General features: G+C 33.9%; 1 pseudogene; it reads right to left on the bottom strand.

Annotated features, from left to right (window-relative positions):
* Positions 1-40,557: 40,557 nt before the first annotated feature.
* Positions 40,558-70,336, bottom strand: LOC149552818 (hypersensitive-induced response protein 1-like; annotated as a pseudogene).
* Positions 70,337-72,089: the final 1,753 nt, after the last annotated feature.

The raw sequence follows: 72,089 nt of genomic DNA, 5'->3' as shown, positions 1-72,089 counted from the left end.
TTACTATCTCTTTAGTAGTGGAATTTTGTTTTCTCTTGAATTTGGTGGTGGGGGATTAGTGGTAAGACTCCTTGGATATTCCTTCTTATGATGTTAGTGACAAGTGTTGCTCTTTGAAAACACTTGTACAATCTTTTTTAAATTATTAGATAAAAACATAGAATTGTAAGTATTAAACATGATTAGCTTTTAGTTCCTAGAAGATCTTTATTTCCCCATCAATGCATTTAGAAAGTTAAGTTTGAAGAAGATCATAAATAGAAAAAATTAGAGAAGCGATTTAAACATTTATATTGATTGGAAACATGTGAGTCTTGAGTTTCCTCTACCTTTTAAAGAACGTTCCTTAGCTAGCAGACCTAATTCCACATTCCATAAGATTGTCATTGCACTAAAGATTTAGGAAACCAACTGCTCTAAGATAAAGCTTCCCGGTCAATAATAATCTAGCCTATTGAGGTACATAATACTTCTCAATTAAACTTGTGTTAATTTAGTATTAATTTTGTAATTAACTACAATTTCAATATCTGTGTATGGGGGGTGACTGAGAAAACTATTTGAGGTCCAATTTGAAAATATATTTGTAAGGATCTCGACCAAGGTTCACAACTTCGATGATTAATACATTCATTCAGGCCAGAACCTCACTACAAAAAAATAATATATAAAAAAGGTAGTGAATAACGTCATGTCTAGACCCAAATCAACCAATGAAAGTCTAATTAGAATAATGTGGAACAACAATATATGCATTGAGTGGGTTGTCATAAAAAAGCTTCATAATAAAATTCATGTCTAGAATTAAAAGACCTTAAAGAACATTTATGCTTGTAACACAAATGGCCATTCAAAACTGAATATGATTACAATATGTGAAATAGCATTACAAGAACTTGTAATGCTCTTGTGAACATCATGTTAATTCTTGTAAGAATCCCTAAGATGCTTGTTATACTCAAAATTTTGTTGAAATTGAATTAATTTTTATCCTGTCGGTTAATTGGCTTAGGGTGATATATGCTTCTTGGATGGAATAATGAGTTCATGATTAACTCTGTATTAAGATTCATAGCATCTTCTAGTTATTTGCAAAGGAAATTTATACATTACTTGCTAATGTCATATGGCTTGCTTGAGAAAGATGTCTGTGTTCTTATTGATGGGTATTAATGACTATCCACATTTAGTTCTTTAATATCCTATTTGACAAGCTTTCCATAGACATTTCTTTGCCATACTAAGTATTTTTGAAAACATATTTGAGTAGGACTATAGTAGATACTACCAGAAACAACTTCTTTGCAGTTTTTGAGAAATACTAATAAAGAAAAAAAGAACATCTACTTGTTGGTAGACATAATGACAACTCTCTAGCAATTGAATTTAATTTCATACATGCACATATCTAATTTAATGTCATACACGAACATATCTAATTTAACGTCATACATGAACAAACATATAATATAAAATGATAACCAATAATGTCATATACATTAACAAACACATAATATATTATGATAACCAATAATGTCGTATACGAACAAACATATCATATATTAACCAATAATGTCATACATCAAATATAGAATGTTATATGTACATCAAATGTGTATCGAATATGTCTCTCAGATGCCTATATATATACATGGGGAAGGAAACAAGTCTCTCTCTCTATATATATATGTATCAAATATCTCAACTACATCTTTTCCTTCCCATGAGGGGAAGGAAACAAGTCTCTCGACGTCCTCTACCGTCGTGTGGAGGGAGACAGTGGAGATGACGGGGCCTTCCTGACATGCTCACTTGACCTCTTGTTGAGGCTCTTCTCCAGGTCCAACTAATACAAAGAAAGTAGATATGAATCAATATTTATTATACATTGAAATCAAATATATGTACTCACAAAATCAATTATTTTCTTACCGCCAACAAATAGTCACTCTGTAAGTCCACCTCAAATGCTCATAGATGATCAGGCGTGACAAGACCCTACAAAAATTCAATAAATATAATCACTTATAAATAAAATTAGAAATTTTGAGATTAACTATTATAAAAAACAACTAAAATGAAGAAAATTCTTTCATACCTCCGTCAGTGGCTATGAGCTAGCCACAATTGCGGCCACTCCACTATCAACAGACTGTCGTAGATGAGGAGGTGTGTCCGACATCATGAGTTGCACGTCATACAATAAACGTTATATCTAACATGAAACATGGAATAAATACAATCAAATGAATTAAATTAACATGAAACAACTGTACCTATGTGAAGCTCGTATGATGTCTCTACTTTGCGTCTGTGGTAAAGGTTGAGGGTCCTGTGGAGAACTGATGCACATGCATATTTTTTTTGGTCAATCCTTAATATGATTACGTAATAAATATATGTATTAATTAAAATGATTAAATTGATACATACCTCAGGACTCGTCGAAGGGACAAAAAATGGGCTTGGAGGATCACTGCTAGGCCCAGGAACACTTTGACCCTAAATTTTGAACAGTGTCAATAAATCCTAATTAATTAATCATTCACTATACATATGAAATGTGATCAAATTAGTAATTTACCTGTGTGTCAATGCCAAATGTCTCATTCAGGAACTAGTCGGTGACAAGCCCATCATTTGCACCATCTCTGACATGAGTGTCAAATGTGCATAGGGATCCACATGAAGTGCACATGTGACCACGATGTATAGAAGGCTCCCCCTCAACTAATGGGCTTGTGGAATGGATGAGGGTCTGTGTCAAAGCATTAATGGTCCCTAGAGTGCTGGCCTCTACATGTTCCTTCACAACTGAAGGAATAATCACATGCTCATGTTGTGGATGGACCACGGGTGCCCTAACTACATTAGGGTCACGACGTGCTTCGGGCCTCTCAAATGATGACCCCCCACCTCTACCCTGGGAGTCTAACATATCAAAATAATTGGGGATCTCCCCAAGGACAAACTCACAATATAATTTCTTCAAAAAATACATGGGGACCTCATGATTGTTGCAAGGAGGGGCATCGAAAACCATCCACCATCTATGCCAAAAATTATTTCTAATAGCATCATGTATGCACCAATGGATGGGGAATCGTTTAGTACCCTCTCTAACAGTGATTTTCTCACTGGGTTTTCTTAATAATGCACATATACTACCTTTTGGTATTTCCTTTTTTTTAACATCTTCATATGACAATTTATTTGCATAAAATCTTTTTTGTTCATCCCTCTTAGCCCACCAAATATCTAACTGACAACTAACTGAGGCTATCTGAGTGTTAATGGATTCGAGGGATGATGCTAATTGAGCCCTCATTGGATTGGTTTGTCCGGATTCTTTCAACCGAGCAATGATTCCTTCTAATTCAGTTTTGCCTCTCTCTATTTCATTTCTTAGATTTTCTTGTGTGCCTGGTGGAGGTCTTGCAATTGGTTCGGGTTGTGGAATTTGTTCTTCTTCTTGAGGAGGGTTTTGGTTTTGGGGTTCTTGAGGGTTTTGATGTTCTTGTGGATTTTCTGGTTGATTATGAACATTTCCTGATAAAAAATCAATTGAAATTCAAATAAATAAACAAATCTAAATGAAATTTGTAAAAACCCTACAAAAAAATATAAAAAACTTACAAAACAATATGAAAAATATATCAAACAATGAAAAGTTAGGTTTATATCACTTATGACATCGTCGTGGGTGCGCTTGTGGTCTTGGATTTCGTTGATGAGGAGGCATTTTGGCAAATGGTGGTGCAAATGTTGAGTCTTCAACTCGCGTACGCACTGCTCGCTGTAGGAGTAAAATAAAATGGTAATGAAAATGATGGGCTGCGGGTTTGCAGCCCATCATACATACTTTTTATTTTTTAGAAAGCGCGTACGCACTATAGCGCGCACGCGCTGTTTAAAATAGGAAAAAAAAAATTGTTGTCACCTTTTTGGCACCACAACTCGGTGCATATGCCCTCTGTGTGTGTGTGTGTGTGTGTGTGTGTGTGTGTGTGTGTGAGAGAGAGAGAGAGAGAGAGAGAGAGAGAGAGAGAGAGAGAGCATGTGAAGATATTGTGAGAGGGAGGGGGGAGAGCATTAAAGTGATAAATTAAGGAGATAGGTATGTGTGGGAGAGACAAAAAATGAGAGAATGTGAGAGGAGGGAGAAGGTGGCACACGAGAGAGAGAGAGAGAGAGAGAGAGAGAGAGAGAGAGCATAGGAAGATATTGTGAGAGCAGGAAGGGGAGAGCATTAAAGTGATAAATTAGGGAGATATATATGTGTGGGAGAGAGAGAAATTGAGAGTGTGAGAAGAGGGAGAGAGAGAAAATAAGAGAGTGTGAGGAAAGAGAGAGGGTGAAACAATAGAGAGAGAGAGAGAATGAGAGAGAGAGAGAGAGAGAGAGAGAGAGAGAGAGAGAGAGAGAGAGAGAGAGAGAGAGAGAGAGAGAGAGAGAGAGAGAGATCGCCTAGAGGTTGACAGACATGGCCTAGGGCTATATGGTAATCAAGAGGAATAGATGGTGAGAGGGGGAGGGATATAAGAGAAAGAGGGAATGGTAGAGGGAATAGGGGAGAGATGGGGTAAATATAATAATTAGGGAATATGATAGATGGACATGGTAATGAAGGAAGGAAGAGAGGATAATAGTGATAAGTGGGTGGATGGGGGTGGGGAGGTTAAATAGGAGAAGATATGATGAGAGGAGGGTGGGAAGAGAGGGAAAAAGAGTAATTATGGGGGGAGATATATGTATTATATGTTTGGGAAAGAGAGATGTGTGAGAGAGTAAGAGACATGATGTAAAGGATATATAAGGTATTTAGGAGGAAGCAATCGCTAGAGGGGCAGGGAGATGGAAGAAAGATAGAAGGGGCAGTGGGGGGAGATAGAGGTAAATATAGAAAGAGGATAATTTAGGCCCAAGAGAGGGGGTGGGGGGTAAGGAGTAAGGTAGGCATAGTTTGAAGGATGAGAGATAAATAAACAAGAGAGAGTTTTTGAGACTTTAATTTAATGAATAATACACAAACCATGTATTATAAAAATTGAAGCCTTAGTAACTCTCTAACTTGTGATGTGAATATCAGGATTTAACTGTGTGATTTTTGAGTCAAACTCACAGTTAAATCCTGATATTCACATCACAATTTGACTAGCTGTGGAAATCATCTCCTACTTATCAACTCTCTAACTCTTGATTTCCTTAAAGAAGTCCCACTATGACCTTTTCTCTACTAAAAATAATAATCTACCTTTAAGGATAAAACTTATGTTAACACTAATTCAAATCAAAACTCTAATTTCATTCCAAAGTTTAATTCTAATTAGTTCAATAAAAAATAAAATTGATTGTATTAATTATTATATAAGTGGTGATTTATTTATTTTTTCAAAGGGAATCTATTTCATTAAGCATATTTTTGATGTGAGCATATAAAATCTATAATGTACCATAAAATATTATATATATAATTATTATTATTTATTCTTGTAAATTAGTAAATCATAATAATATTAAATATTTATTAATTAAAAAATTCATAATATATTAACTATAATGAATTATAATTTAAAAAATAATGTCTTTCATTTTGCATCGCGAGTGCTACTAGCTTATATATATTATATATATATAATAAGCCGAGAGATATCCTTCTCGAGGTGCCTATTTTCATAATATAAGAGGTAATGTGTTTAATAATTTTAATTATGCTATCCATTTCAGAGACCATACACATTCTTTGATTAAAGAAATAGGTACTATAACTCTTGATAGTTAATAATGATAAAATAATCAAAATAAATAATTTTAAAAATAAAAATAAAATTATAAAATCAACATTTATTATATAAGATGAAATATAAAGAAGCGCTAATGTAATTTATAAAACATGCTTGGGACATTGCATCATCCATGTTATAAGCCTTGAATTAGACTATGTTCTATATTTGAATTTATCTTTGGATTTGACCTTACTTATAGGGTATGTATATATGAAATTGGTATTTTTTATAAGTATATTTCTATATTTCAAACATGTTCTAAATAAGTTTTTGGTACTTTTTTTAAGTGAATTTTAATTATAGTATGAATATAATTAGATTTTTCATATATTTATTATCATTTTTTAATGATAAAAGGATGAAACTTCAAAATTTTATTTATTAATTTAAAATGATAAAATTACAACTTTGTTTAGAGTATGTAGTACTAGGAAATAATAGAATTAAAAACACTTCAGGTCTTGACCAAGACTTAATAGTACATAATACAAATTTATTTATATCAGGTTTGTTCTTGACTATGTTGAAAGATCGCTAAAGATGAGGCAGTTTACACCAAGATTTGTAGAGAAGGTTGATCTTGTGGCGCTGATTGATCTTCTAGATTTGTGGATCTATTGCTTAGGGTTTTCAAAAATTTTGGAAGATACCTTTACAATTAGAAATTGTTAAGTTTTTAGACTATCATTACACATCCAGAAGTATTTGTATCTTTATAAAATTATATTTTTAGCCTTTAAATAAATTGATGTACATATGGTTGGAGAAATACCTTCCCCGTTAGGATTAACCTCAGACAGAAATAACAGTTACATACAAATATAACAAATATCATAAAATAATAGATTGCATAGAAGAGAACACATGTAACACCCCACCATGTGACCCAAAAGAAATTAACCTAAAGTTTCACTAAGTTTGTCAATCATTTTTTTTTTTGAAGTTAAAGATAATAACTTAAAAACAACAGTTATAACATAGCAAATGCAATTAACATACACTCATACATCAACAACACATAAACAATATTATATTTTAATTTCATGCATATGCTTTATGCAATTTAATTAAAATAACTTAAATTAATAAGAGAGAGTAAGCTTTAATTTGATAAAGTTTATTTTAATTAAATTGTATAAAGTGTGTGCATGAAAATTAAAATACAATAATTAAAGACAAAGGGTTTTCTCATGATTGCATTATCAAAGCCTTGATTTGGGGAAAAAACTCTTTATTAAGGAAATTAGAGCTCATTTCTAGATACACATGTTTGGAGGATTAAAAGACTAGCTGAGTAACCTTAGAGTTGACTCCTTAGTATGCCTTGTTAGTACAAAAGGATACTAGTGTTACATAGAGTCACTAGGGGGGCAGAAGATTAAAAGACTAGCCGGGTAACCCTAGAGTTGGTTCATGCAATAACACTTGCCCACTTGCATAGTAGATTTCCTACGTGTCTATGTTGCCTCTGGGATTAGTTGATACTTGTGTCTTGGTACCCTTTGAGTTAGATTACTTTCAAGTGATTCCTTGAACCTAGATGTTGGATTTGATTGTTGAGTTTGTTGTCCTATTTGGAACTTAAGACTATTTCCTCAGCGCGGTGGGAGTGGACCTTTTTGGGTTCCACAAGGTCGAGTAGTAGTGTTTTTTCTTATACCATTGAGATCCAACCGTCAGATGCCGCTATTGGATGTGTTTGTGCAAATGTTCCTTTCTATATATTCTTTTATTTTTATGATGGATGGTTTTATTATTGTATTTTATTTGATTTCATAAGATCTTAAGAGATGATGTAATTTATTTCATGATGTATATTATTTTAACCTTTCATACCCTGTGAACTGTACAGTGGATGATTGTACATTTTGTTTATTGCCAAGTGGCATCATATATAAATTTATATTATTTAAATGGTTTCATACTAGTATATTATTATTTGATGTAGATTTATTATATATTAGATTATTATTAATTAAACTTAAGTGCACGATTCAATGTCATGGGACCCTTAAGAGTTGTAACATGTTTATGCATTTTTGATGTATGAGTGTATGTTAATTGCTTCCGTTATGTTATAAATATTGTTGTTAAGTTATTATCTTTAAATTTTTAAAAAAAATTTGACAAACTTAATGAAACTTTAGGTTAATTTCTTTTAGGTCACATGGTAGGGCATTACATCTAGTATCAAAGCCCGAGTTCTACATTGGGAGCTCTGGGTATATTGGAATGCCACTAGTTGTTAACTAGTTGAACTAAAACAAAATTTAAATTGTTATGTATATCTATTACATACTAAAAACTTGAACTAGTGCAAATAAACAGAACTTAAACTTTAGGTTAATTCTTTTGGATCCCTTGGCAAGGAAATACAACACAAAACACCAAGATTTAATGTGGTTCATGCAATCCCTAGGCTACGTCCACTAAAAAAAAGTCCAATATTATTATTACAATATGCAATCCTTATGGCTCAATATTGCAACAAGAAGCTACAATATCACCTTTGCATTATGAAATCCCTAACCCTAAGCCTTTTTATACAAGCTTTTTCCACTTACAAAATTAGGGGTAGAATAAGTCATCCAATAGAAAAAATAGTAGATGATTCCTTTTACAATATTAGAAAAATTTTGGCTTCGAGGGTGTTGCCCCTAGAAAGCCCCGTGGGGGTGTTGCCCCTCGACCCCACCTTGTACTATGACAAGGAGCACACCTAGGGTGCTACCCTTTGACCCTATCTTGGGGGCACTACCCCCGAAATCTCATAGATATAATATGGGGAGAAAACCATGCCAAATAAACCTCTGAGTTTGCTCAAGCAGTGAGCCTTTTGTTCTCATCAACTCCTAATAGGGTTGTGAACCTTTTAATAAGGGTTTTATCCTTTCTCATGGAATTATACTTTAATAGGGAATGGTCTACTAAGTGCTTTGTATTGATTCCTAACATAGATATTTTCATATTAGTGCATGACCTTGTAGGTATCATCCCCCTTAGATTTTTTCCATCAATAGGGTCTTCCTTGAGAACAAAAATCTTGTATCTTAGGGTGTTAGCTTATGGATCTTGTTCACCTTGTTTTCAATTTTTATATCTTTCATTAGTGATTTGGTTGATAAGTATAAAGGTTGTAAATATAGTACATGGTGTAATTAATTCCCCTTTCTCTTAGTTGTGTTTTGTGGATTGTTATTCCTAGTAATTGGTATTAGATATTGTAGAACTCTCTTTGATAAGAAAGATTAATTCCTCGACAAGATCTGGAATGGGAAATTATAGAAAAGTTAGTGCTAAGTTTGATGGCCTGAATTATGACAACTAGAAGAACAAGATGTAAAATCGTTTGATCTCATTTGGGATCGAATATTAGTTGATTAAAAATAAAAAAGAAGACATCAAGACAAAATATGAACTAGAATTAACTATAGAGGCTAAAAGGAAAAAATGTTATTACAATATTCTTGGTAGAGAATATTTAATTAGAGAAATAATAGAAGAAGATTTTATAGAGGTTAAGGAGCTTCATTCTTGACATAAGATAATAAGATATGGCTTTCGTATAATAAGGTAAATCATCTTTCTTCTATATGTCCCACCAGAGTATATGACTAAGACATAGGAGTCAAAATATACCTAAGGACTTCTATTATGCTTGTGAAGATGGTTCTAATAATGAATTTGTGAAGAGTGAAGATGAGATTAGTTTTTTTTTTGTCAAAGATGAAAATATGGTGAATGAAGAAAGAGCTTTGGTTTCACATGTGGAAAAAAAATCAAAATGGATTATAGATATTGGATATTCTCATTATATGATAGGTGATAAAGGTAAAATTGTGAAAATTATTAAGTATGAGGGTGATGCTGTCAATTTTGGAGACCATAAACATTCTTTGATTAAAGGAAGAGGTTATATAACTCTTAATAGTAAAATTATTATTGATGATATATTATTTTTTGGTGGACATACTAAAGGATAATATATAGAGTGTTGGGCTACTTGTTGACATTGGATACCATTTTCAATTAAAAAATGATCAATGTGATCAAGTCAAGTACCAAGATAAGAGGTAATGTGTTTAATTGAATCTAGTAGAAGTGAGTTATTTTGTTGCAAATTTAGGTGAAAGTTGGTTATGACATAAGAGGTTTTACCATGTAAATTTTGATAACATTGTGAAGAATTAGAGACATACCAAAGATTGTGAACCCTACTAACATGATGTATAAAGAATGTGTTATGGGGAAAGAAGACTAGGAGTAATTTTTAGAGAAAGACTTATACTTTTAAAGGAAGGTTGGATTTGGTTCATACAAATCTCTATGGACCCACCAAAAAAAATTTCATACTATAGTTATTAATATTTCATCAACTTTGTTAATGATTATTCTAGGATAATGTGGTTTTATTTTCTTAAAGAGAAATCTAAGGCTTTTGATAAGTTCAAGATTTACAAGGAAAAAGGTGATAATGAATCAAGTTTGAAGATTCAATGTTTGATATCTGATAGAAGTAGATAATTTGTATTAGATAGATTTAATGCTTATTGTGAAGAACATGGAATTTTTAGGTAGACTTTTGCACTAAGGACTCTAAAATAGAAAAGAGTAGTAGAGAGGACAATGATGCTTGAAGGAAAGGTACGCAAGATGCATATGAGAGAAAACACAACTAAAATTGTTTATATATTGAATAGAGTTTGGATCATACATGACATTGGTAAGATTTTATATGAGTTATAGTTTGGAGATTTTATCCTAGAAGCGATGAAGGGATATTTCTTGGTTACTAGACTAAGAGAAAAGTAAATAGATGTTATAATTGTGATATTTCTATAAGGATTCAATTGTTTAGTTTTTAAGTCAAAATCATTGACTCATTTTTCATGAGTAGCAGTTTACACAAATCTATCCCTCATGACAATGAATAGAACACTTAACATTCATTGGATCTAGGCGATGCTCACACATGTGAAGCATCTAGACTTCCCAGGAGGTCACCCGTCCAAGTGCTACTCTAGCTTGAGTGTGCTTAATTGCAGAGTTTCCTCCATGATTAAACCCACCATAATTGCAACCCCATTTACAAATTGTCATCTACTCATGAGAGACATGTGATCTCTAGAGCATTCTATCTATAATCTAGTAAGCAACATTAGTAACTGGAGTAGTGCCATAGGTTATGACCACACTAATGACTTTGAATGTGCTCCAATCTCTTTTATGGTGTCCAAATATTGTGTCATCAACACCATATCCATCACATCCTTTGAACTTGTGCCAAATACATTCCTTCAGAAAGAAAGTACTCACTCCCTTAACCCATCCACAATTGCTTGCCTTTACTTAGCAATGCCAACTCCTAACAGATCTTTTCTTCCCACTCTGCTCTCTTGATTTGCTAGATCTTTCTCTGCCTCTTATTTTTCTTGCATTGCCATCCTCATTGCTATTATGAAATGGTATAATGAATGATCATGGATGAACAAACAAAAATAAAATATGAGCAAAGAAGAAGATAAAAAGTTAGTTTTCCTTACACTAGATATCAGACTGTGACGAACATTTGGTAAAATTTGATATAAGAAGATGGGCAATTGCTCTCTTCACAAGCACATCAGGCTATATATCCACAATAATTGTTTGCACTATCTCATATCCATAGTTTTACATAGCCTATAGACATAATAAACCAAGAATGAATCTAAACTAAAAGAGGGGTAAAAAAATTATTGAATACCAAAGAGAGAAAAACAACAAAAGAAGCAAAGAGAACTACAAAGCTTTATGCTAGTCCACAAGTTGAACTAGCATCTAAGATAAATCAAGGGAAAGAACCATATGATCAATAATGGTCCAATCTGGTCCATGCTCAGAGGCCCATTTAGCCAAACAATCAGCCACACCATTCCACTCCCAAGGGATATGCATAGAAGACACAGAATCTAGAGAATTGCATAACTGAATGATCTACTGAATAACCAGTGTCAAATGCCAATCCACATGCACAAGGTTTTAACTATTCAATAAATTCACAACCACTTGCAAATTAGTCTCACAAATAATTCTTTCCATCCATGTTGACAACACTATTCCATTGCAACCAAGATAGCCAAGGCTTCCATGAGGTTATTAGTATGGTGGCCCTTGTATATAGAAAAAAAAATTGAATATCACCAGAACTATCATGTACAACTCCCCCAATACCAGCTAGACTAGGATTTCCTTGAGAAGAGCCATCCGTGTTGATTTTAAGAATGTCTGCCTTAGGAGGAGACCAATGCCCCTCACAATTAACACACTGAGAGTGTTGCCTAACTTTATTCCCAAAGTGGTTGTGGGGGATTTGAGGGAGTGCTACCTTGAAGAGGAAAGGATAGGCATGAGTAAATACCAACATCTCTAGGATCCAAACCTCCACCAATGTCACATTTAGCTAGGAGTGTTTCATGAAGAGAATTAACAATTTTCCCCCATAGGTGCCTGATCTCAAGCTGCACATCATGAAAGATCCTTTGATTCCTCTCAAGCCAAACATGCCATAATATAAAGGAAGGGCTAATAGTCCATGCAACTTGAAAAAAAGAAGTCTTGGAAGAGGGATGGCCCAAATGGTCCTAGAATTTAGATAGAGAGGAAACATGCCAGCATGTGCATCCCCACACACACCACCAGAAGTGCCAAATCTGTTTAGCAAATGGGCACTGGAAAAAAAGGTGAGAAATAGTCTCTTCACTTTTGTGGCATAAAACACAAATGGAAGGACCCTAGAAGCCTCGCTTGCAGAGATTGTCCCAAGTAAGACAATGATTGTAAACTAGAATCCAAAGGAAAAAGTTACAATTAGGCCATGAAAAACTATTCCAAACTTTCTTCCATAAAGAGACCTCCACCTCACCAAAATGTTGCTTCATCAACTCAAGGTACCCTAAAGTAATAGAATACTTACCAAAAGAAGCACCTCCCCAAGCCAAAACATCAGGGTCTTGTAGAGAGCTGCACTCCCTAGAGGGCAATATCTAAGATAGTTCCAACCAATCTCCTAAAGAGCCATCCAATGGCCAATTAGAAGAACTCTTCCATTTGTAACCCACAACAAGGCCCAGATTATAAGCCTCCTTATGATGAGCCACCTTATTCCATCCAATAGAAAGGAAAAAATCACAAAGAGACTACAAATGTGGATGAAAGGATAAGAGAGGAGGATTCCCATTCCAAGAATCACTCCAAAATAGAGCCTCAATGTCTCTACTACAGATCCAAAATAAACTTCTCTTCACCAGGTGAGCACCAATCTTGAGGGTATTCCACACCATAGACCCTCTTCCCTCAAGAGAAAACCTAGAAATAATCATGGTGCATTTGAATTCTTTTAATATTTTCTTCATTCAAAATAAGTATTAGTAACATATTATATAAATAAATGTTTGTAAAATATTTTTAGGAACTAGTTCACAAATAAACTATTAATGAAATTAAATGGTCTTCAAGTTCTCAACCTTTTCAAGTTCATCTTCAACAACTTTAGCAATCTCACTATTTTGCTCAGAAGCATCATCCAAATTCATCAGTGGGACACTTGAAGGAATAATTGTAGATCAAATACTCTTTCATAATCTAAAATGTGTTTCCCATTGTCACTTCTCTAGTCCTCTTCCAAAGGAGTTAAAAAGGAAAAGTAAGAGATGATTGTGTGAATAATTTGGTCCAGGCTATGTTGTAGGTTCTTGCATACCACTTAACACATGTTGATCATAGATTTGAAGCCTGATTTTCCAAGTATTTCTTAACCCACTTAATTGATATTAAAATTTATCCATTTGATTGAGGGTTATATAACTTGTGGTAGGAGTGAGTTGTGTACCTATCAAGTAAAATGTATGCCACAAAATAATACTAACTAATATATAACCCCTACAACTAACAATATTTATAAGAAACCTAGGTAGGATAAAATATATTTAAGGCTTTGGTCTTTATGTAGATATCTTCTAGAGACAGTGTTATTTGTATTGGGCACATAGTTTAAAATATCATCCCTAAGCTTTAGTTCTTTGTATATATTCTCGCAATTCGTAATGAATATAATACTCTGTTTAGTTTTTCTACTTGGATTCTCCAAATTCTTTACATTTGATTTATTTCAAAGTATGAAGGAAGGTAGAATTGGATTCCAATATTTTTAGAATCTTGAAAGATGCTTTGTCTAGTTGTTTATGAATGCTCTCAATCTAAACAAAATCTATCAAAATTAGATTAAGATATATAAAATTCTAATGAAATGTCTATGGAAACACACTAAGAAATTAAAGTAAGTAACCATTAAATGAAAATGGAAACGTCTTATCACTCCTTAAACCTCCTTAGCTCTATAAGCTAGGCTTATTTGCATATCATTATTGTAAAAGTACAAATTATCAAAGAACATTAAAACTTAATCAGACAAATGGAAATTAACTCGAACCTTAACAACTCTCAATAGTATATAGATATTTTTTTAAAATGTTAAATTTTTACACAAAGAAGGTTTCTTAACTCGATTTTGTCTTTATTATACTCTCTTCTGAACTAACATTACTGACACCTTGTGGAAAGATAGTCTTCTTTATTCTATAGGCAAGTTTGAAACATTGTCTCAAGAGGTATATTTGGCAATAGTGTGGCTCAATAATATTTATTAGAAATTGATTAATGTAGTGACAATCTCTTTGGTCAAGCAAGATCTAATTAAATAGGAAAAGTAAGACCTAATAAATATTAAGTATACTAGGGTATGCCCCTTTGAAAATCTGTATAATATAGGACTTCGGTCCCAGGCAAGACTAGAGGTTTACTAGCTCCGTTCTTTCCTACTAGTGCCTATTTGAATGGAGAACAATGTAACTTTTACTTTATCTAATACAATATAAAGGCTTTGGCTATTTACTAATCACAATAAAATTATATATATATATATATATATATATATATATATATATATATATATATATATATATATATATATATATATATATATATATATATATATATTCTTAAGCATGCCAAATAAATATGCATACTTAATTAACTTATTCACATTAACATAAATAATCTTTGTAAAAAGAGGGGTAAACATTTATTAAGACAGAAAGGGATACAACAAGGAGAGCTCAACAAGGAGCTCTATCCTGAGCAATAAGTTCATCAAATTATTGCACCATCTCAAAGAGAAGTTTCACCCTATCAATAATATTCCAACCTGGAGCATGACCAAAAGCCCATTTGGCCAAACAATTAGTAGCTCTATTCCAACAATAGGTCCCAATTAATAAAGAGTCTTGTAATGAGACCCTTTATCCCATCTTGCAACATAAAAAGAATCATATAGAGTTTGAAGATTAGGGAATGTGGATAATATAGATTGGAATCCATCCCAAGCATTAGACCAAAACAAAGCCTCAGAGCCTCCCTTACATATCCATAATATACCTCTCTTAACTAACACAATAGGGTATGTGCAAGATCTTGGTGTGCCAAAAAGTGGTGATGTGAAAAACATGTAGTTTTGAAATTCCTAAAAGCATTTCAAAATTCACTTTGACTTTATTTCCCACCCATCTTGGTATCAAACCAAAAATGTAATACCTTGCCTAATCAGGTATTAGATTTGAGAACGGGTATTTGATTTGAGAATGAATATCCAACTTGAGAATCGGTATCCAATTTGGGAATGTGTATCTAATTTATGTTCCCAAATTATGGCACCAAATTCAAATGTAAAGGGAGTGGGGACCAATTTTTAAGTTGTATCAAGTCCTAGTATAATATAGTTATAGCATAATTAGGGGGGGGGGGGAGGGGGACCAATTATTATACATAGTTACTAAAATTTATTATATAGTATTAAATAATAATAATTTATTATATATTTATTACATATTATATATTATTATATAATTATATATTTTATATATTATTATTATATATATTATTATTATATATATTACTAACCTAAGTTAATAAACTATATGATGGTGTATGTTCCTAGGGGTCCCCCTAGGGACATACATGTGCTCCAATGAGTCCAAATGGGTCATGGGATACCCTATGACCCATTTTGACCCATTCTATGACAACATATCTTCCCAAGGGTCAAAGGATGCCTATCTTGTGTTTTAATGGGTAGAAAGGGGTTATGGAGTATCTTATGACCCCTTTCAACCTAATACATGATAACATATGTTCCTAGGGGTCCTGGGACCCTTATAGACATATATGTTGTGTTCTAATAGGTCAAAAGGGTTCATAGAGTATCTTATGACCCTTTCTAACCATTGCATGACAACATACATTACTGGGGGTCATATGAACCCTAGAAACATATGTTGTCATGTAATGGGCTGAAAGGGGTAACAAGGTAGCTGATGACCCCTTTTGACCCATTGGAACACAACAAGTATGGCTCTAGGCTATTAGGACCCCTAGGAACATATGTTATCATGTAATGGGTCAAAATTTGACCCATTGGAGCACAACACACATGATGGTAAGGGTCCTAGGACCCCTAACAACATATGTTATCGTAATCTGTCAAAAGGGGTAATAGAATATAATATGTCCCCTTCATACCCTTTCACATATAAGAGGTATGTCCATAAGGATCATAGGATACTGTATTAACCCTTTATATCCATTGGAACACAACATATATGTCCGTAGGGGCCCTAGGATCCCTTGGAACATAAGTTGTCATGTATTTGATTGAAATGGGTCATAAGTTATCCTATGATCCCTTTCAACCCATTTGAACACAACATGCTTGGTCCTAGAGGTCTTAAGATCCATAAGAACATACTTTGTCATGTAAAGGGTTGAAATAGGTCATAGGATATCGTTTAACCCAATTCAACCCATTGGAACACAACATGTATGTCCCTACGGGTCCTACAAACCCTATGAATGTATTTTGTCATGTAATAGGTCAAAATGTGTCATGGCATGCACTATGACCCCCCTTTACCCATTATAACACATCATCTACTTCGCTAGGGGTCCTAGGTCCCCTATGAACATACATCATGTGTTTGAATGGGCCAAAAGGGGTCATAGGGTTCCCTATGACCCATTTTGACCCATTAAATGATAACATATGTTGATAGGGCTCTTATAACCCCTAGAAAAATATATCATGTGTTCAAATGAGTTGAAAGGGGTCATAAAGTACCCCATAACACCTTTCAATAAATTATATCACAATATATGTTCTTAGGAGTCCAAGAACCCCTAGAGACATAATTCATGTGTTTAAATGGGTTGAAAGGGGTCATAGAGTAACCTATGACCTATTTTGACCCATTAAATAACAACAAATGTCTCTAGGGGTCCTAGGACCCCTAGGAACATATTATAATCATTTATATGGGTCCACATATTGCATTACAACATGTCTCTAGGGGTCCTAAGACCCCTAGGGACATATTATAATCATTTGTATGGGCCGAAAGGGATCATAGGATAACCTATGACCCCTTTTGACATATTTCATAATAACATATGTCTCTAGGGGTCATAGGACCCCTAGGGACATACTACAATCATTTCTAAGGTTTGAAGGGTCATTGTGTAACCTATGATGCCTTTCAACACGTTATATTAAAACATATGTCTTTATGGGTCCCAAGACCCTTAGGGATATATTATGATCATTTATATGGGTCAAGAGGGGTCATATGATAACCTGTGACACTATTCGATATGTTTCATTATGACATATGTCTTTAGGGGTCTCAGGACCCCTAGGGACATATTATAATTGTTTAAATGGGTCAAAAGGGGTTATAGGATAACCTATGAACCCTTTTAACACATTTCATGACAACATATGTCTCTAGCAATCCCAGGACCCTAGGAACATATTATAATAATTTATATGGGTAGAAAAGGGTCATAGGATAACCTATTACCCCTTTCAACACATCTCATGACAACACATGTCTCTAGGGGTATTAGGAATCCTGACATATAATAATCATTTATATGGGTCGAAAGGGGTCATAAGATAACTTATGACTCATTTCGACACATTTCATTACAACATATGTCTCTAGGGGTCCCAAGACCCCTAGTGACATATTATAATCATTTATATAGATCAAAAGGGGTAATAGGATAACCTATGACCCCATTTGATATATTTCATGACAACATATGTCTCTAGGGACATATTATAATCATTTATATGGTCGAAAGAGCTCATTAGAAAACCTATATCCCCTTTTGACACATTTCATTGCAATATATGTCTCTAGGGGTCCCATAACCCCTATGGACACATTATAATTTTTTATATGGATAAAAAAGGGTCATAGGATAACATATGACTCCTTTCAACACATTTCATGATAGAATATTTCTCTAGGGGTCCGAAGACACTAGGAACATATTATATTCATTTATATGGGTTGAAAGGGGACACAGGATGACTTATAACCCCTTTTGACACATTTCATTACAACCTATGTCTCTAGGGGTCCTAGGACCCAAAGGGACATATTATAATCATTTATATGGGTTGAAAGGGGTCATAGGATCACCTATGACCCCTTTCGACACATTTCATGACAACATATGTCTTTACGGGTTGCAAGACCCTTAGGGAAATATTAGAATTGTTTACATGGATCGAAAGGGGTCAAACATATTTCATCACAACATATGTCTCTAGGGGTTAGAAGACCCTCAGGGACATATTAGAATCATTTCTATGGTTTGAAAGGAGTCATAGTATAATCTATGGCCCCTAATCAACACATTTCATTACAACATATGTGTCTAAGGGTCTCAGGACCCCTAGAAACATATTATAATAGTTCATATGGGTCAAAAGGAGTAATAGGATAGCCTTATGACCCCTTTTGACATGTTTCATGAAAATATATGTCCCTAGGGGTCCTAGAAATCTTAGGAACATATTATATTCATTTATATGGGTCGAATGGGGTCATGGGATAACCTATCACCCCTTTCAAAACATTTCATTACAACACATGTTACTAGGGGTCCCAGGACCCCTAGGGACATATTATAATCATTTATATGAGTTGAAAGGGGTCATGGGAAAACCTATGACCTCTTTTGAGATATTTTATTACAACATATGTCTCTAGGGGTTTGAGGACCCCTAGGGACATATTATAATTGTTTATATGAGACAAAAAGCATCATATGATAACCTATGAATCCTTTCAACACATTTCATAACAACATATGTCTCTAGGGGTATCAGGAGTCTAGGAACATATTATAATCATTTATATGGGTTGAAAGAGTTCATAGGTCAACACATCTCATAACAACATATCTCTCTAAGGGTCCTATGACTCCTAGGGACATATTATAATCATTTATATGGGTTCAAAGGGGTCATAGGATAACCTATGACCCCTTTTGAAACATTTCACTACAACATATGTCACTAGGGGTCCAGAACCCCTAGGGACATATTATAATCATTTATATGGGTTGAAAGGGGTCATCGAAAAACCTATGACCCCTATTGACACATTTCATTCCAACATATGTTTCTAGGGGTCCCAAGACCCATATTGACATATTATAATTGTTTATATGGGTCAAAAGGGGTCATATTATAAACTACGACTCCTTTTGACACATTTCATGACAACATATGTCTATAGGGGTTTGAGGACCCTAGAAAAATATTATAATCATTTTTATGGGTCAAAAGGGTCCATGGGATAACCTATGACTCCTTTTGACACATTTCATTACAACATATGTCTGTAGGGGTCCTAGGACCCCTAGGGACATATTATAATCATTTATATGCTTATAAAAATGTCATAGGATAACATATGACCACTTTCGACACATTTTATGACAACATATGTCTCTAGGAATCCTATCACCCCTAGGAACATATTAGAATAGTTTATATGGGTTGAATGGGGTCATAAGATAACCTATAACCCCTTTTGACATATTTCTTTATGACATATGTTGCTAGGGGTCATAGTACCCCTAAGGACATATTATAATCATTTCTATGGTTTGAAAGTGGTCATAGTATAACCTATGACCCCCTTTTGACACATTTCATTACAATATATGATAGTAGGGGTTTCAGGACCCATGGGATCCCTAGGGACATGTTTTAACCATTTATATGGGTCAAAAAGGGTCATAGGATAACCTATGACCCCTTTTGACACATTTCATTACAAGATATGTCTCTCGAGGTTCTAGGACTGCTATGAACATATTATAATCATTTATATGGGTCAAAATAGAGCATAGAATAACCTAGGACCCTTAGATACATATTATAATATTTCATATGGGTTGAAAAGACTCATCAAAAAAGCTATGACATATTAGAATCTTTTATATGGGTCGAAAGGGGTCATAGGTCTTTTCGACACATTTCATTACAACATATGTCTCTAAGGGTCCCAAGACCCCTAGGGACATATTATAATTGTTTATATGGGTTGAAAGGGGTCATAAGACAACCTATGACCCCGTTCAACACATTTTATTAGGACCTCTAGGGACATATTAAAATCATTTATATGGGTCAAAATCTCGATACATTTCATTGCAACATATGTCTCTAGGGGTCCTAGGACCCCTAAGGACATATTATAATTGTTTATATGGATCGAAAGGGGTCATAGGATAACTTATAACCCCTTTCAATAGATTTCATCACAACATATATCTCTAGGGGTCCTAGGAGCCCTAGAGATATATTATAATCATGACCCCGAGGGATATATTATAATCATTTATATGGGTCTAAAGAGTCATAGGATAACCTTATGACCCATTTCAACATGTTTATTTACAAAATATGTCCCTAGGGTTCTTGGGACTCATTGAAACATATTATAATCATTTATATGGGTTGAAAGGGGTCATAAGAAAACTCATGACCCCTTTCAACACATTTTATTACAACATATGTCTCTAGTGGTTTAATGACCCCTAGGGACATATTCTAATCATTTATAGGTGTCAAAAGGGGTCATAGAATAACCTATGACAAATCGAAAACATATTTCATAATAAAATTTGTCTCTAGGGGTCCTAGGACATTAGGAACATATTATAGTAATTTATATGGGTTGAAAGGGGTCATAGGAGAACCTATGACCCCCTTTAACACATCTCATGATAACATATATCTCTAGTAGTCCTAGGACCCCTAGGGACATTATAATCATTTATATGGATCAAAAGGAGACATAGGATAACCTATGACTCATTTTGACACATTTCATTATAATATATGTCTCTAGGGGTCCAAGAATCCCTAGGGACACATTATAATTATTTATATAGATTGAAAGGGGTCATAGGATAACCTATGAACCCTTTCGACACTTTTCATTACAACATGTGTCTCTAAGGGTCCCAAGACCCCTAGGGACATATTATAATCATTTATATGAGTCGAAAGGGGTCATAGGATAACTTATGACTCCTTTCAACACATTTCATTACAACATATCACTCTAGGGGTCGTAGGACCCCCAGGGACATATTCTAATCTTTTATATGGGTCAAAATGGGTTACAGGATAACCTATGACCCCCTTTTGACATATTTTGTTATAAAATATGTCTTTAGGGGTCCTAGGACCCCTAAAGACATATTATCATCATTTATATTAGTCAAAATGGGTCATAGGATAACCTATGATCCCTTTCAACACATTTCATGACAACATATGTCTCTGTGTCCTATGACTCCTAGGAAAATATTATAATTGTTTATATGCGTCCAAAGGGGTAGGACCACATATGTTCCTAGGGACATACATTATGTGTTTGAATGGGTCAAATGGGATTTTAAAGTTCCCTATGACCCCTTTTATCTTATTTAATAACAATATAGATTCCTAGGGGTCCTAAGAATATATATTATGTGTATGAATGAGTTGAAAGGGGTAATAGAGTATCTTATGACCCCTAAGCACACTTCATGTCATCGAATAGGTCAAAAAGAGTCATAAGATATTTGAAGGCTATTTTGTGTCATTAGATCACATCATTTATGTGGTTAGGGGTCCTAGGAACCATAAGCACACATATTATGATTGAATGGGTGAAAATGTGTCAAAAGGTACCTTATGAACCCTTTTGATCCTTTGGAACCATTATATGTATGGCTAAGGGTCCTAAAGCCTTTAGAAAGAATATTAAGTATCCTAAAAGGGGTTATACTATTATAAAAGAATTTTAAAAAATTTAAATCTAAAAAAAATAAAAAAATTTAAAAATGGGTATTTGATTTGAGAAAGGGTATCTAATTTGGGAATGGATACCCAATTTGGGAACATGATCTTGATTATGATTGGTTTTTCTTTGGATGCCAACCCTCCATGGTCAATACCAAAAACATCCCAAAATTGTGTTTTTGGTTTGTGTTTCTGACTTTGACGATGTAGCTGATGATATTTTTCATCCAAATTTGATGAAATGAAAAGGGTTTCTTGAGAATGTTCTCGTCTTTCCATTGATATAATGTCTATCAAATTATGAGTTAAGAAAGTAGTTATTACTTATTTTCTAATGGAGTTAACTACAAACTATTGATTACATACTGATTGAAAAAGAACTATAACATTCAAACCATATAAGATTTGTGGAATCCAAAAGATGTGCCACATTCTATGCTTCGACTAGTATAGGAAAAAGAAAGAAAAAATTAATTTTGAATTTTTTGAACTAGTTAAGGTGGTCAAACATGAGAGTTTTTTTAATTCTGAAATTAGTATACTAGAAAATTCATAATTATTTATTTATTTGGAATAAAAATTCCCAAAAATATGTGTCACATCCGAGCATGAGTCTACCTTTTATATCTATAATTATATTAAAAAATATTATCATTTGATTTTGATTAAGGTGGTCAACAATACACCTACTTTTTATTTTCACCTTGAATTTTTTGTAGAACTGCATTAAAGTCCAAACTTTTGACCAATCAAATAATTTTTCCTCCAAATAAGGCCTAGTAGTTTAGAAACTAGATTCAATTTCTTGCAGATTATTTTTAACTTTTTTGATATAAAGTCTAGAACCACTTTAAAATTATGTGTGATGTTTACATAACCCTAATTTGCTAGTTTTTCACTACCACTTAAGGCCATAGTTTGGTTGATCATGATCCTACACATACCCAACACCAGTCTTCAAAGTATGCCAAACCATAGAGCCACAACCTTCAAGAGGAAGTGCAAAAATAGAGCAAGGATCATCACCACAAAAATATTTATGGGTGATAATATGTGCCTAAGGTTGATGTTGTCTAGAGCACCATCACCAATAAAGCTCAATATCCAATGCTTGACTACTCAAGAGAGATGATCAGAGACCAAGACCACCCTCCTTTTTAGGCCTAAAAATAGTCCCCTAGCTAATCAAACTCTATTTATTGCTATAAAAATTACCACTCCAAAGGAATTGTTGAGAAAGAGTATCAGACTCCTTAAGAAAGTGTAAGAATTTTCCTTAGGGAAAAATCACCAAAGATCAAGAAGCTCAAGCACTAGCACAATATGGACTAATAAATTATGATTAGAATAACAATATGAAATTAAATTGATATACATACACACTAGGAATGCCTAAATATAAAGGCCTCTAATTGACTAAGAGTTAGCAAAGTGATAAGTCTAAAAACTAAGCACATGTCTTCCAAGAGTGGATTATCTTTCATTGAGCACAAAAGTTAGTGTGATGATGAGAGGATAAGCTTACATAGTTGTGTCACATAAAAAGATGTTGTAGACACCATGTGCTAAATTAGAGTTGCTAACTCCTATGTTGTCAACAAGACAACTCATATGAGTATGCATACTCTTAGGTGTCTAATCTAATAAAAAATAAAGTAATTCATTAACATAAGTAAACTTAGGTAAAGTTTAATAATAATTAATTATTTACAGTAACAAAAATAAACAAGAGTAGCCTAAACCCTAGTTCTATAAGTAGGAAGAGCTTGAATAACAGATTGAAGAAGAGTAACCCAAGCAACAATAGAAAGCCATCTATGAGTCCAATGATTTATCTTATCTTGAAGCTTGGTAATCAAATTTTTCCAAAAGTGTCATGGCTACCTAGAAACAAAAATAGGGATGCCAAGATAAGTCAAAGGAAGTGACCCAATCTAAAACCACGGGATATCAACAATCCTTTGTTGAATAGAATCAAGAGTGTCAAAAAAGTAAATGGAAGATTTGTGCTCATTAAATTTTTGGCCTAAAGCTACCAAATAAATATTTAGAGTATGTCAAAAGGCTTCAGCTTCCTTGATCCTAGCAAGACCTACAAGAGAAAAATCATCAACAAATTGAAGGTGAGAAAGAGTAGGTAAACCATTAAAAAGAACTAAAAAAGATATAGAAGTAACACAACACATAGTCCAACTCACCCAATCAAAGCTAAATCCAAAGGTAAGAAGAATATTCCTTAGGAAACTCCATTTAACTCTATTGTAGGCCTTAGTGATATCCAGCTTAAGAAACATTGATCTCTCCCTTGAACTAGCCATAGCATGAATAGCCTTAGTAGCAATAAAAACCCCATCCAAAATTTGTCTTCTAGCAACAAAATGACCTTATTCCTTTGAGATAAAAATGGGAAGCCACTTTTTAATTATCTCATCAATCAACTTACTAATGATTTTGTAAACCACATTACATGTGATGTCCCAATCTTTTTAGCATCTTAGTGGAGTTCCTAGCCTTTATGTTCTCTAAAGGTTAAGTGGAGAACTAAGGAGAAATTAGTTAAATTAATTTCATATAAATTCATTAAATAAATTAAAATTAAAAGATGACTTTATATTTAATTAATTTAATTTTCTAGAAGCACAATTAATTATTGTATTGAAAAGTGGGAAGCTTCTAGAGAGTGCATTTTCTAGAAGTACAACTAATTATTGCATTAGAAAGGGGGAAGCTTCTACAAAATGAAATTAAATAATATTTTATTTCCTTCTAGAAGGGTGAAGGAAAAGAATAAATAGGGAGGGCAACCTCATTGTTGAGCATCAAATGTGTTGCCATCTACTCTTCCAGATAGCTTGTGGAGCCAAGGGTTTCTATAGTTTTTATATTGATTATTAAGAATGAACACTCCCATTGATTTGCATAACTAAGGTGGTTAAATATCTTCAAAAGGGTTGCAACTATTGGAGAAGAAAAATTAGTCTTTTCATTGAGCCAAATTTGTGGCCTAAGGCCAGCTTTGTGGAGTAAGGAATAAGTTGGAATTTTCTATATTTATTTGCTAGAAGAAAATTCATGTTTTTGGAGCAATTCCAAGTTTTTTATCCACTACATTTTTCGTTGTTTGAGAGTATATATTTAGGGCATTGGCGGGATTTGTAAAATCTAGTGTAATATGATTTATATTAGAGTTTTATTTCAGAATTTGTTTCCCTAATGTCTTATTGATGTAGATGCATATTTTCCTATTTGTAATCAGTGCTATTAAAAAACAATTGCATCTTCATTGCTAATTTTTTGGTGTGTTCTTTGGAAGCATATTTATTAAAGTTTGGCATTTAGAAAGCAATCAAAATTTACATATGCAATATATCTCTTGCTTGCAAAGTGTTTGACAAAATGTCAAAAAATTGAATTTGAGAAGGATTTGGTGTTTCATGAAGTTATAACTAGTTGGTTTATTACATTGGTATTAGAGCTAAATTCTACCATCTTGAGGGTTTAGCAATCACATTTTGGGGTTGGCTCTCACAAATTTTCCACTTACAGGTAAGCTTTGTTTGATAGGGAATAAGATTTTGATAGGCAGCCAGATACCATGAGTGATAGGAAAGAGTATAGCCCACCAAGAGATAATAGGAATGAGGATCAATAAAAAAGGGAATTTTTTAGAGCAATGGTTATAGGACAAGAGTGGATGGCTCAGGCTTTGCAGGTACTCACCACTATAGTTGAGCACATAAACCCACAAGACAAACAAAATTAAGAACAAGGGGATAATAGGAGTGTAGTGGGATAGCCTAGAGCTCATGGAACTCTTTCTAGAATATAAAACATACCCACACATCCTACCTTTGTTAGAGAGGAACTAGTATATGAGGCAGCAGAGGAAGTTGAGGATGGGACATTTGCATATATCCTTATGGCTACTAATGATGAATGGGAATTACTAAAACAACAAGTATGGGAGAGAATGACTTTTGAGAGGTTTGTAAACCAAAGAAGATAACACTAGTGTGTAGTCAGATAGAATAGGAGACCTTGTGGCAAGGATAATGAATTAAAGAAAGCTACAAGAAAGATTTCCTTGACTACATTTAATGGGAGTGGCAGAATGACAACACAAGCTTAGATTAAAAATCTTGATACATTCTTAACACTAAGACCTATGACAAAAGTCGAGGGAATAAAATATGCCGTGCTACATTTAGAGGGATTTGCACATGCTTGGTGGTATGGTGTAAGCGGCTCAAGGGTATGATGGAAAGTTAATTGGCTTTTAACTTTCATACAGAGTTGGACCCCTGACTCACACACCTTAGACAACGACCACAAACATACTACAGTCATCCAATAGAGAATCCACGACTGGTGATTATGCAAATTTGAATCATATTATAATGTGGTTCCAGTAGTAAGGAAGTCGGCCTATCTAAACTCCATGTGGTTTTATAGAAGCAAAGCTATAATTTGAATGAAAATCGTGCTATGGTTTGTAACATTGTTTAAATCCTTCCTCCAAATAATAATGAAAATGGTTTGGAGAATAAAATACCTCCAAATCAAATGGTGCACACTAATCACAAAGGGCAATCTCCCTATTTACTGGTTCTCAGACTCTACAGAGGGCGCGAAAATGGCCGGCGAAGTAGTTCGCTGTTTCAGGACCCGTGCACACTCTATGGAATTGGCACCACGGGTCAATCCTTAGGACTAAGACATCCAAAGCCGCACGCGTCGAGATTTCCCGAGTTCTTCTCTATTACAAACTGAATAATGGCTGATAAAATGCGAATACACTGGTCCCTGTCACGAAGGTAGTATATAAACAGAGGCTCTCCGTCCATATGCATCTACATCACCATCAATAAATGTCAATACATTCCCACACCTAAACTTCACCAAAACAGACAGCGCCGAGTCTTTTCTATGACACAGGCATCGACTGATGTGTTACAGTAAAGCGACTGCTCGACCTGATGCCGAACTCGCTCAAACCCCTTTGAAAGACATGGCGCGCGACCGAACATTGTAGAACCGTAGATAATGAGGTCTCGATGTATAACTGTTGAGACTCATACTTTGCTTTAACATAAATCAATGGCGCAATCTCTGAAGAATCCGCCTAGGGCATAGTTATAAGCCCGATTTCTTGCATGAACCCGTAACAAACTTTACCTAAATAGGAAACCATTACACAAGCAGTTTCCACCAGAGAATCAATCATCTTCCATGGTGGAAATGCCTCAGACAATTCCAAATGTGTAAAACCCAGTACGAGATCAAACACCCACAGAAGCCGAGATCTTGGTATCTCTGTCTATAGGATACTCTATTTCTCAAACCAATTTCGTTCAATTCCAGTTTGGAATGTGACCAAACCCAATCAACCTTATGAAGTTTCAAACACTGGATGCAGTCATATGAATTTACTGATGTCCCCCAAAACGTGCAGGAAAACAATAAGCTTTATTGATTTGCATAAAAATTTACATGCTGTTACCTTCCATCTGCCTGTGGGCTTATAGAAGGCCCTCTGCAATGGCTTTACAACAGCTTTTCAACTACTTAGCCGGTTGGGGGAAATAAAACAAAACACAACAAAATAGTTGCTATTTAAGCAGCATTTGTAAACAAAATCAAGAGTCACATGACTCATTAGGAACTTTAAGCATTTAAGCTTAAGCCTTCATTATTTAAATCTTAAAACTTAACCCTATAGTATCCTAGAAATCTAATCACTCAGTGATCCCAATGACATAGCGTAGCAAGTGATTTATAAATCATCAAATCTTGCAGCCAATCTTACAATGGATCTGAGATGATGTTGCAATTCCTAAACTAGGCTATTCTATCTTGCTGAATCTGTCCACAATTACAAAAATACTGTCAAATCCCTACTTGGTTCTTGGTAAACCCATGACAAAGTCCATGGATATTGACTCCCATGGCCTAGAAGGTATTGGTAATGGCTGGTAGAGTCCTTGGTTTGTGGTGACTCCCTTGGCTTGTTGGCAAATCATACAAGACTGCACAAACTTTTTAATATCAGTAATCATCTTAGGCCAATAGTAACTCCTTTTTATCAATTCCATAGTCTTATCTAGGAAAAGTGACCACTCATACCTCCACAATGTTTTTCCTTTATAATATTTGATCTCATAGAGCATTTTGGGATACAAAGTTGGGCTCCTTTAAACAAGAGACCATTCTGAATTAAATATTCTGAAAAATCAGTATGATACCTATCAGAAAGGGTAGTGCAAGCCTTATAGGCTTCACCAAAATTAGAATCTTCAGCATAAAGGTGCTTCAAGGATTCAATCCCCATGCTTGAGAGCTTAACTTCCTCCACCAAACTCACTCTTCTACTAAGAGCGTCTGCAACTTTGTTTGCTTGTCCTTTCTTATGTTTTATTGTGAATGTATAAGACTGCAATTGTTCCATCCATTTGATATGTTTTACACTAAGTTTCTCTTGTGAATTCAAAAAACTTAGAGCATGGTTGTCCGTGTAGACAACAAATTCCTTTGGGAGAAGGTAGTGCCTCCATTTCTTGAGTGCCTGTACTACAACATACAATTCAAGATCATAAGTAGAATACTGTTTCTTTGCATCATTTAGTTTTTCAGAAAAGAATGCTATGGGTTTCCCTTCTTGACTTAGGACAACACCAATTGCTAGGTTACTTGCATCCGTTTCCACAGTAAAAACCTTCTTAAAATCAGGCAATGTTAAGATAGGATATTGTGCTATTCTATTTTTCAAATATTGGAGAGCATCCTCAGCCTCTTTAGTCCAAACAAATTTGATTTTTCTTCCCCCTTTGATTGTATCCAGCATAGGAGCACATATATGACTGAAGTTTTTAATAAATTTTCTATAAAACGTAGCAAGTCCATGGAAGCTTTTCACATCGCCTTGGTTTTTAGGAGTTGGCCAGTTCACAATTGCTTCTACTTTAGCCGGATCCATTTTCAGCGTTCCTTTTGATATGATGAATCCCAAGAAATTGAGTTCTCTTTGCATGAAGATACACTTTTCCAAATTGATGATCAACTTGTGATCATGAAGTCTTATTAACACCTGTTCTAAATGTTTCAAATGCTGTTCCCTGCTGCTACTAAAAATCAGAATATCATCAAGATAGATGACAACAAATTTGCCAATAAAATCAGAGAATATTTCATTCATAAGTCTCATGAATGTGCTGGGTGCATTGCTTAATCCAAATGGCATTACAAGCCATTCATATAAGCCTTCAGTTGTCTTAAAGGCTGTCTTCCACTCATCTCTTGGTCTTATTCTGATTTGATGGTAACCGGATTTGAGGTCTATTTTTGAAAAATAACTAGCATTACCAAGTTGATCCAGCAAGTCTTCCATCCTTGGAATGGGGAATCTATATCTGATTGTTATTTTGTTGATGGCTCTACTATCCGTGCAAAGCCTCCATTTCCCATCCTTTTTGGGTGCAAGGACTGCTAGGATAGCACAAGGGCTTAGGCTCTTTTATATCAGTCCTTTTTCTAGCATCTCCTTAATTTGTCTTGAGATTTCAGTATTTTGATCGGGGGTCAACTTGTAAGGTGCCTTGTTTGGTAATACAGCACCCGAGATGAGATCTATTTGATGTGTGACATCTCTCAAGGGTGGGAGGGTAGAGGGCAGCTCATTGGTGGCTACATCTTTGTATTTGTCCAGCAGCTCTACAATTTCTTTTGGCATGGTTTCTGACTTGTTAGGGACTGCATTGTCTTTGGGTCTAAAAAGCAATATATATCCTTCACTATCTGATTCCTTCAATGTTCTTTCCATTTCTTTCCTACTAACAACTACCACAGTGGATTCTTTGCTGGCCTTTTGATCCGGTAATGGTTTCATAGTGTAGGTGACTCCATCTTTTACTATGGTGTAAGTATTTTTTCTACAATTATGTGTGGCATCCACATCATACTGCCATGGTCTTCCTAACAAGAGATGGCAAGCATCCATTTCAACAACATCGCACAAGACTTTGTCCTTGTAGTCACCTAAGGAGAATTCTACTAATGCTTGTTCAGTTACCAAGGTTTTCTATCCTTTAGTAAGCCAAGATACATAATAAGGATAAGGATGAGGAATTTTGTCTAAATTCAACTTTTGTGTCATTTCCTTAGAAACCATGTTTTCAGTTGAACCAGAATCAATGAGTAAGTTGCATACTTTTCCTTGGCATTTTATCTTTGTTTGGAACAAGTTCTTCCTTTGGGATGGCTCCGTGGTTTGTGGCATTTGCAAGAAAGTTTGCCTCATCATCAAACTTGCACCTTCTTCTGGTTCTAAATCTCTTGAATTTAGATTGTTGCCTTGGCTGTCTTCTTGAATTAGTTGATTCCTCCTTTCTCCCTGATTATTATGCCCCCTCTCAGGACATCTTCCAGCATGGTGTCCGAGCTGATTGCAATTGTAACACCTTAAGGGACCATTCCCTCTACCTCTGCCAAAAGGTCTTCTACCTCTAGAGTTTCCTCTATTATTATTTTCATTCCTCTCTGACTGATTTTGTTCAGGAGGTTTGTTGCTATTACTGGACTATCCTCTTCCACTCCAGGAGTTACCTCTACCTCTGAAACTTTTATTAAAGTGATTACTATTGTTGCTGCCTCTGCCTCTATTTCCTTGGTCTTGTTTTCTTTTGAATTTATCCTCCACTTTCAATGCTAATTGGAAGCACTGTTGTACTGTTGTGGGGCTGGTTAAACTTAGTTCATCTTGAATTGAAACCTTCAAACCTTGCATGTATCTTGCAAGTTTTACACATTCTGGCTCCGTCATCTTTGTTTGCATGACAAGCCTCTGAAATTCTTCCATATACGCTGAGACATTCATCTCTTTCTATCTCAAACTCATTCTCCTTTTGTGGAGTTGGACTTCATAGTCCACAGGGACATATGCTTCCCTGATTTTGCTCACCATCTTCTTCCAAGTGATGATTTGTTGCTTTCCATTCTTCACTCTATCATCTTGGGTGAAGTTCCACCACGTGAGTGCAGAGCCCTTGAGTCTAGACTTGGCAATCTTTATCCTCTGATTCTCAGGGATATCTTCACAATCAAAGAAACTAGATAGGGCATCCACCCAATCCATTGCAGCATCAGGATCCATCTTCCCATCGTAAGTGGGCAAGTCCAACTTAGCATCCATGGTTCTCCTCTCCATGGATTTAAGAGTCTTCACTAGCAGCCTCTGATCTGTAGGAACTTCTTCTTCTTCTTGCTGAAGGGGTTCTTCCTCACTCCCTTCCTCAACATTCACAGAGCTGCCACCAGTCTGTTTACGAAGCTCTTCCTTAAATCTTTCTACTTCATCCCTTACTTGCTGCATTTCTAAGTCTCTCTGTGCGTCCTGCCTTTGTCTTTGCTCCCTCAAATACCGGACAATCTCTACATTGGTCATCCTTGTGGACAACCCTCCTTCTTCATCTCCAGACATGGTGGTGGATGAATTTTTTGCCACAGAGACCTTAACAGGCTCTGATACCACTTGGTGTAAGCGGGTCAAGGGTATGATGGAAAGTTAATTGGCTTTTAACTTTCATACAGCGTTGGACCCCTGACTCACACACCTTAGACAATGACCACAAACATACTACAGTCATCCAATAGAGAATCCATGACTGGTGATTATGCAAATTTGAATCATATTATAATGTGGTTCCAGTAGTAAGGAAGTCGGCCTGTCTAAACTCCATGTGGTTTTATACAAGCAAAGCTATAATTTGAATGAAAATCGTGCTATGGTTTGTAACATTGTTTAAATCCTTCCTCCAAATAATAATGAAAACGGTTTGGAGAATAAAATACCTCCAAATCAAATGGTGCACACTAATCACAAAGGGCAATCTCCCTATTTACTGGTTCTCAGACTCTGCAGAGGGTGCAAAAATGGCCGGCGAAGTAGTTCATTGTTTCAGGACCCGTGCACACTCTATGGAATTGGCACCGCAGGTCAATCCTTAGGACTGAGATATCCAAAGCCGCACGCGTCAAGATTTCTCGAGTTCTTCTCTATTACAAACTAAATAATGGCTGATAAAATGTGAATACACTGGTCCCTGTCACGGAGGTAGTATATAAACAGAGGCTCTCCGTCCATATGCATCTACATCACCATCGATAAATGTCAATACATTCCCAAACCTAAACTTCACCAAAACAGACAGCGCCGAGTCTTTGCTATGACACAAGCATCGACTGATGTGTTACAGTAAAGCGACTGCTCGACCCGATGCCGAACTCGCTCAAACCCCTTTGAAAGACATGGCGCGCGACCGAACATTGTAGAACCGTAGATAATGAGGTCTCGATGTATAACTGTCGAGACTCATACTCTGCTTTAACATAAATCAATGGCGCAATCTCTGAAGAATTCGCCTAGGGCATAGTTACAAGCCCGATTTCCTGCATGAACCCGTAACAAACTTTACCTAAATAGGAAACCATTACACAAGCAGTTTCCACCAGAGAATCAATCATCTTCCATGGTGGAAATGCCTCAAACAATTCCAAATGTGTAAAACCCAGTACGAGATCAAACACCCACAGAAGCCGAGATCTTGGTATCTCTGTCTATAGGATACTTTATTTCTCAAATCAATTTCGTTCAATTCCAGTTCGGAATGTGACCAAACCCAATCAACCTTATGAAGTTTCAAACACCGGATGCAGTCATATGAATTTACTGATGTCCCCCAAAACGTGCAAGAAAATGATAAGCTTTATTGATTTGTATAAAAATTTACATGCTGTTACCTTCCATCTACCTGTGGGCTTATAGAAGGCCCTCCGCAACGGCTTTACAATAGCTTTTCAACTGCTTAGCCGGTTGGGGGAAATAAAACAAAACACAACAAAATAGTTGCTGTTTAAGCAGCATTTGTAAACAAAATCAAGAGTCACATGACTCATTAGGAACTTTAAGCATTTAAGCTTAAGCCTTCATTATTTAAATCTTAAAACTTAACCCTATAGTATCCTAGAAATCTAATCACTCAGTGATCCCAATGACATAGCGTAGCAAGTGATTTATAAATCATCAAATCTTGCAGCCAGTCTTACAATGGATCTGAGATGATGTTGCAATTCCTAAACTAGGCTATTCTATCTGCAATGTCCGAGGAATTTTCGTGTGTTGGGGAAAGGTGCTCCTGCACCATGTTACCATGGGATGGTTACCCTTTAGCATAACCAAGTGACTTCATATCAAGACTTTATGAATAGGTTGGTAGAGAGACTTGATTGGAAGGATTTAGAAGTCTTCTTTAGGGAGTTGGCATAGGTGAGATAGATAGGTAGATTGGAGTATTTCATTAGTGATTTTCAGAGGCTATCCATTATGGTGCCAGATATATCTGATAGGAGAGTGGTTATTTTGTTCATGGAGGGATTAGCCAAACCACTAAAGGGTTGGGTAAAAGCCTTTGATCCATTCAATTTGCAATAAGAAATTAAGAAGGCTAGAAGTATGAAACAAGCAGCCCCTGTAAATAAATTTCAGTCAAAGGGAGAATCATCTAGCAAAGACAAACCATTCTTCAAGAAACCTAACAAGAATGAAACAAAGGCTGAAAATAAAAATAAATCATTTTCTCCTTTGGATAGAGAGACATTGAATGATTTAAGGAAGAAAAAACTTTGTTTTTATTCTAAAGGACCTTATGACATGAACCATGACTGTCCCTTAAGGCCAAAGGGGAAAGCAAATAGGTTTATGTGGGCATATTATGAGGATTTTGATTTTTAAAATTTAGACTGGCAATCTAAAAATAAGAAATCAATTGAAGAAAAGGAAGGCATAGATGATATACGTGATGAGAAGACTAAGGGTAGACTTAAGGAGGCCCATCTTACTAGTGTATAACAAGAGGGATCATTCAGGATGAAAGGGGTATTGGTTGGTCAATGAATTATTAATTTGCTTGATACATGTGCTACTCACAATTTTATTGATTCAAGATTGATTGAGAGGCATGGGATACAGAAAGAGCAATTTGAGGGTCTAAGAGTGAGGGTAGCCAATGGTTACATCCTCAAATGTGATAGGAAGATTATAGGCCTGCCCCTAAAGATCAACAATTTTGATTTCAAAGAAGATTTTTATTTTGTTAACATGGGTGATACAGATTTGGTCTTGGGTATGACTTGGTTACATAACATAGGGGAGTTCACTCTCAATTTGAGAGATATCAAGATAAAGGTTTAGTGAGAGGGGAAGACCCATATACTTAAGGCCATTTGTGATAGTGGGTTTAGGATGATGTCTTGCAGATGCATTGAGAGCTTTTTGAGACATGACTAGGTTAAGTGGGCAACCCATTGCACTTTAATTCCATCACAAAGGTAGCAAAAATTAGAATATCACCTAGACATATAGGAACTGAGAATATTATTGAGTTAGAGGAGGATGATAAACCCATCATGATCAGACTCTACATGCATCCAAAGAGATTGAAGGATGAGATTGAGAAAACCATCAAATAACTACTTGCTATGGGGCACATTACACCAAGTAAGTCACCTTTCACTTCTTCTATGGTTTTGGTGAAGAAGGATGGAACTCTTAGGATGTGCATAGATTATAGGGTCCTAAATAAGAAGACTACAAAAAATAGGTATCTCATTCCACAGATTGATGAGTTATTAAATGAGCCACATAGGCATGTTTCTTCTCCAAAATTGATTTGAGATTAGGCTATAATCAGATCCAAGTCAAAGAGCGTGATATAGAAAAGACAACATTTAGATGTCATTTTTTCCAATTTGAGATTGTAGTTATGCTATTTGGGATAATAAATCCAACTACTTTTCATTCCACAATGGATAGGGTTTTTTAGCATTAGTTGAGGAAATTTGTGTTAGTTTTCTTTGATGACATCTTGGTATATAGTAGAACATAGGATGAGCATGTGCAGAACTTAGACACTGTGTTAAGCATTCTGAGTAGGTAGTCCTTGTATGCAAAGGATTCCAAATGTGATTTGGGATTATTAGAGAACTATTATATTTGGGTCACATTATTAGTGCTCAAGGAGTCAACATGGCTCCTAAAAAGATTTGTACTATTATTGAGTTGCCTACTCCAATGAACTTGACATGGTTGAGAGGATTTTTGGGGTTATGTGGGTTCTACATGAGGTTTGTTAGTGGATATTCTAGGCATGCAACACCCTTGCCAAACTTGATGAGAAAGGGGCTTTTTTATGGACTCTTGAGGCACACGAGTGTTTTGATAAGTTCAAGGAGTTGATGACTTCTTGTCCAGTGCTAGCATTACCAGATTTTAACAAACCTTTTGAGTTGCACTATGATGTATCTAGTGAAGGCGTTGGAGCACTTCTTATGTAGTATAAGCACTTGATTTCCTATGAGAGTAGGAAGTTTAGGAGGCCTTAGAGGAGCTTCAACATTAATGATAAGGAAATGTTGGTCATAATGCATACTTTGGCCAAATTCAAGCATTACTTAGTGGGTAGCAAATTTAGCATAAAAACCAACCACAATAACATGAAACATTTCCTAGTGCAGTGAGATCTTAATGACAAGCAATAGAAATGGGTAGGTAAATTATAGGCATATGATTTTGATATTACCTATTTCAAGGGGACACATAATGTGGTAGTAGATGCCTTGTCATAGAGAACCCACTTGAGCTTGATGACAACTATATCAAAGGATTGGAGACATTTGATCCTTGCAAAGTATGTAAAGGATACATGGCATCAAGATTCATAGATGGACTGGTCTAGAATAGTGATTTTACCCTTGTGAATGAGATCATCATTTACAAAGGGCACATTTATTTGGTGCCAAGGTCAAAGGTGAAGAGGATGGTGTGGAGAGTTTATCATGAATCACCTATGGCAGGACATCCTAGTTTTTACAAAACCTACTGGTAGATTTGTAAACATTTTTTGTGGAAAGGGCTTAAAGATGAGGTGTTGCAATATGTTAGAGAGTGTCCTACTTGCTAGCAGAATAAATAGGAGCACTCTTATGCAGCCAGCTTACTTAAGTTACTTCTGATTCCTAATAGGAAGTGAGAGTGTTTGTCCATGGACTGCATCATAGGACTACTAAAAGCCTAAGGTAGAGACTATATATATATATATATATATATGTTTTTGTTGATTGGCTTATAGAGTTTGCCCACTTTTTCCCAATCAACACTACATAAACTACTACATAGGTGGTAGGTTTATTCTTTAGAGAGGTATTTATGCTACATGGTTTACCTCAAAGCATTGTTAGTGATAGGAATAGTAGGTTTATGAGTCACTTCTAGCAAGAGTTGTTCAGATTGTACAAGATAGAAATCCTCTGAGTACTAGCTACCACCTCCAAACAGATAGTCAAACAAAGATAGTGAAAAACTGGGTGGAGGGATACCTCAAGAATTACATAGTAGGGAAATAGAAGGCTTGGGTTAAGTGGATATATTTATGTGAATATTGTTATAATTCCACTTATCACATGTCTATCTAGATGTTACCATTCATGGCATTATATGGATATGAAGCGCTTAGTTTCATGGATTTGTTGCTATTAGATAGTAGAGTGCCCAATGTTGGACACTTATTACAGAAGAGTCAGGACATTATGAAGGCTCTTAAGGATAATATCATCAATGCATAGAATAAACAAAAATAGTATGCTGATAAGAAGAGGACCAAGAAAACTTTTGAGGTAGGTGATATGGTATATTTGATACTACAACCTTACTATCATTCCACTCTCAATAAGAGTGGTGCCAAAAAACTTAAGCCACATTAGTATGTGACTTTTAGGCTGATCAAGAGAGTTGGAGAGGTGGCTTACAAGTTGGATTTATTGATAGAGAGTAGAGTCCATAATATTTTTCATGTGTCACATCTCAAAAAGGCATTAGGCCACCAGATCATTCCTTCTATAGTGCTCCCAACCTTGGATGATGAGAGGAAATTAGTTTTAGTACCAAAGGCTATCATTGAGTTTAGGGAGAGGAATTTTAAGAGATGTACTATTAGGGAGTAATTGGTGAAGTGGAAGGACCTGCTAGTAGAGGATACCACTTGGGAGAATGAAGAAATTTTGTAGCATCTAGAGTTGAGACTAATTGGGGACAAGAAATTTCAAGAGGGGCAAATTGTAATGTCCCCATCTTTTTAGCATCTCAGTGAAGTTCTTAGCCTTTACATTCTCCAAAGGCTAAGTGGATAAATATGGAGAAATTGATTAAATTAATTTCTTATAAAGTTATTAAATAAATTAAAATTAAAAGGTGACTTTATATTTAATTAATTTAATTTTCTATGAGCACAAGTAATCATTGTATTAGAAAGGGGGAAGCTTTTGGAGAGTGCATTTTTTAGAAGTACAACTAATTATTGCCTTGGAAAGGGGGAAGCTTCTAGAAAGTGCAATCAAATAAAATTTTATTTCCTTCTAGAAGGGTGAAGGAAAAGAATATATAGGAAGGGCAACCTCATTGTTGAGCATTGATTATGTTACCATCTACTCTTCCAGATAGCTTGTGGAGCCAAGGGTTTCTACAGTTGTAATATTGATCATTGGGAATGAACATTCCCATTAATTTGCATAATTGATGTGGTGAAATATATTCTAAAGGGTTGTGATTGTTGGAGAAGACAAATCAATCTTTTCATTATGTCAAATTTGTGGCCTGGGGCTAGCTTTGTGGAGTAAAGAATAAGTTAGAATTTTTTGTAGTGATTTGCTACAAGAAAATTCATATTTTTTGAGCAATTCTAGGTCTTTTATCTACTACATTTTGCATTATTTGGGAGTAGATATTTAAAGCACTGGTAGGGTTTGTAAAATCTAATGTAATCTAATTTATATAAGAATTTGTTTCCCTAATGTCTTATTGATGTAGATGCTTATTTTCCTATTTGTAATTAGAGTTATTCAAAAATAATTGCACCTTTATTGTTAGTTTTTGGTGTGTTCTTTAGAAGCATAATTATTAAAGTTTGGCATTTAGAAAGAAATCAAAATTTACATATGTAATATATCTCTTTCTTGCAAAGTGTTTAACAAAATAATTGAATTTGAGAAGAATTTAGTGTTTCATGAAATTATAATTAGTTGGGGTTATTACATTACCTAAGGAAATCAATCTAATAAACTCCAATTGATTAGCACCCTCTCCTTTTTTGAATAAGAGTCAGGAAAGTAGAATTCAATGCTTGAAGCATTTGCTTGCTAGAATAGGATTCCTTAACCACCTCCAACAAATAATATTCATCATGTACCTTAAAAAGTTATTATGAAACCCATAGATATAATCTCCCACTTTTAATTTGGAATAATAGATAGTTGTAGGAGATGTGTTTAGAAGGACAACAATCCTTTGTTGTCTTGATCAATGATGTATTATATTATATGCTATAAAGAGTCCTCCTTTATTCCTTACCATTGAAACATTTCTCTAATTTAGCTTTATTTCTCAACTAGTGATGTGCTATGAGTAACTTTCTTTATTTTTTCCTTCATTTTAGATTCAACAAGACGTTCTTATAGAAAATGTGCCCATTCGCTACCTTAATCTTCTACTCTCTCAAGGTTCATGTTTACATCTAATATTGGTATGATAGCCTTGGTTATTTAATCTTCTTAGATTGAATAAATTTAATAATATCCATTTCTTTTGAAAATGTTTACCATCCATTTAGTTGCAATAGTAAGAATCTAATTGCATGATAGTAGTAAGGATGGAAAGGTGGAATTTTTTAGTGAATTACATGCATATGTCTTCATTCTTGTACTATAGACTTAGGATAAGTGCCTTTAAGATTTGTATGATGAAATCATTTCATATTTGTTATATCTTTCAAATTATGAATAGTAATTTTAAATATTTTGTGTTAATTTTCTATATATTTGAAATCATTTTTATATAACGTAAAATTAAGTTAAAGAAGATGATATGAGAACATAATTAAACCATCCTAGGGGATGGAGGATGATGGAATTTTGCGACAATTTTACAAGACAAGGGACAAAGGGGCCTTAATTTGGTGACAACATGGAGATTGTAGGGGGATAATGCCAAGGGATAGGGGGGTTGTATATATTATATATGTGGTACTTAAAATTTTAGTTATGAAAAGATGTACTACAATATATGATATAATTATGTAAAAGAGAAAAATACTTGAACATTGCATTGAATTGTAACATCAAACATTGAACATTGAAAATAAATAATCAAATAAAATTAGTCAACATCAAGAAATCCTCCTCTCCTTGGCAGAGGTGGTGGAATATTGTGGCATTGCTAGGGATGGGGGGATGAAATGCACAAGTCCTTAGTGCATCTCTCCCTATCTTTGAGATGTGGGGAAAAAAGAGGGGGACATCTTTGTGTTACATGTATGATAATATAAAGAAAAACACGATAATCATGACATAAATTATATAAAAGAATAATTGAAATAAAGATATAAAAAAATAACATAGTAGAGATAGTTCAGGGATGAATCAGTTTATGCTTTTGTTCTATATAAAGGCCATCATACTAACAACTTGATGGAGGCAACTATTATTTTTTATGATGTGGAAAATATACCTTCTTTTGGCTATTTATTCTATGAGATAGAATTTGCAAGTGGTTGTGCATTTATTAACTTGGTAGCATTCTGAGAATGATTGTTAGTAGTTAACTTTGAATTCTTGAGATGTGTATATTATTGCATTATATTACTTTTAGTCATTATCTCTAGGGAGTTGAATGGCATAGTAGATTGTCTTGCTAAATGAGCTACAAAATATATGCAATATTGAAAAATTTAAATATTGTAGAAAAGAGATGTTTACATTTAAACTTGTCTCACCATGTCAGCCACTTGGTGAATCTTGATAGGACCGTGTCATACGCTTGTTCTGTACTTTTGTTAAATTTAAGTAAATTTCAACCCCTCTTTTATTGAAGAATATAAATTAAACACTTACATGAGAAAATGGGCATTCCAAAATAACATCCATTTAAAGAATTGTATCTACATGTAAAATTTAAAATCTTAGCCTAGTTCTTTCAATTTTTCCAAATTTTCAAAAATGTTTCTAGCTCAAACATAATCTATGTTTTACAACTTTACAATCAAAATATTAGAGGGCTTCTCTCATTATGTAATAATGAAATGACATAGAAAACCTATTGATTATAATCTTCAACCCAATGAAAGCATACATTTTAAAAGTGAATGTTTGTGGATCCAATATTTTATAGACTTAGCCATCAACAGTGACAACCAAATAATACAAACCAAATTTAATTTATTCTTCAAATATATCACACTAAGACAATCATAATATTCAACGCATCCAAATATAATGGATGGAAAGTTTTAGATAATATGATAATTTTTCAAAGTCTAGAAGGTGAAAGTTAAAAATGCAGCACTAAAAGTAATTTATAAAACATGATATGACATTGCATCATCAATATCATCAACATTGAATCATCATCTATCCAGGAGAAGCATGCGATCCCTAGAGAAGATCATCTCTGATTTGGTGAGCAACATCATGAACAACACCAGGACCATGTGGTATGAACATTGCTGATGACTTTGAATGTGCTCCAATCTCCTTCATTGTGTCAAAATACTGTGTCATCAACACCATGTCCACCACATACTTTGCACTTGTACCAGGCACATTCTCTATGAATGCAAGAACACTCTCCCTCAGCTCATCCACAATTGCTTGCCTTTTCCTAGCAATGCCAAGTCCTGCCAAATACTTTGACTCTACTTCTCCCTCTACTCTTTGTATTTCTAATGTCTTCTATGCCTCTGTGTTTTTTTGTGTTTCCACCCTCATTCTTGCAACTATTATGAAATGGTAGAATGTTTAATGCACCATAATAGATCACAAATAGTATTTGGATGAATAAAAAATAATGAAATAAAGCTAAAATATGAGCAAACTCAAAGATAATTCCCCTAAAATTAGATATCAAAGTGTGAAGAAACAACTAGTTATGCATTTTGGGGATTGGTAATAGCTAAGTTACATTTAGATACAAGCAACTAATTGTTTCATATTTTTAAGGGAAATAAGGATTTCCTACTTGGGAAATCTAGTAGAACTGTTGATTTGTGTCGAAAAGATAATGGGATTGTAAGCTTATATAAACAATAAAAGTTATCTATCCAGAGGAGTTGAGTTAATACTATGCACCTGGCTTATCAAAGAAAAATAAAAAATAATAACAAAGCATGTTTGTGTCACATCTTGCCCTAGAATCATTTTCTTTTTCTTGCTTATGCGGCAAATAGTCAAAAGTTGACTAGTCAAAGATGGTTTAATCGTAATTTAAGATAATGAAAGTTAACATCTTAGGTTATACCAAAATTAAATGAGTTATTTTATGGGAATACATGAGATATTACGTTATGATGATTATTTCATTGAAGTTTTTTTAAATTTCATGATTTAATAATGTTTTTATGATAATGTTTTTACTTCTTAATGATATAATTAAAGATGTGATATATTGATTTTTATGGATATTGACTCATTTTTGGTTGCAAATGTCTGAGTGGATGTAGGGATCATCACGGCAAGAGTATGGTTGAGGTAGAGAGGGCTAGCCTCTTAGAAGGGGATGCATCAAATGTTGTGGTGCCACACACACACACACACACATCACACATAATTCATGTTGTTTGTCCTTAATTTTTGTTACATTTAGTAAAATTAACTCTGAAAATTCAAAATGAAATGTAGATGTTTTATTTGATTGATTTAAGAAAATATTTTTAGATAGATTGTTAATAAAAATAAGTCACTAATGGGTGAATTATGAGTTATGATGATTTATTATGTTGTATAAATAAAAGTCTCTTTTTGATTTTTATTTAATAAGAACTTAGAAGTATTTCAATTCTTTATTAGATATGTGTATTCATTAAACTATATATATATATACATTAAACTATACACACACACACACACACACACACACACACACACACACACACACACACACACACACACACACACACACACACACACACACACACACACACACACACACACACACACACACACACACACACACACACACACATACACACACACACATATATATATACATATATATACATATATATATATATATATACATACATACATACATATATATATATATATATATACATATATATATACATATATGTATGTATATACATACATACATACATACATACATACATATATATATGTATGTATATATATATGTAGATATATATACATATATATACATACATACATACATACATACATACATACATACATACATACATACATACATACATACATACATATATATATATATACATGTTTATTAAAAAAAAACTTGTTTGTGTTTAAACAAAATGTTATCCTTTCAATCATTCATAACAAAAAGAAAAACCAAAAAACCTAAATATATACAAGGGGACCTGTAGAGAAAAGGAGGTCACCACTCAGGATTCATTATTCTTTTTTGTTAGTTACATTGTGGTTTATTTTTAAAGTGGCGTCGAGGTTTTGAAAGAGGGAACACATAGTGGTAGCAGACTGGAGAACACATTTTTAACCTAGTATTTTTATTATGTGGAGGTGATAGCCGAACTGAAATGAAGGGTTTTGAGGAAACAAGGAGACAACAATGGTTGTAAGAGACTTAGGAAGCACAATATAACAGTGAAATTAGGGTTTTTCTATGCTCTAATGAATTGGTTTTCTTTCCTTAAACTTGTTGCACACATATTTCCTTGTGGTATTAAGATCCTTGCAAATTTTTAACATAGTTATGAACTTCTAAATGTGAACCCTCTACCATAGCATGTAGTCTTGATTTAGGATAGGGTTATTCTTGTTGAGTTGAATGGAAAACACATGAAACCAATGCTATGCCTGAATCTTAATATTACTCACATTTTGTATGAACCTTGCGTAATTTTGAGTGAGTGAAAGACTATGTGTCATTAAGACCCTAGTATGAATGAATTAAAATCAATTATTTTGAAGGCATATACTATTAAAATTGAAATTGAGCAAATCACTATTGTTTTGGGACCAATTTAGACACTAAGCATTTAATTGTGGGAATTAGTAAACTAGTTCCTTCTCTGAGAACTCCATACAAAAAATTTCCATAGGCTTACAACTAACAATATTTTTATTTGTTGCATTCCTTTATAGCCTGATTAGAAACTATGAATTATGTGACTTTTGTAAGTACGACCCCTATCCATTGTTTTGGATAAAAACCATAGTATTGTTTTCAATTCCTTACAAAATGAGAAGACCTCAATTTAAATTCTATATAATGTTTGAGGCATCTACTAGAATGCCTGAGTCTAGACCACCGTATATTGCTGATTGGGGGTTATTAATTGAATGTTAAGCTATATGACAGAGTAATTCCTCATTTCTCCCACTTAGTTGGATAAAGAAATTGGTTGAGTGTAACAAGAAAGTGACTATCCTAGACAACTGATTCCTTCCATCTCATAATTTTTCTTTTACTACTAAACACTAAGTTTCTTTCAGGGTATTATCAACAATATCTATTATTTTTCTTGATGAGATATGATATGTAAACATAGAATACTAATAAGATTTTGTTAGCTTTTAGAATGTTCTGTTGTTAGAGATTCTAGTGTATTTTTAGGTTTTAAATGAATTGTTAGTACTTTATTCATTAAAATCTACAATGATATGTTACCGTTATTGGCTGTAGAGGCTAATTAGTATGCATTTCAGAAATATTGTGATTGATTGAAACATAGGAAAATAATGACGTACATTGTATATGATTTGAAATGAAAAAATATTCTTTTAGCATCACTATGAATGATTATACCATAAGGAAACAACATTAGTTTAAACCTCTTGTCACAATTCAGCATTGCAATGTTTGATTGAACTATAGACAAATATACTTGCTAGTAGGTTGTTGTTGATCTCATGTTTCCATTTCAGTAATCATATTATTAATGTTGCTATCATTTCAACATTTTGGGTGTGTACTTAAATTGTTTTAGGATGTTTTCAATCCAATGATTAAGGTGTTTTAATGTACCATAGAGGAATGAATGGCTACTTGGCTATTGATGTAAAAAGTATTCATGTGTTATCTTCTTAGATGCAAATTAGCTTTTGTCTGAATGTTGTGTTGTTGTACAACATAGAGGCATGCATTTTCCTTCATGGTTGGGTGTAATGTAGCAATAATGGAAAAGATAGAATGGATACTTCACATTTAGTTTCTTCTATTAGCCAATTCTATAGAATAGATACATGTTCTTCTTGTTTCGTCTACCATTAAATTTGTCTTATAAAGTGCTTGGCCAAGCCATTTGATTTTTCCAGATAATGCACATGTGTGTATTTGGCTATCCTATTTGGATTTAGTACATATGTGTAGATGTGTAGTTTATTTTATTCCTTGATACATTCTATGATTAGGCTACTAGGCACATGATTGCAATGTAGTGTGTTTCACTACCACACTAGATCCTTCAAATCTATCTTGTTCTAGGAAGCTAGGCTTCTCATGCCAAGGTTGGGGTATTCTTCATGTCAGGAAGAATCCCAAGGGAGTAATCACTTTGTGGTTGGAAAGGTTAAAGTTCTTGGGCCAAATTCTTGTCTTAGCTAGCAGATGGATGATGTCCTATAGCTTTGGAGATAGATTATGCTAAAGGTCACAATAGGAAAGGTTTTTTTCTCATGCTATTGTATCTTTCATCCATGTGATGAACTAAACAATGTACAATCTCTATGAGGAAATGTAAATTATGTATAATCACTATGATTTCTATATGTTGGAATCAGTAATCTGGTTAGTGATACTTGATAAAATAATGAGATTCGATGAGTGAATAGTCATCACCACTATTGATGTAATAATGAACCTTTCTGAATATGCATAAAAGTGGAATTTTTAATCAACATCTTAATATTTTTGTTATGTGCATAAACTAATTGTTAAAGATTAAATAGTTTGACTATTTCACAATGTTGTGATTGGTTCTCTTATGCATTTTCTATATTTGATGATATGGAAAAGTTAATTAGGACATGGTTCTTACATATGGTATTAGAGCATGGTTTAAACCTAGGCCTTTGGGCTACTATTCTAAGTTGCACCTATGTTTGTTAGGTGTTTTGAATTATCACCATGGCCACAAGATCTAAATAGAAAACTGGGTCTAGTAGTAGTGCACAAGCTAAGGAACCTAATGAGAGGTTAGATTAGATAATAGCACTATTGATTCAACTGGAGGCTTTGTTACAACAACAAGGCCAAAGGATGGATAACCTAGAGAAAGGGCTCAAGGTAAACACACTAAAGAAGAGTCAAGGAAGCATGATGAAGATCAACACTCTGAAGCCCTATGTAAGTAGGAAGAGGAATTGAGAAAGAAACATGAGGATGAATAGTTAGCTAAGGCTCTTAGGAGATTTGAGATGGAGCAAAAGCTGGAAACTAACCGTTGAAGTGCTCTTCTTAATTCTAATAGGTTTTAGATAGTAGTTGACTTGAGCAAAGATCTCAAGAAGATGACTCCATCTACATTTCACAGTAGAGCTTCTGGAGAAGATTCATAGGCATGGATTACCATCATGGAGAAGTATTTCCTAGTGTGAAATTATATAGGGAAATCTAGAGTAGTTTGGACCACCTATTAGCTAATGAGTGAGGCAGCTACTTGGTGGGAAAATGTCATGGCTAAAAAGAAACTCCAACATGGGGAGGTAACCTAGGAAGAATTCTTGCAACTTTTCCACAAATGATGGTTACCTCAGCTATACTATGACAAGAAAACAACATATTTCTACAAACTAATTCAAGGGAATATGAATGTTACATAGTATCATGAATGATTTTGTCATTTAGTGAAGTATGTTCCTTAGTATCAACATGATGAGATATTTAGAACTCAAAATTTTTTAATGGGCTTGCGACCAGAGATCTATAGTGAGGCCAAGATGCAAGAGCCTAAGACCATGGACCTTGCACTACATAAAAACCTTAAGCAGGAATAGAGATTGAAGGATGCTTCATCATATAAATCATCCAACCAAAACTATAAAAGGAAGTTCTAAGATAATAGGTCATATCAGGATAACAAGGGTTATTAGGATGATAGGCCAAAGGGAAATGGAAAGAAACAACAAATCAAAAACATGAAGGATAAGGGAAAAGATAATTTTGATAGGGACAAGGAAAACTATAACAACAAAAAAAACCACAAGCCTAGAAATGGAAGTGGAAGGAATGGAAAACACCGAAGGGATCAAAATAGGAATGAGGATAGAAGAACACCTAGAATAGGCTATTATGTATGTGGCGGTAACCATTTTACTGCTAGATGCCCAAAATGAGCCAATCAGAGGGACTTTCCTCCCCAACACCACCATTCATGCTATAGTTGATCTTTGACGAGAAGATTATCAAGCCACTCCTATACAAATGACTGGTACACTTTTTGGTTGCCTGTTTCTATCCTTATAGATACTGGTGCTACTAAATGTTTTGTAGATCCTAAGATTATAACCAAGATAACTGTTAGGGTTGGTTTTATGGCTAAACCTTGGACTATACAGTATGGTAATAGTGTTGAACATAGGGTAGAGCAATGCTTGTTTTACAGTGAGTTGGAACTTCCTAGCTTCCTAACATAGGTCAATTTGTATGTGGCACCTGTTGGTGTTTGAAACTACTGAACAACAAAATGTTCAATACCAAATTAATAATACTCACAAAATCTAAGGATTAGCTATTTCCCATCAACAATTAGGTGTGCATATTATTTAGATCCAACTTCAACAAAGCCATGATTGGCTTTCTACTCTGTAGGCTCTGCAAAACCAAGGTGGGTATACCTGGTGATGATTCTAATGCAAACTATTTACAGATTATCTTAGTTTCATTCTCATTCTCGTCTTATACCCTTAGGTACATACACAACTTACCTCAATCTTTCAATGCTTTCAAATTTGTAATCCCCTATTATCAGATCTAGTCCTAAATCTCCTAAAATTTACAAATATTTCCAGAATTAGTAGCTACTTAACACTCAAAAATAGATGTAAACAAGTGGTGACCAGAATTTACAACTTTTGAACAAGATGGAAATATGATTTTGATTTTATAAATTGATTTGATATGCAGCAACAGAATTTGTCCTTCTTACTTCTGACTCATGAGACTAGTGCCTTATCCATTGGCCCAAGAATTAACTATTGGCAGGAGATCTAATTTAGATAACTTGTAAATGAATTAATCAATTGTAATCACCCATCTCAATTCTTATGAAATATTCCTTTATGAATTTATAAACCCTACTAATTCATTGAAGCATTTATATAATTTCTTGAATTAAGAGCGATAATGAAAACAATATACAACCCATCCAGATTGCATTCAGCCAATTAAACTTTATTTAGATGACTTCAAAGTAAACAAACCCATGAACTGGAGACAGAAATTGATGACACAAATATAGTGTAAATACCCTTTTGTATTATCCTTTTCATATGACTAATATAGTGACCAATAGTAAACCCATTGAAAGCCCATAATAGATTGCTATTTTTGTCATTCAATATGTTATCATAAAGTACAATGGAAACAAACTCAAATTAGCTACACTCTATTGGATTGACTGAATGTACTTTTTGAGAGAAAACAAAAATTATACAAGTCTCGAACCATCACATTGCCTTGAAAACTCACTTATATAGGCGTGAGTTGCAACAAGCAAAGGGAAAATGTGACTGATAGGTGTCCCTTTTACAAAATTTGAGTATGTTACCCCTTTACAAAAGAAACTTGGACACCTTAACTCAAAAAGGAACAATAAAAACAATAGCAGATGACAGTTAGAGCATAAAATCTTCAACTTTGTCTTTTTCTCTAACTGCTCCCTATTGGTAATGCTTTGATTTCTGTGACTATTTCCTAGACAAATACTTCTCTTTCGGTGGACCATTCACATTCCTTGACTGTTGTTAGTTCATCAACAGTTTTCTGCCACCTAGCATCAATAATCACCCTTCCTTCTATGGTAAACCTATTCATTTTAGTTTCAATCTTAAATAGGGTATCAATTAGTTCATTGAAACGACATTCATCAATACCATCCTGGAAAATGGATACCACTTGTGGAAAGTCTATAATACAATCAAAAGAACTAGACCACTCGTTAAAATCTTTCATTTTATCACTAGAATTAATAATAGAAAGAATTAAAGAATAGAAACCATTTCTTATTGCCAACACTTTCATTTTGCTTTGAATTATTGCCAGCTTATGAAAATCTAAAATAAGTCTTTCACTTTATCTAGGAGATTTGGCTTCTTGGCTAACAAGGGTATCAACCTATCAAATAATTGCATATATGGCCCCCATTGTTGAAAAATAGGCTCAAGCCATGCAATTACACCCATGCATACCTGTTTTGTAGATTGTAAATTAATGAATGTATTATAAGAATCTTGAGATATTCTTTTCAGAACACTTATTCTATGATTCAATACATTTATCAAAGCATTTTTCTCGATGGCATTGTCAGATTGGGAAACTCCTATTTCCACACTAATCACAGGCATAGGCATTGTCACCCCTATAGGTGTCTCTTCTGTTTGGGCCTCTCCTTCTTTAGTGTGCCTTATTTCTTCCTCTTTCCTTGGTGCATTTTTTGCCTCTACTATTGCCTTGAGTTGTTCCTTGAGGGATATTATTTCAGTTTCCAAAATTTTAATTTTCTCCTCCAACTCTTCTATTTTTTGCTTCTATACATGGCTCATTTTGAGCTCTTCTTCATATATTCTTCTAATACCAAGGCACTCATTGCACATTGTAGCTAGCTTATCCTCTATTTTATCTACCTTCTCTTCATTCATAAGAACAAAATATTTAACCAAACTAGAAATCTCTTTCCCAGTAGAGCTCTCCAATGTCCACACAATCATATTGCCCTGCGCAGTCTCCTATATATCCATCATTTTAGGCTTTTTAGTGTCAGAGGCTATACTCCATACTGGTAGGGTTTTCATGTCTACATCAAAACCTAACCCTCTCTTGAAACCTTCACTATTGGTGGCTTCATAACTAATGCCCTTGTCTTGTCTTCTCATTTGATCCAGAAAAAAGGCCTTCTCAATATCCCAATGTGGTATTAGAATCATACCACTCCTATGTACCAACTCCCTGACTTTTGCAGTAGTCATTGTTTCACTCTCAGGATCATAAGCCAATAGTTTTTCAACTAATTCATTATTCTTCTCTGGATCTTCTCCTAGCATGAGGCTCAATGTGAGCTCATTTTGTTTGATTTTATAAAGAAAACTTCTAAACTTTGACGATTTAATGAAATCGTCATCTTCCATGAACTTTTTAGATTGAATGAGCCTATCATCCAATCTTGATGCTGCAACTTGTAGATCAATAGAGGCTTTCCCTACTTCTGTAGCCCTTTGGTGAAAATAATTTTGCCTAATGTCAGAAAAATACTCACTACTACTAGACATTACTTGTAGGGCTCTGCTTACCACCTTTTCAGGGATGTGCATTGTCTTATTTCCTTTTGGCACCCAAGTTGAAGTTGATAGTTGTTCCTCTTCCAACTCAATCTCCAATTGTGTATCATGCTCAAGGGATTCTCTATTTACAATGGATTCCTCTCCCTCTAGCTCATGCGGCATTTGTGACATAATGTGGTCAAAATTATCCACCATTCTTATTAAGATATGGAATCTTTGTATAGAAACCCTTAAAATTAGGGTTGGTCCTCTTCAAAGCCTCCTCTACTCTCCTTGTTTCCTCATATTTCCTCAATAACTCATCAGCCTCCCCTGGTTCTACTATGTTAGCAATTAAGTCCTCTACAAGGATTGGCTTGCTTGCAGGTAGAATGTATCCCCTAATGGCCTTGACCTTACTGGTAATGTAATTGTTAGGGTCATACATCCTATAGGGCCTAGTAGTAAATTTGTATTGGCCTAAATATTCACTTAATTCCTCAAATGCATTCTTGCCTATTTCAAAATCTCCTACTTTAAAGGTTCTAAAAACAAATTTAGGCTTGTGTAGAGAGGGAAGGATCATTTCTTTATTCATCAATAAAAATTTCCAGAAGAATTCAATAATGGCCAATCTAGGGGGTAAATACTTAGGTAGTAGGTGAGGAGGTTGTGGACATGCAAATACTCTGATTAAAGTGCACTCCTTAAACAAAAAGATACTCCCCCAGTTATGATCTAATTTTGTTTTGTCATCTAAGAATGAGGGCCTAAGAAAATTCTTCAAAACATTTGGTGCCCTAAAGAAAGTATGATCTAATTTCCTCATGATAACATAACTAAATAAATTGAAAAACACAAGGGCATTTGAATAATAGAAATTCTTATGCCAAATACAAGTCTAGAGTTGCACAAGTAACTCACCAAATTCATCAGGAGTTTGATCAATGAAGTCCCTACTAATGTATCCAATGTTGCTATATAGGATAAGGTGCACCAGCAATGAATAATGGTGGAATTTGAAGTCTTTCATCTCTCCCTTCTTAGCATCACAAATCTGCATGTGCATACTATCAATGATGAAGGCCACATAATCATACTCCTTATGGTTGAAGGGGTCCTATATATCACATGCCATCAGAAAAAGAGAACCATACACACAATCTTTTGCATCATCACTTTCCAATACTTTGTGCAACCCATACACTGTGTTTTTGAAATAATTCTTAAACCTACTCAAAGGTAGAAAATCTCCCACTTTTTTTGGAATTAGCCCTACCTTTTTTACCCTATAAGGAATATGTGGCAACATAACATTGTACACAAAATAGGTTTTATTCCTATCAAACTTTCCCTATAAATCTACAATGTCAATAGATATGTCCATTTGTCCCATTAATCCAAAAGCCTCAACAAAAGAAGTTATGTCCAATGTGCATAATACACTTCCATTATGCCTATGGAAGGTCTTGGTTATTGGATTATAGGAATTTATTAGGGCTTTCAACAAATCAACATCAATGAATACTTCTAGAAATATTAATTTTTCCATGTTTCTATTCCATGGGTTACATACTGTTACATTTTCTATTCTATTCTGATAAAAGTACATAAAAAGATCATAACCAGTCACTCTAGGGCATTCAACATCTCGAACAAAAACATAAGGGTCTCAGAAAATATGGTCATTTGTAGAAATAGCATTTGATGACCTTGGAAGGAGTTTCAACCAGTCTTCTACATGCTTGTTTGGATTCTTGACCCTTGTCTTCTTCTCAGTCTTGGCAATAGATTTTTTCCTTTTTCCTTCAGGTGTAACCTCTAAACCATCCTCACCCTCATCTTTGACTTCGATTTCTTCTTCATGCATCTCTTCAACTTCTTTTTCAGCCATGTTCTCTTCAAATTATATTATGAATTCTCTCACAGTAGCACAGAATACACAAAGCTCTACAACTTTCAAATTTTAGAGTGGACCAGAAAACAAGCTTCTTCATAGTGGCAAGTATGCTAACATTCAATTAGATCTTTGATTATTTTAAAATCATAAAACTACTAGATTTTTTAATAAATTCAACATGCACAAGCTTTAAAACCATTCATGCAAGTTTTCATCAAGGTATATTAGCTGCAAAATTTGATTTTGATGTACTTTTCAAAGCTCCTTTTACTTGGCTATGGAAATTTTATCTTTCCTACTTACCTGGCACGACACATTAGTTGCTTTTCTTTTAGATTGTGCCTTCTGCTCTTATACTGAGTCAAATCTTCAATTTTCATAACACTGAAGATGCCCTTAATGAACTTCTACATTCACTCATAGATGCTTCAGTGCCCTAATTGTAAGAATGTAATGATGTCCTGGCACTGTATTGAAAATCCCTTTTACATTCTTATGATCCTTACCCTGTATGACCTCAAACCTTTTCACTTGATACCTCCACTTTCACGATTTAGAGTTTTTTCATATGAGTGTAAAACCATTGCTTAAGCTTTCCTTTTACCCTTTACGCTCACATGTACATGTATCAACAAAAACCCTAGAAACTTCTTCTACATTTCTCCGCTTACTTCATTACTTGAGACAGTGTAAAACTTCAAAATTTATCTGCCACTTATGCTCTTAGCTTCACCCATAGCATTGAAACACCTTTTGACTTTCCTTTATTTATCCCTTATGCCTTTATGGGTCACCTCTATGTTGTACGCTCGAAAAGCCTTCTTAACTGACATCTCGCTCCTATGTTTACCCTTTCTCATAAAAGCATAAAGACCTTTCCTTTATCTTCCTTTATTTACCACTTTACGCTTATATGTGGAGACTGAACTCGTAACCACAGAGAAAGGACAAAACAACCCTTCATTCATACAATTATCTTGCAAGCCTAAGGGCGTAATGAAAAAGTTGCCCTTTTCAAAAATCAACGACGTGACTTTGATCTCAAAAAATTAAAAATAAGATCGTCGTTGATTTTGTGCACATGGAAAATTCATACCTTAAGTTATATGCCATACGGGCTGGACCCATCTGACATGCACGCCATGTCTTCATCTAATTTTCTTGTACCAGGGCCCACTCAACACTTTTACTATTAGAACAGGGCTTTACAATTGTTCGTGAGCTCCAAAATGTATGCTCGAAAACACATTTGAACCTTACTTTCATCTTTACAAAATCCTTTTGTACATAGAACTATAAAACCTTTCATGCACCCTTTCAAACCAAGCTTTATGCCATGGTAGTGTATTATGCTCTTATGCTCTCCATTGCAACATATATGCATAGATCATAACTCAATACCTTTTTTCCCTTTCACTCAAACTGCTCACTTGTAATCTCGTAACAAGATCTTCCAACACACAACATACCTTTACATTTATTCCCCTTAAGACCATTTGTATGATCAGGAAGCCTCCAGCCAAACCACTCCTCTATTATGAAAAACAAAAGTGTATCCCCATTAAACATGAAATCCTTTACACTGCTATGCTACATTATGAAACGCAACCCTAGAAATAAAAGGAAAAAGGTACTCCACTCTTATGTGAAACCTTACACCATAAGACTATAAAGGGTGAGCTTTAAGAACTTTACAAATCTTTTTAAAAAATTTGAAGTGAAACCTAGGGTTTTCACACTTAGGGTATTTTCATGGCTGCGTTAAGAGATAAACCTTAAGAATTTAATAAAGTGTGATAGCAGATGGAAAAGAGCACGATTAGAGAAATCTAAAAACTTTCAAAATCACTTGAAATAAAACCCTAATCTACATAGTTCAAAGACTTAAATGATTTCTCACCAAAATATCAAAATTTTTCTATACTATGAAAAAATAGACCAATAGCACCTCTGGGCTCATATGATATCATCCTAAGCATCAACTAGCTAAGTGAGCATATGGCTTTGGTAGGCTATTAGGATAAGGTGATTAAATGTCTCAATGACATAGGGTATTTAGTGGCACTAAATGGTGTCAAATAACCTTTGGATTTGAGGTAAATTTCAGCAATGCATTTGAAGAAAGCCAAGAGGAAAGGATGTTAGTTATACATTGCCCATGTCAAGAATTTGGAAGAGACTCCAACTCAATTGGAGGATCACCCTATTCTACAAGAGTTCAAAGATGTGTTTCTAGATGATTTTCCCAAACTACCCCCAAAGAGGGAGTTCAATTTCTCCCTAGATCTTGTGCCTAGAGTATAACCTCAATCAAAGCTTCCCTATAGTATGACTTCAACAGAAATGTATGAGTTGAATTCTTAGCTATAGGAACTCTTGGATAAAGGTTTCATTTGCCCTAGTGTATCACCATGGGGAGCCCCTATAATATTTTTTAAGAAGAAGGATAGTACCCTAAGGCTATGCATTGATTACTGCATGTTGAATAAGGTGACCATAAAGAATCGGTATCCTCTCCCAAGGGTTGATGAATTCTTGAATAAAATGAAGGGAGCAACCATATTCTCTAAAATTGATCTGTGATCTAGATACCACCAACTTTGGATTTAGGAGGAAGAAATATCTAAGACAACATTTAGAACAAGATATGGTAATTATGAGTTTGTCATCTTACCTTTTGGACTCACAAATGCACTTGTCACTTTCATGAACTTGATGAACAATGTTTTCAAATATTATCTTGATAAATTCATGGAGATATTCATAGATGATATACTAATATACTCCAAGAATTTAGAAGAGCACAAAGAACATTTGTGCATCATATTACAACGTCTAAGAGATAGGAAACTATATGGAAGACTCTCTAAGTGTTCCTTTTATCAGACAAAGATCCACTACTTGGGACACATTTTGTCGGCAAAAGGCATCACAATAGACCCTACAAAGATCAAAGCCATCCTTGAATGGCCAACTTTGTAGAATATAAGTGAAGCTAGGAGCTTCATTGGTCTTGTTGGGTACTATAAGAAATTTGTTGAGGGATTTTCCCATATAGTAGCATTGATTAAATCTCTTCAGTGCAAGGGTAAAAGGTTTGTGTGGATGGAAGTGTGTGACAAGGCCTTCCAGTTACTTAAGGAAAAGCTCACTACAACTCTTATATTGATTATATCAAACCCAAATGGACATTTTGTTGTCACTACAGATGCTTTCAGAGATGGGCTTGGGGGTTTTTGATGCAAGATGGTAAGGTTGTTGCCTACAATTCTAGGAAACTCAAATTACATGAAGTAAATTATGCTCCTCATGATTTACAATTGGCTACAATAGTACATGCCTTGCAAATGTGGTAGCATTACTTATTGGGGAAGCCATTTGAGTTAAAGACTAATCATATGGGGTTGAAGTACATTTTCACTCAACCTAATTTGAATGCCTGACAGAGACAGTGGCTCGAATTTCTTAGTGAATATGATTTTGGTGTAGAGTATATTAAAGGTAAAGAAAATAGAGTAGCATATGCACTTAGCCACAGGAGACATATCATTGCTATCACTACATCTTGAACTTGTATGAAATAGTATATCCTTTAGTAGCTTCCTAGATATATACATTATGAATGGGTGATGTCAGTATTGGCTATTGATGCTTTCGACTCATGGTTTGATGATTATTCTTTTGATGAGGATGGTTTTCTTAAATACAAGAACACGATTTATGTTCCCAACCATGAAGGGTTGCAAAAATTTGTACTTGAAGAGATGCACTACACTCCATTTTTAGGGCATCTAGGGGTAAAAAAAATGATGGCTGATTTGAGGCCTTTATACTTCTGGCCAGGACTCAAGTAGGACATGAAAGAATATGTAGCCCAATGTTTGGAATGTTAGCATGTCAAGGCTGAGCATGCCCATTTGACATGTCTTTTGTAATGCCATGAGATTCTGCAATATAAATGGTAGGTTATCAATATGGATTTTGTATAGGGTTTACCCATGACTCGACACAAGCATGATTTCATCTTGGCCATAGTTGAAAAGTTAATTAAAGTTTCCCATTTCATTCTTGGCAGTCTAAAGGATGGATCTTCAGTGTTAGTAAGAAAGTTCATCTAGGAAATTTTTTGACTACATGGTATTCTAGAGACCATTATTTTTGACAAGGACACCTGAATGACTTCAAGGTTTTGGACAACCTTGAACTCCACTTTGGGTACATGCCTAAATTTTAGTACAACATACCACCCTAAAAATGATAGAGAGACAAAGAGGGTGAATCAAGTGTTAGAAGATTTGTTATGCATGTATTGCATGGATCAACAGAACAAATGGGAAGAGTATCTTCCATTGGTGGAGTTTTCCTATAATAACTCCTATCATTCTTCCTTGGGTATGGCTCCATTTGAGGCTCTCTATAGATATAAATTTTGGACTTCTATTAGCTAGGATAAGGTTAAGGACAACATTATTGTGGGTCTTGAGATGTTGAGAGAGATGGAAGAGCAAGTGATCTTAATCTGTAGTTGACTGAAGGAGGCAATAAATTGATAGAAGAGTTATACAGATAAGAAACACACTTTCCACCAATTCCAAACCGAGGATAAAGTTTTTCTCAGGGTTAAGCCACAAAAGAGTTCAATTTCATTTAACAAGAGTTTAAAACTTGCTCTGAGATTTGTTGGCCTATTCCAGTTCTTAGAAGTTATCAACCTAGTTGCTTATTGGTTTTCTCTACCCCTTGCTTTAGCCCACATTCATAACATCTTCCATGTGTCTTTTCTTAAACACTATCATCCTGAAATATCTCACTTTCTTGATTGGCATGCATTATAGGTACAAGATCAAGGGGTGATGGAAATTCAACCCACTTGAATCATTGAACAACATACCTTCAGGGTATGAGACAAGGATGTACTTTAGTATAAGGTCCATTGGGACCAATTTGGCATGGATAGTGCTACTTGGGAAGAAGTAAAGGATTTATAGAAATCTTTTTCCCATCTTTTTGTATAGCTATTTTATTTCAATTGGATAATAGTTGTGGTATGTGTATACTAAATTTTGTTGTAAAAGACATTGAGACGATGCCTTTTCCTAGTGGGGAAGGATGTCACATCTCACCCTATAATCATTTTATTTTTCTTTCTTTTGTGGTGAATAGTCAAAACTTGACTAGTCAAAGATGGTCTAATCATTATGATGATGCCATTGAAGTTTTTAAAATTTTGTGATTTAATAATGTGATTATGCTAATGTTTTTACTTCTTAATGATATAATTAAAGATTTCATATATTGAGTTTTATGGATACTGACTCGTTTTTGGTTGTGAGTGTTTGAGTGGATGTAGGGATCATCACGACAAGAGTGTGGTTGAGGTAGAGAGGGCTAGCCTCTTGAAAGGGGATGCACCAGATGTTGTGCTGCCACAAACACACAACACATAGAATTCATATTGTTTATCCTTTATTTTTGTTACATTTACTAAAATTAACTTTGAAAATTCAAAGTGAAATTTAGATGTTTTGTTTTATTGATTTAATAAAATATGTTTAGACAAATTGATAATAAAAAAAAGTCACTAATGGATGAATTATGAGTTTTGATGATTTTTAAGATTTATAAATGAATTTCTATATTTTTTTTTAATTTAATAAGAACTTAGAAGTATTTCAATTATTTATTAGATATGTGTATTTATTAAACTATATATATACGTGTTCATTAAAACAAAAACGTGTTTTTGTTTAAACAAAACATTATCCTTTCAATCTTTCAAAACAAAAAAATAAACAAAAAAGACCTAAATATATAGAAGGGGAGCCGTAGAGAAAAAGAGGTCACCACTCGAGATTCATTATTTTTTTGGGTCAGTTACAATGTGGTTAATTTTAAAAGTGGGGTTGTGGTTTTGAAAGAGGGAACACATAGTGGTAGTAGACTGGAGAACACAATTTTAACCTAATTTTTTTTCTTATGTGGAGCCCATAGCCAAACGTAAAGGAAGGATTTGGAGAAAACAAAGAGATAGCAATGGTTGTAAGAGGCTTGGGAAGCACTGTATAATAGGAAAATTGAGGTTTTTCTATGCTATCATGACTTTTTATCTTTCCTGAAACTCATTACACACAGATTTCCTTGTGCTATTAAGATATTTGCAAATTTTTAACACAACTATGAACTTCTAAATGTGAACCCTCTACTATAGCATGCAATCTTGCTTTAGGATAGGGTCATTCTTGCTTAGTTGAATGGAAAATAGATGAAACCTATGCTATGCTTGAATCTTAATATTAGTCACATTCAAGATGAACCTTGCATAATTCTAAGTGAGTGAAAGAATATGTTCCATTAAGACCTAGTATGAATGAATTAAATTAGTTATTTTGAAGACATATACTATTAAAATTAAAATGGATTAAATCACTATTGCTTTGGGACCATTTCAGGCACTAAGCATTTAAGGGTGGGAATTAGTAAACCAATTCCTTCTCTAAAAACTCCATACAAAAACATTCCACAAGCTTACAACTAACAATATTTTTATTTACTTCATTCCTTTACAACCTGATTAGAAACTATGAATTATGTGATTTTTGTAAGTACAAGCCTTGTCCATTGTGTTGGATAAAAACCATAGTATTATTTTCAATTCCTTCCAAAATGAGAGACCTTAATATAAATTCTATATAATGGTTGAGCCATCTATTGGAACACTTGAGTCTAGACAACCCTATATTGCTGATTAGGGGTTATTAATTGAATGTTAAGTTGTATGATAGAGTAATTCCTCATTTCTCCCACTTAGCCAGATAAAGAAATTGGTTGAGTGTAACAAGAAAATGACTATACTAGACAATTGATTCCTTCCATTGCATAATTTTTCTTTTACTACAAAACACTGAGTTTCTTTTAGGGTATTATCAACAATATCTATTATTTTTCTTGATGACATATGATATGTAAACATAGACTATTGATAAGATTTTTCCATCTTTTAGAATGTTCTATTGTTAGAGATTCTAGTGTATTTTTATGTTTTAAATGAATTGTGAGTAATTTCTTCATTAAAATCTACAATCGAATGTAATTGAACTATTACTTGCTATAAAGGCTAATTAGTATGCATTTCAACAATGCTATGATTGAATGAAACACAAGAAAGGAATGACATATGTTGTATGTGATTTGAGATGAAACAATATTGTTGTAGCATCACTGTGAATGATTATACCATAAGGAAACAACATTAGTTTAAACCTCTTGTTAAAATTCAGCATTGCTATGTTTGATTGAACCATAAAAAAATATACTTGCTACTAGGTTGTTGTTGATCTCATGTTTCCATTTCAGTAATCATATTATTACTATTGCTATCATTTCAACATTTTGGGTGTGTACTTAAATTGTTTTAGGATGTTTTCAATCCATTGATTAAGGTGTTTGAATGTACCATAGAGGAATGAATAGCTACTTGGCTATTGATGTAAAAAGTATTCTTGTGTTATCTTCGTAGATGTAAATCAACTTTTGTTTGAACATCGTGTTGTTGTACGACATAGAGGTGTGTAGTTTCCTTCATGGTTGTGTGTAATGTAGCAATAATGGGAAAGATAGAATGGATACTTTACATTTAGTTTCTTCTATCTGTTAGTTCTGTAGAATGGATACATGTTGTTCTTGTTTCTTCTATCATTAAATTTGGCTTATAAAGTGCTTGGCTAAGCCATTTGATTTTTCCAAATAATGCATATGTGTGTATGTGGCTATGCTTATTTGGATTTACTACATCTGTATAGATGTGCAATTTATTTTATTCACTACGACATTCTATGATTAGGCTTCTAGGCACATGGTTGTAATGAAGTGTGTTTCATGGCTGCACCAGATCCATCTTGTTTTGGGAAGCTAGGCTTCTCTTGCTAGGGTCAGGGTATTCTTCATGTCAAGAAGAATTTTGGGGGAGTAATCACTCTGTGGTTGGCAAGGTTAAAGTGCTTGGGCTACACTCCCATCTCAGCTAGTAGATGGATGACATCATATAGCTTTGGAGATAGGTTATGCTAAAGGACACAATAGGAAATGTTTTTTTTCATGCTATTGTAACTTGCATCTATGATATGAACTAAACAATATACATTGTCTATAAGGAAAATTTAAATTGTGTATAATCACTGTAATTGTTGTATGTTGGAATCAATAATCTAGTTAATGATACTTGATAAAATAATGAGATTTGATGAGTGATTAGTCATCACCACTATTGATTTAATATTGAACCTTTCTAAATATGCATAAAAGTGGAATTGTTGATCAGCATCTTAATGTTTTTTTTATGTGCATAAACTAATTGTTAAAGATTAAGCAATTTGACTATTCCACAATATTGTGATTGGTTCTCTTCTAGATTTTCTATATTTGAGGATGTGGCAAAGTTAATTAGGACATGGTTCTTACAATTTGTAAGTGAATGTGAAATTCCAATTTGACTATTTGCTTGCATTTATTTCATTCATTTCTCTCTTCACATGCATGTCAAGTTCAATATCTACAATAAGTCTCTACACTATCTCGAATCCATAATTTGACATTGCCTATAATCACAAATAAGAAAGATTCAGTTATGCATTATTCAAAATTCTCTTAATAGTTGCTTCTTTTAAAACAAATATATAAAAAATTCAAAGCACACAATTTTAGAAACATATTTCAAAAAAATGATTCATTAATGTATGATATTTGGTTATAGTGCCCAGTTGACAACATATAATTCAAAAATGAAATTAAATGGCCTCAAAACTTTCCCAACCTTTCCAAGTTCATCTTCAACAACTTTAGCAATATCACTCTTTTTCTTAAAATCATCATCCAAATTCATTAGTGGAACATTTGAATAGATAACTGTAGATCAAACATGGAAACATGTAATGGGCTCAACTCATGCTTCATAATCAAATTTAGTTCATATATATGAAACAACATTTCTATAATAGATGTGGGTTAGAGATTTCATATTAATTCTAAAAATTATTGAGCAATTTCATGTCATGCTCGTAACCCAACAAGGCAAACACAACAATTTTTTTTTTAATATTATTATTTTAAAATTATATCTAAATAATCTCATCATTGTTAATATTCAATTATGACTATTTGAAACACCCATGCTCGCTATTGTGAATCTGCACTCTTTAATTATCAGTTAACAATATTATTACATAAAACAATCATTAAATTCATTGTTACCTAAACTACTTTTAGCAATTAAACTAAAAGAAAAATAGAATTATTATTTTTCTAATTATCAAAATGTATTAAAATATCTTAAAATTAACATATATATCTATTCTTCTTAACTTGTCACTATTCCTATGATCCATCTCACCTTATACTTTATTATTGAATTAATTTTATTATTAATAAAGTGTTGAATTCACTATGGTCATTGTTCTGAATATAACTCTTAAATCATTATTATCATTTATAACAAAAATATTATATTCACTATTCATATATATATATTGGATAACATAGTTTATACATATGTTCCCAAATAAATAATAACTATCCTTTACATTTCCTTATCACTGTTTGGATAACAATATTAAGAAAATACATATAAAAAAAATCACCCAACACTTTTATTTATTTTATTCTCCTCCTTTTTACCTACATCACACTTGAATCCCCTTTCAAATCTGGTGCCTACTTTACCCACATCCTCCTAGGTGGGCATGAAGCTCCTATTTCTACCCCCACTTCATGTCACATTAAATACTCATGACATAGCTTTTTGATTTAATCTCTTATTGGAGGAAAGTTTAGCTTGTCTTATCTATGATTCTCTATTTCTTTTAAACCCAAAATACTTCAATTTTCCCATGTACTTGGTGGCTCTTCCCAAGGCATATGTCTCATTCAGCAAGCAAGCCCAATTCAAAGGCAAATCAACCAATCATTATTTCTTCCTTGGAAACACTTGCCAAAATTCCCCCTTGCTCTTCCCTAGGCATGGGTTGATGAGGATAAGAGTTGGCTTGTAATAATAATTTCTTTTTAAGTGGGGAATGCCTAGACAATAGGGTTAACACATGTCAGATAGGAGGGCAAGTTTATTATAACCTTGTTTAAATAGCTGACAAGGATGGGCACCAAGTTGAGCTTACATCAGATTAAAACAAATTGAAAACATAAAGGGGATAATATTTGTTTATATGTTTAGCAAGTATGAGGGACTTATTTCTTTATTGTTTATTCCTTTTCTTGCACATGGCCACATCATATCACAAAGACTTCAATGACTTATGACTGCCACCTTATTAATGAAGGGGTGGTTTAGGATTAGATGTTTCTACTTAGAATTTTCTATGATAATATTGATTTATTTATTTATTTCTAACTCATCACCAATATTCTATTCAAGGTCTATTATTTTAATGGATTTTAATAGAGGGGCTTTTATTTCTTCTTCCCATATAATTTCCAGCAAGCTATTATGCACTTCCAGGTCCATATTTGAGCTTTTCTTATTGACCCAGTTCTCTCCTTTTTCACAATCCCTTATGGTTGTTACAAGGTGATTTGATGATACTCAGTCATTGTATACATTTCAATCTAATGCATAATCTATGGAGTATACTTAATGATTGTGTTCATAGCTAATAATATACTACTATCAACCAAATTTCATGATACTTCTTTTTAAACATATCTGAATATCCTTTGTATATAGCTTCAAGAACATCTAAAATTCAATGTCTTTAATGATTTCCCCATCCATGTTTTAAACTAAATACAAATCTATTAGCTATTAGAAACTGAATCTACACCAATATATTTCAAGATGGAGCTCAATTACATCTGTATCTTCCATACAAGCCTTGAGGAAACAAGAATAACAAGATGATAATATCCTATTCATTCATCCTATATTTATCATAATGCAAAATTTTGTTTCTTTCAATTTATTCAAATCAGAGTAATGAAATGATAACATCAGTAAGAAATCTAGATTATTCATAGAGTACATCTACTTAGTTCTATGAAAATGCATAATAAAGGAATAACAAAGAGGTAGTGTGGTTTGCAACATTCTAATATCTACTACAATACTAAATCCATTTTACCAATACATTTATATTCATCATAATAGACCTACAACAACAATGCAATGACATTCTCTCTTCTATTTCTCTTTTAATCATACAAAACACTTATCATGATTGAACACAAGGTAATAGACTCTTCTTGTCATCTCTACATAATGTAAGATCTCTACACAAGATGATGCAAAACCCTTCTAGAGACAAATGAATATGAGCATAACATCAACATTCTTACAATCACAAATGGTTACACATGTCAAAATGGACTCTGCTTCTCCATTATCAAACTAACTACAACAATATTTCCTCCTCTTATGCAATGAAATCTTCATAACTTACAAATATCCAAATGCATCAAACAAACCTACAAGATGAAAATTATGGAACCATGGAGGCTCACCTCCCAACCTAGGCCTCAAGGAGACCACCCCTATGCTAGGGGAAACAAGGCTCAACCAGGATACAATCAACCACCTCCCAGTGATTTAAAAAAAACATGAAAAGCATAATTTAAGAAAACATTCACAAATCCCAACCAAGGCTTGCACAATGATTCACAAATGGAACCATAAACATTGGATGAAGGTGGGCTCTTCAAGGAGGAGAATGCCATATTCTTGTTTAACATTAAAACTTGCAATTGCAATATTCCAATAAGGCTATCAAGAACCATGCCATAACAAGGCTATCAATATCACATGCCTCAACAAGGCTACCAACACTTACTCCTCTTCACACTTTCAACCTTATACCTCCCATAGAACAAGCTATCAAGAATCACATGCCTTTAATGGAGTCCATACTCCATGAAAACTATCCCCTCTCCAAGAGAGGAATTTCTCAACTTCAATGTTGAGCCCAACTAACCCCTTCACCGTGAGGCTTCTCTTCCCTCCCAAGGCTGAGTGAAGCCCCCACACCCAACACAACATTCAATCCACAACCACAATCCAAGAAAAAAAAATCAAATGCAAAGAGATTCAACATACTCACTCACACTCACAATATTTACAAACATGCACTAAAAGAAAACACATAGCACCTGAAGGAAACACACTTACAACTTCCATTTTAAACTTTCATGAAATGAAAGAAAAAAAGGCATGAAGCACTAACCTGCTTTCAAGCTATGTGTAACGCCCCGCCAACGGATCCAAAAGAATTAACCTAAAGTTTCACTAAGTTTGCTAAACATTTTTTTTTTTTAAGTAAGAAAGTGACATACACATCAACACATAGTAGCGGAAGCAATAACATGTAATCATCGACAAACATACATTGCAAGTTACATTTCTTAAAGATCCCAAGACGTTGAGTCACGCTTAAATTTAATTAAATCTAAGTCTAACAACTATCACATACATATGAAAGAATAATCAGAAAGTCCCATGTCCATAATATACATTTGTTTCGAATGCCTCTCGGCAAATTAATTCGAAATGCTCAATCATCCACTGTACAAGTCACAGGGTATGAAAGGCTTAAAAGAATATACATATGTAAAGATAAAGATACAACATCCTCAAATCCATGATACAAAGTATAGTAAAAACATATGAAACTATTCACCATACATGATACATCCATACATCCATAATGATAAAACATCTATCATAAAATCTAACCATCCATCATAATAATCCAAGAACATAGTGAAGGTAAATGCCAATCACGAAAACTCTAGCCACAGTGACCACGGAACGGATCTCAATGGTAAGAGTAAAAGTACTACCACCCGACCGTGTGGAACCTAAATGGTCCACTCCCACCGCGCTGAGGAGATAGTCTCAAGTCCCAAATAGGATGACAAAACCTATAATCATAAATACTCTCTAAGTCTAGGAAATTCCTATAAGTATGCTAACTCAAGGGTTCCTAAAAAGATCGACATCTAAATCCCAGAGGTACCACAAGACACGTAGGAAACCTAATATGTAAGCGAGAAAGTGTCATCGCAAAAGTCACGTAGAAGTTACTCGAGCAATCCCTTAGGAATCCCGGGTCCCTACTGATCCTGCGGCCACTAGTATCCTCTCGTACTGATGAGGCCTACTATGGAATGCAAGGTCGTAACCAAGCGTCCTCTCTACCCCATCCTAGTCTGTACTAGCACTCATGGTATGGGAGAGAACATACAATTATCTTGTTAGGTTCATTTTCTCTCATTTAGTGTAAATGTTTTCACTTATTAAAAATGACTTACAATGGGTTTCTCAAGGCAGCCTCTTAGGGCTTTGACCCCCATTGCAAGCCACTTCTCGACTCTACACATAGATAACCTACCCTAGCTCATGAACTCGTAAATCAAAGAATCATAATAAAACCACCTCAGTCCTATACGAGCAACTGAAAAACATCATAAAAAGATAATCCACAAAATTACATCAGTTCTTCATGAGCAATAGATAACATCAAATAGTAATCATGTAATCACGGCAGTTCTCTATCAGCAACTAAAGGCATCAATGATAAGTCACAAAATCCAATGGTTCTCCAATGAGAAACTAGAAAGTAATACAAGTATAACTGATCAAGACTTAGAAATGGTTAAGTTAGGTATTCTCAAATACATACACCTCAGCTTCACACAAGGAAACTAGAAAGCAATAACAAACAGTAAACACAATCATGTCATAGAGCACTTCATCACATTACCATGGTCGGGTTAAGAAAGATCGAGACCAATTCATTATGACATCACATTCACAACCCCCGAGCCTCTGGTAACAACCTAAACTAGTCAACGTTAAACCAACCCCAAAACATTCAAAGTACAAAGACAACATCAAAGTCTCAGAGATTGGATCTGAAAGTATATTATTTGAGTTAAGGTAAGGTTTATGTTTCAGTTTAATGTCGAATTCAAGTAACTAGGTTTTCACAACTACCCTTTACGATTAACCCTTTTCTATAATAACTTTCATTAAATCAATAATCCAAATCTATTATTTAGTCAAATAATATTCATTATTAATTAACTTAATTAAACTAATTTTAAATTAAATTAATCAATAATTGCCTATTCTACTTACTTAACTTAATCTAATCATTAATTGTTAATTTATTAATTTTAAACCAAAATTAATAAATTAATATTTACAACTATGTCTATGCATCTAATATTTATTTATTAAATATTAATAAAGTTAAAACTATTATTAATTTAAATATATTATAATTTTATTAATTAAAAATTTTAAATAATAAAATTTGTTTTTAATAAATTAAAAATTATATTAAAAAAACAACAACAAAAATCAAAGTTTCATATTTTTTTTTCATCCACATAACGTTTATAGCCTGTCGGCTTGGCCGCAGGCCTACGGTCGCAGGGCCTGCGGTGGCAGGTACTCTGTACCTGCTGTCGCAGTACCTGCGATGCAGATACTGTCAGCCTCCGACAGTGGGGGGCGGGTACGGGGTGATTCCCTCCCCCCCACTATATATTATTTTATTTTATTTTTATATTTTATTTTTCTTTTTTTTTTTCTTTTATATATAATATCTTATATTTTTAAAACAAAAGAATACCATTTCGTTATTAATAAGAATTTTATTAATAAATAAATTAATTAAGAATATATATATATATTAATTTATAAATAAATATATATATATATATATATATATATATATATTTATATATATATATATATTTATATATATTTATATATATATAAATAAAAGCATTGAAAAATTGGTTTCCTTTTTTTAAATTGATATAGAAAATATATAGTCAACCAATCGATCTTCTAATTTAGAATTTCGGTATTAGATTCAACCCTTCCCATTTAAATCTTATGTATACAGAAGTTTATTGACAAGCATCTGATAAATTCCAATATCATAATGTTTTAACATTCATCACAGAGAATTCCAGATTTACAAACCTCAGACACGAAGAAGACAGGAAAGGATAATTGCATAATAAATCGATAATCGAAAACACAAGACCCTACCTGATCCTGATGCTATTATGCAATCTCCAGAAACTGTAAAAGAATTCGCTCCTCTTAATAACCTTCCTCTGGAAAACTTTCTTGGTATCAGCTTTCTGAAATTCGCTTCCAAAAATTGTCTCCCAAAAATTCCCGTCCAAATTCCTCTATCTCAAAAATGAACCTCCAAAGTTGTGATAAGAAATTTCTCCTCAAATCGAGGCACTAATTGTGCGTTTACCTGAGAAGACTCTTTGTACAACTCAGTTAACTCCAAATTAACTTTTATTATCTTTTCTTATTCTTTTGCATTCAACTTTCATGCACATTAAGTTGAATTATTAAATAACTTTATTTAAAATTCCACTTGACTACTATTCTTAATTAATTTATTACTTTAATCTTATGTGCATTTTTAAGAAATTAAAATAACATTATTAATTTTTATAATTTAATCTTTTAATTTAATTCTTATATTTAAACTCATGTTTAGATCATGCGATCTAGAATTCTTAATAAATTAATATCTTTCAACTTTTAATTTATTTTAGAACTTAATTGATAACATATTTAATTAATTTAAATAACAATAATATTTAGCATTTATTTAAAAATGACTCCAAATATATTATTATTAAATTAAATAAATATTATCCTATTCTAAATTTATCTTTGAACTTTAATCTCCAACTTTAATTCTTTTAATTAATTAATTAATTAATTAAATATAAAGATATCATAATAATTCTCTATTAAATTAAATCATTAATTAATCTTTTTTTTAATTAGACTTAATTAATAGAAAATATACCAAGGACTCATAAAGCAACATACAAAAACCCATCATAGAAAAATACATACCATATCAAACAAGAAGGGTTATAATCACGAAATTACATCATTTGATGCATTCAGAGGGTACTTAACTCAGATACTTGTCCTAATTATCAATTAGGACAATTGGCTAAAGGGTTTAGGATTTGGACTTAAGAGTTTATCTCCCCTCTCTTACCATTGAGACAATGCGATAGGGTACGCTCATCGTGACAATTCAGGGAAGTCAATCCCCGGTACCTGCAACCTGCATAAAATCCACGCATGTACAAACACAATATTTTAAGCTAAACAGACAATGGCAGGAAGTGGTGCATCGTGTAGATCCCGACTAGCAGGTGACTACGACTCCCTTCCTTAACCATATCAGAAACACCATACATAAATAAAACAACACGCACACCATACACATGCAGTATGGGGTAAGTATCCATAAGAAGCACATGAAATAATAAACCATCTAACTAATCATCATCGATAACTGAAACCATTGAATAATCATCATACATGCATGAAATATAGAGTACCAAGTAATCTCATCATTTAATAAACTGAGTGTAAACATCATCTGATAATCTCTAAAATAATAATACTAATCGTCAAACATAAATTGGCCTAAAAGAGTTTGGCAATGATATCATAAATGTAGCTCAAAAATGTAGACTAGGGGCAGGCACTACACTATGGCTTTGAAATGATGATGAAGATATTTTCCTCCTTGGCTTCCAAGCTTCTCTTCCATAAACCTATCTATCTCTCCATGAGAGAGTGGGTGGACAACCACTAAGTTTTGCACAAGCTCCCTAAAAGAACCTCCACTTCCATCCCCACCTACCCTTCTTACACCCTTGTACCTTTCTACCAATAGGAACTTAACCAAGTGGTGGGGTGAGGAAAAAGATCAAGTGACACTCTAATTTTCGAATTGGTTTGAAAATGACTAATTTAGAGGGTCTCCTATGTCCCCTATGCTAGCTTATGCCTATATTTATACCCCCAACCTATACTACTACCATGTGGGTGACTTATTTTCACCAAAATAACACAAGGGAGCCACTTAAGTCTCTCTAAAGTTCTCATAAAATTTTAATTTGAATACCATTATGAAAATAACTCATTCTAACACTCTCTAGGGTGGGTTAGTTTAATTTCACAATGAGGATTGAATTTAGGTTAAGTGACTTCATGCCAAAGGATCCTATATGACATGTTATTTACACATAGACAACACAAGTGTCAAATCACACACACACACACACACACATTAAAACACTTTTCACATCAAAATGACATGACTCTAATTAATCATGATCTCTAACTATAACACTCATGCACAATCACATTACAAAATAACACAACACAATGAGGTTTTGAATCTTCCAAAGATTCACCTTGGCTTTACAGTGTTCACATAGATTGAACCGTGTTTCCCCCACTATCTCCATGGTTCAACTTTCCTGCACACTCAACTTAAACATCAACAGCCCAATAATATAAAAATATATATAAATAAGTGCATAATAAATCCAATATCTCATAATTCATGTTAACATATACAAATAAATTTCATCTAATCATTTCTATTCTAAGTACTATCAACAAACATTGCAATATCGTATTCAATTAACTTTCATCTAAGTACATATTCAAAACATTGCAATATCAATCATATGGGAATAACATGTATCTTTCTTATCATAATGAAATCACTATTCTAATACTATCACAATCCCCATCCATCTTAACTATGAAATGCCAAATTCATATCATAAAAACATGTAAAATGGTTCTTAATATATATAAGTGAAAATCACTATTGTGTAGGTCTATTGGCTAGCATCCTTCCAAATCAATTGACCAAGGAAATATTTCTAATAATGTCCTTTTATATCTCATTACATGGTGTGTGCGCCCCTAGGATTAATTTCCTCATCTCATTGAACTTTTTCAAATTATGTCATCATATTTTAAAACCAATCTACGAGTGCAACCATTATGTTTTGTTGATGTTATAAGCTACATCCATTGTTATTTCTTAGGAGAGAAAATGTTAATTTATCTTTCTTAATTTTGGGTAGTGATTCATTCTGTAAATTCCTAGATCCTTAGCTTGAACATATCGAGTTTCATTTTCTTGTGATCTTACCTATTCAACCTAATGTTATTGAATGGGTATAAGACTTATAACAGTCAAAATCTACATCAATCTCTACTAGGGTCTCATAAGTCATTATTAGTTGAAAAAAAGGAAAACATAACCTAATTAACTCATATTTATATTTATTTTATCAACATCTATAACAAGGTACTATTATGGGCCTTGCATTTCATAACATATTCATTTACAATTATACTATGAATAAAGAAAAAATTCAAAACATTACCATCAAATGTGTAGGCCTAAATTTATCCCCTTGTATCACTTAACCTATAAAAAGCATCACAAGGGTTTTTTGCAAGGGCATAGTATTGAACAAAGGCCAACACTGTCACAAAAAAATTATCCTACAATAAATGTCAAAAACAAATTAGTCTCAATATCCCCACAAATTCCTCAATCATATCTCAATATTTCATAAAAAAGATTCAATTTGAAACAAACCAAAAGAGATTTCAAACATTAAGATATCAGATCTCTACAATTTATGGAGATTACTATAAAATTTTCAAAGTAAATTATATCAAAAGTTTTTTCATAAACATTTTCTAATCTATGTATTATTAAAATAATGGTGCAAGAGATTATTTGAATGGCATACCTTGGTCTTTGTTTCACAGTGAACATCTAGTTTCTGTAATCTTAAGGAAAGATGACCTCTAATACAAGTTCCAAGAATCCAAGGCACAGAGTGTAGCCCCAACTCAAACACTTTCTCAAACCTTCCAAATCTCTCCACCATGGAAACTATTGATTGATCCACCTTTGTGTAACAAAATAGCTGACCCATTTTCTTTATCCCTACAACAATCAAGTAAAAAATTAAATCATTAACATAGCAAAACAAGTTCTAGCAACCTCTACAAGTAAACAATGAAAACATAGGTCAAACTATATTACTTAATATGTGAATTAGAAGAGATTTCTACCACTCTATGATATCTTTCTCTATAATGATCATATATAAAATGATCGTTGAGTTTCTTGAAGCTGCAAAATGGTGAGAACAATGAAACCCAAATTTATATATTTTTGATCTTATAGTGAAAACCCTCTTATTGGAAAATAAGGATGGAAGAGAGATTTTTTTCACTCTACTAGGGTTGCATGTGATCTTTTAGTTTTCTTGCATATGGCTCTTTTTCTAAGACTTCCTTCCTTTGTTTCCACTTTTTATACTGCATTTACTATGGGAGCTTTTAGGCAAGGTTATAATGGCTCTGGCCAATGGTGACCCAATTGTTGATATTGGTGTTCATGTTACTGCTTTAGATAGCCATAGTGCCTCCATTAAACAAATTTCTCACAAATTCATCCCAAAGGTTTTTCATGAGGCAATCTTGATATTATCCTTTCTTTGCAAGAATTTGATGTTTGTTGTGATTGGTTAGAATAGTATAGCTTAATAGGGTATTTTATGGGTAGGACTATTCTTGAAGCTATGCTCTGAGAATGGGTTAACAAGAGTTGGACTCCTCATGGAGTCCACCTTGACACTATGCAAAATCTTACCAAAGGTTATTTTTAATTTTTCTTAGCTAACCTATCGTAGGTAGACATGCTTTTTAGCAATGGTCCTTGGTCTATGCATTCTTCCCTACTTGTTTTTCAAAGATGGTTGAGAGACTTCATTGTCTCTGATGACAAAAAGCTTAGGGTTCCTATGTGGGTCAAGTTCCTAGGTTTACCCTTGCCATGTTGGCCTTTTATTGAGTCCATTGCCAATACTCTTGGCAATGTTATCACAAAGGAACATAAGAAATTTTTCAACACTCGCCCTCAAAAAAACATTTGCATTGAGGTTGATCTTTCCAAGGATCTTAAGGATTCTTTGGAAATATAGATTGGGGCTCAAATGTTCTTTCAGAAGGTGCTTTATTTGAACCTACTTAACACCTACTATAGGTACCAATCAGTGGAACACAAGATCAGAGATCGCCCTTGAGCTATGCCTAGGGTTAAACCCTCACCTGAAGAGGTTCCTGCTAAGGCAGTAGAATGGAGAAAAGAAGAATGGACTACTATTGGGCACAAGGGAAAGGCTCCCTTGGCTCCTAAATAGTCATATGCAAAAATCATTTTGGTTCCTCTAATTTCAATAGGAGCACAAACCCTAGCCACTCTAAGGATACAAGTGGTTATTCTAGAACCAAACCCTAGTGTTTCACAAGTTTCAAACCCTAGTGTTTCATAGGGGATTAAAGTGGCCACTAGGGCTAATGCCTTAGTTATGATTCACACCCCTCTTGCTACTTCTTCCATAGTGACTTGGAATGTGTAGCATTCTTGCAACCCTCCCAAACGTGCTAAGAAACTAGAGGAGAAATGATGGGCCCTCAGTCCAAAAGATTTTCCTTTTGGCTTTAACCTAGTTCCAACTTTCTTGAAGAATAGTTACTCCTCTCTTGAGGACAAGGAAGATATTGAGGAAATTTCATGAATTTTTAATCATGGAACGTGTGAGGTCTCACATGCCTCTTTAGAAAGTACTATGTCAAGGATACCCATTAGAGACTAGGAAATTTAGATTTTCTCTATATGCAAGAAGTTAAGATCTTTGG

The sequence above is a fragment of the Cupressus sempervirens genome, chromosome 6 (genome assembly GCF_028749045.1).
Source record: "Cupressus sempervirens isolate cs-2001-9-10 chromosome 6, ASM2874904v1, whole genome shotgun sequence".
Lineage (NCBI taxonomy): Eukaryota > Viridiplantae > Streptophyta > Pinopsida > Cupressales > Cupressaceae > Cupressus > Cupressus sempervirens.
The sequence above is the reverse complement of the archived record's forward strand: the minus strand, read 5'-3'. Positions and strand labels throughout refer to the sequence as shown.